At 40.5% G+C, this 72,089-nt stretch overlaps 1 protein-coding gene across 2 annotated transcripts; it reads right to left on the reverse strand.

Moving 5' to 3' along the window:
* Positions 1–9,872: 9,872 nt before the first annotated feature.
* On the reverse strand, positions 9,873–55,283 carry LOC309620395 (zinc finger C4H2 domain-containing protein). 2 transcript variants are annotated; one of them, XM_082376735.1, is made up of 5 exons: positions 45,864–55,283; positions 17,636–17,807; positions 15,873–16,045; positions 14,831–14,993; positions 9,873–12,233 (listed from the first exon to the last, which is right to left on the reverse strand). In XM_082376735.1, the coding sequence occupies exons 1-5, from the start codon at positions 45,914–45,916 to the stop codon at positions 12,057–12,059; spliced, it is 738 nt and encodes a 245-aa protein (XP_082232861.1). In that variant the 5' UTR covers positions 45,917–55,283; the 3' UTR covers positions 9,873–12,056. The 2 variants fall into 2 exon arrangements, with proteins under 2 accessions (XP_082232861.1, XP_082232860.1); XM_082376734.1 differs by having other exon boundaries at positions 9,873–12,189; positions 45,864–45,972.
* Between the last annotated feature and the right edge of the window lie 16,806 nt (positions 55,284–72,089).

A 72,089-nucleotide genomic window follows, 5' to 3' on the forward strand; every position in this document is an offset into this window, starting at 1 on the left:
TCAAACCTCATGTACCCACCTCCCAGTTTTAACATTTGTCTGCACATGGCCACTCTATATCTCTCTTTACTCTCTCACCTCCTTATTGGAGTAGTCTGTAGCAAATCCCAAACATCATTTCATTTCACCCTAAAATACTTCAGTATGTATTTCTAAAAGATAAGGACCCCTTTTTTCCTCCCAATATTACTGCTGTATCATTATCACAGCTTAAAGAGTTAACAATTCCTAATGTCATCAAATAGTCAATCAGTGCTCAAATTTCCCTGACTTTTCTTGTACTTTACAGTTAGTTTGTTTGAATTGGGATCCAATCCAAGATCTAGAAATTGCATTTCGTTGATTCATATCTTAATTCTCTTTTAACCTACAAATTATCAGTGATAGGCAGATTAATGCTCCCCCCCCCCAACATGTCCACATCGTAATCCCTGAAAGTAATGAATGCATTAGGTTACATGGCAAAGGGAAATTAAGGTTGCAGGTAGAATTAAGTTCGCTAATTGTCTGATCTTAAAATAAGGCGATTATCCTGTATTATCTGGGTGGATCCAGTGTAATCACAAGGGCCCTGAAAAGTGGAAGAGGAAGACAGGAGAGAAGAATCAGAGGGAGATGTGAGTACAGAAGAATGTCAGAGAGATTCAACATTGCTTGCTTTGATGATGGAGGAAGGCGGCCATGAGCCAAGAAATGTGGGCAGTCTCTAGAAGCTGGAAAGCACAAGGAAATGGATTATCCCCTAGAGCCTCCAGAAAGGAAAAGAGCTCTGTCAACACTTTGGTTTTGCCCCAATGATACCCGTGTTGGACCTTTGACTTACAGAACTGTAAGATAATAAATTTGTGTTGTTTTAACCCACCAAGTTTGTGGTAATCTTTTAAAACAGCAAATTGAAAACTAATTCATTCTCTTACTCTCTTTCCTCTCTCTCCATTTATTTCTTGGTGAAACCACATTTGTCCTACAGAATCTCCTACATTCTGAATTTAGTTGATTGCATTCCTGTGGTGTCATTTAACATGTTCCTCTGTCCCTTGTATATCCTGTAATCTGGTAATTACATCTAGAGACTTGATCAGATTCATGTCAACTCATCAACATAGCTACTTCATAGGCATTGAGTGGTCTTCCTTTCCCAGGTGATTCTGAGGCATCCAGTCCATGGACCAGCATTTGGAAACTACTGATCTTGTCTGACTCCTAGGAATATTGAAGCCCAGAGAGAAGATGGGACACACACAAGATCACACAGGAAGTTAGTGGCAGAGATGAGACTATAATTCTGATTTGAAATTCATAATACCACCAGATCCTGGGGCTAGATGGATCCTCAGAAGGTCATTGAGGCAGAGCTCACGTAATCAGCGTTTTAGATGATTCAACATTTAGCTCATAGGGTAGCCTCAATCTTACAAAAAGATTTCAAGTCTTTCACCCTAAACTGCTGCCAGAATGGAAAAAAGAAGAGTCAGGTTAACTGGACCCTGGCTAATCTTGCGGTTTGCTCTTCTGGGGAAGCTCTTCCTCAGAGTGACATCCTAGGGTGGTCACCCCAATGCTGCTTCTTGCCACCTTCTGAGTCAGGGTTCAAGAACATAGATAGCCCTTGTGAGAGAATACACTCACAAACACACACGCGTGCGCACATACACACACACACGCACGCATGCGTGCAACTAACATGAGGAGAGTTTGTTTGTTATAATTCGTAAAATCACTGTATCATCCATTATGCCATTTGATCCTCCCCAAAGTCCTGGGAGGTGTTCTGAGCAATAACTATTACCCCCATTTTACACATGAGCAAACTGAGGCTCAGAAAGGTAAAGTGACTTACTCCAGGTCGCAAAGATTTCAGATCTGTCTGACCCCAGCCTCTACATCCTTGGATCCCCCACCCGTGTCTTCTTCCCAAACTAAGCCCCTCATGTGTCCACCTGCAGGCTCAAGTCCATCACAGGTCCTGAGCCAGTCCCCATCAGAGTAACAACTTGGTCAGCAGCTTCTTTGTACTAAGCAATAAGACTTGGAATTAAGATGTATTGCTACCCAGGTCACTAGGGAATAACAGCCACCATTTATTGAGCACCTACCATCTGCTAAGTATTCTTCTAAGCCCTTAGATGGATTCCCCACCACACTATTTTCCACACTTTATGGAAGAGGAAAATGAGGCTTAAGAGTGATTATTGACTTGCCCAAGATCACACAGCCTATAAGTGGAAGATACAAGATTCAAATTCGAACCAGTCTAACTGTAGACTGCCCTTCTCCCCTACCCATGCTGCCGTAACACATGCAATTCTGAGGACCCATGTGGCCTCTGGGTGGCAGCCCTCACTCCTCTTCACGGAAGGAACAGGAAATGATCGTGATCAGGGTCTAACTGCACTGTGCTAAAGGCTCAGATGAGGTTAGGGACCATGAATGCTAAGCAGGGCCAGGCTACCCAGGGCTGGGTGGTGTTCCCAGCAGCACTTGGCTGCCCGGGACAACATCAGCAATGATCTTTGATTTGAGGTTCTCTGGGTAAGATGGAGGAAGGATGGGGACAAGGAGAGCTGAAGGTATTGGCAAATGAAACGCTGAAGCAATGGACCAGGAGGTCCAGGCTAGAGGAGAAAGGCAGGATGGGTCCCAGGCCTGAGGTCTCTGTGGGGTCCAAGAATAGGTAGGCAGAAGGAACTGAGAGAAAGAGGAAGGAGACTGGGAAACATGGTAGGGGTGTGAGGGGCAGAAAGGGGACATGGTGTCATAACATTTCAGAGGTTATGAGGTTATCCCTTTTGGATGTGGACAGATCTTGGAATTGGGAGTTGAGAAGGAGCAGAGATGAAGGTCCAACAAGCTTTGATCTGTGACTGGAGGGAACAAATGCCTTCTCTTGAGATGAGCCTCAGGCAGTAAAGACCATCCTGTCCCTGGAAGGGGTTCAGCCTCAGTCTTCCTAGATGGTATATGGAGCTGGATTTTTCCCCAAACACAGTTGGCTTGTCCCATGGGACTGAGCTCCTTTATGCCCCCTCCCCTCCATCACAGCTCACTGCCATGCAGCAACAATGGCCAGAGGCTACCTTTGGTCACGTGGAAGACAAGATCACTTAGGGATGCCTCAGAGAAGAGGGTATCCAGTAGAAGGACATCTAGCTACTTTGATGAATCAGGGCAAAGGTGGCATCAGGAACCTAGAATAGACTGGAACTCAGGAGGAGACCTCGGTTCTAGCTCTTCCTCTGCAGTAGACTGATTTGTGACCTTGTGCCAGTCCCTTCCTTTCTCTGGGCTTAATGTACCCATTAACATGAGGACGAGTTGGACTAAATGACTCTAAGTACCTTTCCAGCTCTAAATTCCTAGGCTCAAATCTAACAAGGGATCAGCTGTGTAAGGAATGGGAACTAATGTCTGGCAAGTTATGAAGGGATTTTAATGGGATCACACGGGGATTATTGAATTTATTTTTGAAGCTTTAAGGTGTGCTGCCGTTTACTCCTCTGCTTGGCTAGGGACAACTGCTGAGTTTCTTCATACCGAAGTTGATCAAGCTGGCTGCATAACAGGGTAGAGGCTGCTAAGAACCCTAGGCTGGTTGAATACCTATCATATTATTGGGCTCTGAGGCAAAACTGAAACTGGGTTTTCTCCTTCCTTCCCTCCTCCAATCCTGAACTTAAGGAAGGGAATGAGTGTGTCTGAATTAACATTTAGAAGATGGACTAAATAGATACATCAGGAAACCTCATTAATCTTCCAGTAGTCACCCATCAGCTGGCACTGCAGCATAGCCTTAGGTCCTCCCATCTCACTCAACACCTTCTCCATGCTGTGGTTGATCATGACCCATCCTGCAGAATGCTTTGGGGGAAATTAAAAAGGGAGTTTAGAAGGCTTCTAGAGTTGTCTACAGGAAACAATATGGATGTCTACCAGCATCTATCCCCCTGCCACTAATTGCCACAAAAGAGAGAGTCAGAGAGGGGAAGGGAAGCATTGAGAGATACTGGGCAATTCCAGCCAGAGCTGTACCACTGTTTGGCTTGGGCAGTGCTTAGCATGATGGGAGGCAGGACAGGGGAAGGGGAATGGAGCAAGTGTCTGATTACCATTTTCCTTATAAGACAGGGCCAGGACTGGGCCAGCTAGTCTAAAAAGTCTACCGACTGAGGTCAAAGTTGTATTCAGAGAGGACACAACCAGAGCATAAGCCCCAAGACAGCATGCCAGTGGATGAGCTGAGGTTCCAGCATTGCTCAATCAACCCCAAACCCCAAGACCCCAGGAGGACCAAAGGTGTAATCAAGGTCAAGAGCCAAGAGTGTGCATTGCAAAAGGATGAAATTGGAGCAAATGCAGGTCAGGAACAAGCAAGGGGGTGCCTCAGAGGCTTGTCACAAACAGCCTTGTGGCATTTATGAGGCATGGGGTACCTAGTTTGTGCATTTCTCCAGTTGGCTTAAATGGCCAGAGCAAAGATGGAGCACCCCTGTCTCCAACACATACATGCTATTCCCTGGTAAGGGTTGGCCCTGGACTTCACTTTATTGGTGAAGGAATCTAATGGGTTCATGGGCGTTCCTGAGATGGAAGGTGGCTTTTCACAAGCTTTCGCCTGGCCCCGAACCCTTTACTGCACCAGAAACTGGGGCTGAATGTGGTGCTAGTGGAAGTTCAGACTTCCTCCATTCTGCTCTCCAGTTCTCCATCTCAACTAGCTGGGGCTGGACACAGGGCTAGAAGATGGGGAATGTGCTCTAGGCAGTAGCAGATAAGTGAATCTTCATAGACGTTGGCAGCTGGAAACAGAATGCCATGAGGTTTGTTTCCTTAGTAACTGTCTCCAGATTTTTGCAGGGGTAAGGGTGATAAAGATGGCCTCTGTATGGAGATTGTCTTCCCTGGTGCTCAGGGATGAGTGTTGGCTTCACATTATTCCTCTGTAAACTCCAGTGGGTCCTATAGAAATTTTTGAAGCTATGCTGCTCATGCAAGTGGCTGAGGGCTGGTGGTGGTGCGCTGAGGGGTGGGGTAGTAGCAGAAGTAAATGCCACCATTGGGGTAGAATGGAGAACAGCAACCAGTTATACCCATAGATTCAGCAGTGGTGAATCTAAGCTTAGTGTCAGTAAGAAGTGTAACAGCTGAGGTACTCTCTTGCTAGGCTCTGATTATTCCTGGGTTGCAGATGATAGGCTAGAAAGACAGGTGGAGAGGGCACTGAACAATACTTTCCAATGTATCATTGCCCAGTCCTGCTGTGGCTTTAGGAAGACACTCACGTCAGTTATGAAGTTCATGGTGATTGTGTCCAGGAGCACTTCCATTGAAAATCAGATTGCGGATCTCTTTGGGAGACTGGTTATGCACTTGAGTTTTGGTGTCTGATGTCTTAGGTTTGAGTCCCAGCTCTGCAACTTACTGCACGACCTTGGGCAAGAAACCTAACACACTTGGTGCCTCCGATTTTTGTAAAATGGGGATAATAATCGCACATATCTTTTAGGACTTCTGTGAGGGTTAAATGTGAGCATTATGTGAAGCACACAGTTCAATGCCTAGACCATAGTAAATGCTCACTCAATAAAGAGAAGCTATTATACTGTGTCTCTTTCAGGTCTGTCTTCACCCCAATGCATGTGTCACAGAGGGACATATATTAGAAGGCATCGGACCAAAAGCAGAGCCATCAAGGGTCCTGGCAATCCATGTTTTTTAAAGGGATATGGTGCCCTGCCAGAGTAGCATTAGGCAGAAGGAGTGCACTTCTCTGTGCACTTTTCTCTTGGGAACCCATAAACAGCCATTTGTATTCTTGGGGACCCCTAGGCTGACTCTTCACTTTTTCCTGGTGCTGCCATGTATGGACATCTGTTCCTTGCTCCTTTTGGATGAATATAACCACCTGCCTGCTGTGGAGGCATCCCCTCTGCTTTCTGGATGGAACCCAGAGGCCTCCTGGTGGGCAATGTGGTTACTTGGTCAGGATGTGGAAGAATGTCTGGAGTCAGGGTTGGCAGTAGGACTCAGAGATCAAGGGCAGTGTCTCAGGCCCTTGGAGTTGTCAGGGTTATGGAATTTCAAGCTCAGACGGCTAGGACTAAGGTGATGTATAGAGGAGAATGGCGGAGGCATAACTGCCTCTGCACTGGGTGTGCACAGCAATGTGGTGGGACGTTCCGTAACAGGTTCACCCCATCACCAGCAGGGGGCAGCATCTACCCAGATGGCAGGGTAAGTGGGTCAGGGCCAGATCTGAAACTGTCTGCCCAGAGCCCCTGAGCATGCTATGACATGGATTAGAAACAACAGGTGACAGCTGCCCTTAACACTACCAGAAAGAAAGAAGACTCACAGTACAGCTGGGCCTAGGACTGAGGGATTTCCCAGGATGTAGGACTTTCAGTTTTAAAGCCAGAGCAGTCCTGGGCAAACTGGGACAAGTTGGTCACCCTAAGTAGGAACGCAGAGCTGTCTCTCTCTCTCTCTCTCTCCATTATCATCTGTTCTACCCGGTGCTCTGCCAATTCCACATGGTGTGTGTGTGTGTTGGGGGGGGCGGGTGGTCAGTGAGAGCTATGCTGATTATACAAGAGGTCAAATTATAAAGTGGGAATGCTGGGGAACAAACCAAGGCTTTTAGGCAGAGAAGTAACATTACCAGGTAGATGTTTTATGGCTCTGATATTTTATTATGAAAGCAATTACATATACAGCAAATTTTACAGGTAGCACCCATATGCCCGCACCTAGATCCTACAATTAGCATTTTACTGGACTTCTTTTACCACATATCTATTCATCTATCCATCCACCAATCCACCTAAGTTTTGATGCATTTCAAAATAAATTGTAGACATCACTACACTCTTCCAAGCATTTTTGAGGTTTAGTGGAGTCAGACAGACCCAAATTTGAAGGCACTTGCCTTCTACCAGCTTAAATTTTCTCATCTCTAAGTTGATGACACTGCGTGTTGGTAGGAAGATTTGATTTGTTTACTTTATGAAACACTCAGGTAATGCTTTCTATGTGCAACTCATAAATATTATCTCATTTAATCCTAGTAACAATCCAATGAGGTAAATTCTGTTATTACCCCCATTGTACAGATGAGGTTTCAAGAAGTTAATGAGCTCCCTGAAGGTCACACGGTCAGCAAATGGCATTGCTGAGAGTTGAATCCAGACTCTCTGACTTTGGTATCCACGCTCTTAGCCACTACACTATGCTGCCTCCCACAGCGCCCACTAAATTATGGACATCCAGTGAATGGTGACCCTCGCCTTCTTTGTTTTTAAATTTTTCACTGCAACCCCGCACAGTAGGTATTATCTCCAGTTTACAGATGAGGAAACTGGAGGTTGGAAAAGTTTGATAACTTGCTCAAGAATGCACTGCTAATAAATAAAGGATTGGGGATTTGAACCCAGGAACGACTCGTTCCTGGGTCAGTGTCATTTCCCTGTACTGCACAGTACAGAAACCACTGAAGTGCACATGAGCCTAGACCACTTATGGGGGATTCTTGTTTAGGGATGGTCTTTCCTCAGCCATAGCAGAAAAGAATGTGGTGAAAAGAGGGGCTTCTGCCTAGTTCCCATGAGGGGCCCGTGTCTTTTTATAGCTATGAAACAGACTCAGTGGCAAGTGGCAGCAGAGCCTCGGGATCTCATCAAGCTCCAGGAAAGGAACCATGACTCTTAGCTATCAACTTTCCCTCTGAGGGAGGCCCTACATGGGGGCAATCCCTTCCCTATTGTACCCTGCCTCCTCTTTCCTTTTCTCCCCCTCCCTTCTCCTCCCCTTCCCTTCCCTTTCTCTTCTTCCTTCTCCTCCTCCTCCTCCTCCTCCTCCTCATCATCATCTTTGGCCTCTCAGGAAGCCAGTCATAATCATTATCATTTTCTTCCTCATAGCTATCATTTACTGAATGCTTCTCAAGTGCTGTTCTAGGCACTTTACATATATTATTAGCTCATTTAATCTTCACAACAATGCCATGAGGAGAGGACTACTACTATTCCTACCTCACATATGAGATATTGGAGCCTCAGAGGGGTTAAGTACCTAACCTAAGGGAACCTGGCCCTGAGTTAACAGCCTTCCCAGAGTTCACCTTGGGAGATGTTGATCATTGCAAAGATGCTGATAATCGCTATGGGAAAGCTGGGGGCATAATAGTAACAGGGAACTGGACTTTAAGAGCAGAATTGCTAAAATTGCCTGGCCTTCCCCTGTGGAGTGAGCACCTATCCTCAGTGTAAAAGCGACCCATCTGGCACAAAGCATGTATACAATTCATCCCCACTGTGTCAAACGTGTAAAGAGAGCCCCAAACCGGGTTATTCCCAGATTGGAAGACCTGGGTTCTAGTTGTGGCTTTGCTCTTAACCTGCTAAATGACCTTGGGCAAGTCAGTTCCCCTCTCTGGGTCTCATTTATAAAATGTAGTACTACATGCTCTACTAACAGTACAGGGCTATTAATGTGAGCATTAAATGAGAATGTTGAAGAAGGTGCTTTACAGCATCTTACCAATATAACAAATAACTTCCCTTACTCTCCTCCTCCTCCTCCTTCATCTCTCTCTCCTTCACCTGCCTCGTCTTCGTCTTTTACTCTATTTTGTTCCTTCTCTTCCTTTCTTTAGTCTCCTCTAACCAGGTCTCAGACTTATCTGAAGAACTGCTCTTAGGCAGAAGAAACACAGGCTTTAAAGGCAGAGAGACCTAGCTTTGCCTCCTGGCTTTGCCCCTTCCTAGTTATTTGTTGGGCAACTATTTTACCCTTTCTGAGCCTCAGTTTTATCATCTGTGAAAATGGGCACGCATAATGCCTTCCTTGTAAGGTTGTTGTTGGATGATATGGTAGGTTGTCTGCAAATACGACCAACAATTGCCCCCATCTCTGGCATACACGCAGCTCCTCCCATCAAGAGGCGGAGTCTCTTTTCCCCACTCCTTAAATCTGGGCTGGCTCTGTGACTTGCTTTGACCAATAGAGTACAGCAGCAGTTTTGCTGTATGACTTCTGGTCTTATGCCACAAAAGGCCTTGCAGCTTTTGTTTTCACCCTCTGGGAAGACTGCTGCCACATCAAAAAAATGTCTCACTACTCTACTTGGAGAGAGAGGCCCAATGGAGAAAGAAAGGCCCTGGAGAGTAAAATACTACAAAGGGAGGTGGGAGGCCCAGCCAGCCCACAGCTGTTTCAGCCACCACAGCTGAGGTATCAGATATGAGAGAGCACACACCTGGGGTCCTTCAGCCCCAGCCAAGCTGTCTGAGGCAACACCACATGGAATAGAAATAAGCCATTCACAGCAAGTCCTGCTCAAATTGCAGAATCACGAGCAAATAAATGGTGGCTGTTTTAAGCCACTAAGTTTTTGGGTGGTTTGTTTCACAACAGATAGCTGAACCAGAAAAATTAAATGAGATAGTAGCACCCCACCCAGTGGCTGGCAGGTATAGGTGCTCAACATTTGATTGTTCCCTTCCCATTCAGAGGTGTTCCCTGGGAAACAGCTGACCTGGCTAGTTGTGCTGCAACTGAATTGACAGATCTGATCTCCAGTGTGCCAAAGATGCAGAGCAATGACCACTTCTCCTATACTTTACAGGGACCTGCTGAGAGCTATACAGGTTAAAGTGTACTCCAAGTTACACAGCTGAGTGTCCTCCCTTTGCCCAGAGTGAGTCTAGGCCACCTTAAAAGCAGGCTTGTAGCTGAACAAAATCTGGGGTGGTAGAGTAATGTCAGCTAAGACAAATAGTGTTTCTTTTGACCACTCATCCAATCTACCTGGTGCCAGAGGCACAAGGAGTAGAAGTACTTACTATATGCCTGGCATTGAGTGCTTACTATATGCCTGGCATTGCTCACAACAGTGCCAGAAGTAGGTACTGTTATTTTCCCCATTTTTCCAGATGAGGACACTGAAGCACACAGAAGTTTCTGTCAACTGTTGGGTTTCTGGAAAGCACTGGGACAGTTTAATGTACAGGATATTAATTAGGGAGCCCTTGGGATCAACACTTGCAGAAGAAAAGGGAAGAGAAGGAGGCAGTATTGGACAGAGGGAGCTATTGAACTGCAACTCAGTCTTAATGGAAACCACAGTACACCCACCCATGGGGAGCTCTGAAGCTGGTATGACCCTTCGGAGTTGTTCCCAATTGTATCCTCATAGGGGAACAGACCTTTACATTCCTGCATCAGTCACTGAATTCCTAGTCCCTGATTTCTAGTTCAGAGTTATTTCACCTACTCCTGTGATCAAGCCATCCCAAAAGGGAGACAAGCTTAAAAAAGTGATCATGGAGAAAAAGTAGGAAAAAAAAAAAGGACTCTGGAACCAGACAAATCTGTGTTCAAATCCTGAAACTTCTCTTACTAGCTGTCTGTTTAACTCTGTACAAGTTATTTAACTTCTCTGAGCTTCAGTTTACATTTTTGGAAAATGGCAATAAGAATACTTAGCTTGAAAAGTTGTTTTGAAAATCAAATACAATCATCTATATAAAGCATCTTACATAGAGACTTGACACAGAGTAGGCACTGAATACATGGAAATTATTATAAAAATAGGGTAAATTATTATGCGGCAGTGTGCCTGGTTTTCTCACTTGTAGGGTGGAGTGAATAAGAGTAAAGAAGAGCTACCCAGAAGGGGAAAGGGCATTACATCTTTTCTGTTACCTGGTACTTGTAGGCACTGAGTCAGCATTTACTCCAATGAACAAATGTTTATTTAAAAGGATTTGTACAGACATAACGCTCTTACTTTCAAAGAGCAGAGGAACCTTTTATATATTATGAACACACAGACACTGTGGCAACTTAAAACTACAGCTAAGAAAGGAAGGAAAAATATCCCCCCCTCCCCAGCCAGGAGCTAACACTTTTTCAGTCAGTCAGCCCCCATCCCTGTCCCTTAAGTTTGAGAGCGACTTGACTAGAGATGTGGCTTTGGAGGAGGGAAGAGCTGTAGGGCTTGGGGAGCCTGGTGCCTTTTCTTTTGAGAGGGAAATCCACCTGCACAATCCACAGGAAAAGGGGTGGCCAAAAGCTGACCTGAGCTGAGGCTGCCTTAGAGAAGAGAGACTGGAGTAGAAGTCCCACCTACCTGCATGTGTAAAGTGACTGGCATTCACTTGAATCTCAACCCACTACTCTGACCTCTAAGATATACCATTTGAGTAAGTGCCAGAGTAATGGTTTTGAACAAAAGGCAACACAAATGTCAGCCTGGGGCCTCTACAGCCTAAGGCAGCCCCGATAGCAGAGCCCTCAGACCAATGACTTAGGCATCGAGTTAGGCAGGACTTGTGGAGTGGGTCTGGCTCCTTGATTTCACTGTGGGGAACATCTGCTACTGATTTTCAAAAGCTAGGTTTTATTATGGGAGAAAAGCCCACAGATTTTAGGATCCCCAGACACATAGCCTGGTACCTGAGAACTTTAGTATATCTGGGAAACTGCCAGGTGGTGGGGTGGTGAGCTCAATAATAACAGCCAGGCCTCCCAAATGAATATGAAAAGGAGAGCTTGTCCAAGCTACCTCCGGGCCTTGAGGAAGAGATGAGGTTGGGGGTGGGGGAGATAAATGCACCAAGCCTATTGAAAAGTCCAACAAGAAGACTGTTGTCCCTTCAGAGCCTAAGGCAAAAGTACAGGGAGGGGGCACACTGGAGCCTTCACCTGAAACAAGATATGGGCCTCCCCAGGCCCTCAGGCCTTAGGCCCCAGGCCTCAGGCACAAGAGACAGAGAATCACATCTGGGACTTCTGCCCTTCCCTTAGCTCCAAACAAGGGCAAGGGTTGAAATGTGGGTGAGAGAGAAGGGATCTTCAGACACAACTGTCATTAGCACCTGAACCACATCTCTTCCTAAACCAGAAACTCCAAGAGCAAAAAGAAATAAGAGCAAAGTGAGAGAGGGGTTGTGCTTCCATCACATTAAATAGGAGACTTTGTAGAGGTGGGGAAGGGTTGTTTCACATGGAGACATCAATCACTCTGGCCAAGGGGAGGGGTTATGAGCAGCAGAGCTCTAAGTGTTCTCCCTCTTTTCATTCATCCTGCTTCCGTTTTGGCTTTTTGGGGTTCCTGGACCGACTCTTGGCTTTGCACAGAGGGCATATAGGTGCATTCCGGTGAATTTGTTGATGACATGACAAGCAGGCCTGGTGGGGGGCACAAGACAAAGCAAGTTAGTGGTCAGATTCTTCTAGGCCATGGTTCATCTTTCCCAGGGGCCCCCACAAGCAATTGCGATTTCCCAACAGAAAGAAGCAAGACCCAAGTAGCGAGTCCCAAGTAGCGAGATCTGTGCTGGATGTAAGGGATGCAAAGGATATAAGGGAGTGAGAGTCAAAGAGGGGTATTGAGGAAAAATATCCAAAATTTGGCAATAAGGCAAAATGTGAATTGCATATTCATTAAGCATTATACTGGAGCATGGTCTAACAGGCTCACTCAAGGATTATTTAATTCTCTAGGACAGGTATCAATAAACTTTTTCAGTAAAGGCCAAGATCGTAAACATTTTGGACTTTCTTTTCAGGTCATATGATTTTAGTTGCAACTACTCAGCTCTAACTGCTTACATAAAAGAAGCTATAGACAATACATAAACAAGCAGGCATGTGTGTGGGCCAATAAAACTTTATTTACAAAAACGGGGAGCAGGTCACACTTGGCCTATGGGTTCTGGTTTGCTGACCCTTGCTCTAGGAGAATGTCTCTTTGTTTGACTATTTACTACTTATTTAAAAAATTGAAGTATAGTTGATTTAAAATGTTGTGGTAGCTTCTGGTATACAGCAAAACGGTATAGATGATAGATAGATAGGTAGATAGATAGATATTCTTTTCTGTTATGGTTTATTACAGGATATTGAATATAGTTCCTTGTGCTATACAGTAGGACCTTGTTGTTTATCTATTTTATACACAGTAGTCTGTATCTGCTAATCCCAAAAGCCTAATTTACCCCTGTCCCACCCCCTTTCCCCTTTGGTAACCATAAGTTTGTTTTCTATGTCTGTGAGTCTGTTTCTGTTTTGTAAATAAGTTCATTTGTATCATATTTTATATTTCACATATAAATGATATCATATGGTATTTGTCTTTCTCGGTCTGACTTACTTCACTTAGTATGATAATCTCTAGGTCCATCCATGTTGCTGCAAATGGCATTATTTCATTCTTTTTTATGGCTGAGTAGTATTCCATTGTATATATGTACCACATCATCTTTATCCGTTCATCTGTCGATGGACATTTAGGTTGCTTCCATGTCTTGGCTATTGTAAATAGTACTGCTATGAACATTGGGGTGCATGTATCTTTTTGAATTAGAGTTTTCCCTGGATATATGCCTAGGAGTGGGATTGCAGGATCATATGGTAACTCAAATTTTAGTCTTTTAAGGAACTTCCATACTGTTCTCCATAGTGGCTGCACCGATTTACGTTCCCGCCAACAGTGTAGGAGGGTTCCCTTTTCTCCACACCCTCTCCAGCATTTGTTATTTGTAGAATTTTTAATGATGGCCATTCTGACCGGTGTGAGGTGATACATCATTGTAGTTTTGATTTGCATTTCTCCAACAATTAGTGATGCTGAGCATCTGTTCATGTGCCTATTGGCCATCTGTATGTCTTCTTTGGAGAAGTGTCTATTGAGGTCCTCTGCCCATTCTTTGATGGGATTGTTGGTTTTTGTGTTATTGAGTTGTATGAGCTGTGTTTATATTTTGGGAATTAAGTCCTTGTTGGTCGCACCATTTGCAAATATTTCCTCCCATTCCGTAGGTTGGCTTTTCATTTTTGTTTATGGTTTCCTTTGCTGTGCAAAAGCTTATAAGTTTGAATAGGTCCCATTTGTTTACTTTTGCTTTTATTTCTATTGCCTTGGGAGACTGACCCAAGAAAACACTGGTACAATTTATGTCAGAGAATGTTTTGCCTGTGTTCTCTTCTAGGAGTTGTATGGTATCATGTCTTACATTTAAGTCTTTAAGCCGTTTTGAGCTTACTTTTGAGTATGGTGTGAGGGAGTGTTCTAACTTCATTGATTTACATGCAGCTGTCCAGCTTTCCCAATACCACTTGCTGAAGAGACTGTCTTGTCTCCATTGTATATTCCTGCCTCCTTTGTCAAAGATTAATTGAACGTAGGTGAGTGGGTTTATTTCTGGGCTCTCTATTCTGTTCCACTGACTATAAATATTTTTCCATTAAATAGTATACTATTTGACTATTTACTATTGATCAGGGCCCAGATGCTGTGACTTAATGTTGATAAGGCACAAATGGTTTTTGCCCAGTAGAGATGCAAATTATTTTTGTTCCAAAGAAAAGGTAATCACAAAGATTACAGTTTTATTTTCCTGTAGGACATTAACCAGTTCTGGATTTAACATTGCAAACTTATTTCGGCATTCCTTTCCTTCCCTGACCTGACTATATAATTATCTGTTCCTCTAATGCTTCTGGAACCAGCTTTGTAATGCTGCTGGCTCCCTCGTTAATGACACACGTTCACTATATATTTGTCCGAGTCACGTTTCTAACTTTCTGAAAATTATACTTTAGCAGAGCCTGCCAATCTCCCTGCATTCTAACCCCTCTGGGAATATGAGGCAACAAGACCAGTGGCTCTACTACAGCACACATACACACCACCCCTTCCTCTGTGCCCCAAGCGAAGGCTGTTTTAGGAAGACCCCAAATAAGTAAGGCCAAAGACCCAGACCCCGCCTTCCATGGGGCTGCTTGAGGATACCTTGCTTCCTCCACAGTCCATACCCAGCTCACTCACCTTCATAGGTGGGGGCTGCTGCCTGAAGGTGGCTGTCTGCCGAGTGTCCTGCTTCCTAGCCACTTGGAGTTGTTGGGCGGCAGCGGCTGCGGCGGCCAAGGATTCAGGGATCGGGGGCTCCTGAGGCTCCGTCTGCCACTCTGCTTTCTGCTTCTCAAAGTAACTTTGGAGATGAGAGACATTAGCTGGATCATTCTGAAAGCAAGGAGAACCTTGCCCCTCTTAAGGACTCCATGCTACAGAACGAAGGGGGTTGGGCTGTGGCTCACTGTAGGAAGTTCCTGCACCCTCTCCAGCACAAGGCTCTTCTCCCTGGGTGCCAGGCCCACTGTGTGTTGGGAAGGGTACTCCTCCTGCTCCTTGGCTCTGACAGGCCCAGAAAAATAAAAAAAATCCCAAGGCTAGCCAAGTCCTCAAAGGGCATTTGTCTACCCTCCATCCCATGATCCTTTGCAGTATTCCTATTAAGTGTCCTCAGGCCTCTGCTGGCATACCTCTAGGAATAAGAAGCTCACCACTTCCACAGGCAGCCTGCTCTACCTTAAGGAAGTATGTTCCCTTCTATTCCTTCTACTGAACTGAGCTCTGTGTCTCTGTAAAGTAAGCCTAGTTCCTAACTCTGGGTCTTGAGATAAAGTTCCAGGCTAGCCCCTGGAGGCCATGAAAGCTCACCCTTCTGTGTTTTCAAGGTTTCTGGACACCCCTTCTAGACCTTGACTTGGGAAGTGACCTCTTAAGAGTCACAGATGCATACACACACAACGAGTCATAGACATAGTCTTGTATTGTCAAAATTGCACAAAGAACTTTAAAAGCCATCTAGTAATTCTAGTCTAATCATCTAACAGCCCAACACAGAGACTTACCCAAGGTCATGCAATGAGTCAGCCACTGACAGGCCTGGGGCTAGGACTGGGTACCCTGACTTTCAGACCAGGCTTTATGTGTGTATATATATATGTGTGTGTGTGTGTGTGTGTGTGTGTGTGTGTGTGTGTGTGTGTGTGGTGTATGTTGCAGGGACAGGAGGCAGGCAGCTTACTCCAAGGAGAGCTTCTCCTCCTCTTCACATAAGTCAGGGAGCCTCTGCAGGCCCAGAGTCATGCGCAGGGCATCCACATGTTCCTTCAGCGGCTTATACTCATCATGTAGCCGCCGGGTAGACTCTAGCAGCTTGTTTAGGTCATTCTCAGACTGTTTGATGGTGTTTTCCATCTGGAACACAGAGTGAGGTAAGCACAGAGAAAAGACTCCAAGATTCTCAGCGAGGCTGTACAGCTGAGTGGATAATAGCACAGGCTCCAGAGCCAAACCAATCTATGATCAAGTCCTCAATCCACTATGTATTCTATGTGACTCTTGTCAAGCCTCAGTTTTTTCATCTGTATAATGGTGATAACAATCATACCTACCTCATATAATCTTGGTGAAGATTCAACGATTGAATTCATATAAGCGCTCAGTACAGGGGCTAACACAGAGTAGAGGCTCAATTAGTGGTAGTTATTATTCAAATATAGCATCTTAGAGCTGGAATGGCCCTTAGAGCTCATGTAGTGCACCCCACCACCATTTTACAGATCAGAGAATTGAGACTCAGAGAGAAGAAGTAACTTCCTCAGAGAAATGCTTCCTAGGAGCAAAGTCTACATAAAGACTCAGGGCTTCTGCCTCCCAGGCCAGTGGCTTTTCTCCTAGATCAGTGGTTCCCAAAATGCAGTTACCAGATCAGCAGCATCAGCATCAACTGGGAACTCATTAGAAATGTAGATTCTCAGGTACCACCCCAGATATAAGCAATCAGAAATTCTGGGGTGAAGTCCAACAACCAGTGTTTTAACAGGCCCTCTAGGTGACTCATGAGGCATGTTCAAGTTGGAGATCCACTGGCCCAGATTTTCAGCCCCTCTGTGACTAATACCTTGTTTATTTCTCTATCCTTAGTTAGCTGGCAGCAGAACTGCCAACTCCTCATGAGACCCTGATATCCTGTGATCTTGTGACACAGAAAATCCCAGGTAACTACTGTCCAAATTGCATTCATATTTCCTTTAAGACCCTAGGCCTGGCAATATCAGGAAGTATATATTGCCACAGAAATGAGTTTCCCAAGAATAGAAACTTAGCTCCTTCAAACGTGATTAAAAAAAAAAAAATCTCATTATCATAGGCTCTAAGGGTTGGAAAGGGCCTTACAGGTCAGCACCTCCAACCTCCCTCCTGGTGAAGGAATCACCAATACTGTAGCCCAGACAGGTGACCATTCAGACTCTGCTTTAATAACTCTAAAAAGTGGGGGACTTATCACCATAGCAGGCAGTTCATTCCCCACATTCCAAGGGTCTCCAAAAGAGAGACTGTAATGAGGGAGCCCCAGTTTGGTAGGCTGGCAGAGATGGTTTGTTTGGCTTAGTTGGAAGCTTTGGAGCCCTAAATTTAAGTTAGATCCCCAAGGCATCTGCCTGCTCTGCTTTTCCCCAAGGCTAGCTCTCAACTCCTAGACTCCCAGAATGAGAGCACATCAGTGCTGAATGAGACCTCAGAGGTGACTGAATCCCTCTCATGGTACAGAGAAGGAAAATGAGGCCCCGAGAGAAGAAGGAACTTGTCCAGTGATATACAGTCGATCAGTGACAGAGCCAGGGCTGGGTCTCAGAACTCCTGGATTCTTCCATTTCACCATAGCCTGATGCCTACTCCCCCAAGTTGGCCACAGCCACATCTCAAGGAGAGTCCACAGCACTCACTACTGCCTATTCCTCCTCAAAGGGCCCAGAAATAGGCTTCAGGCAGCCACCCACATACCACATTGATATCAGCGTGGATCAGTCGGAGTTCCTCCACATGGGCCATCTTCTCCTGTAGCAGGAGGTCCATCTCCTGCTTGTATTCCTTCAGGTGCCTCTCCTCTGATTCAAGGGCCTCAAACTCAGCCTTCAAACGGGTCTTGATCTTTTCCATCTGCAGGGTCTTGTTCCTGCCATTCCCCAAAATGAGGAAACAGACCAGCAGGAGAAGGCAGGAAAAGGGAAATGGAGTACAGAGTTAGAGAAATGGAGTACAGAGTTAGGCCCTGAGCCAGGGCTATCTTGTTAAGCCATCTTTCTAAGCTTCCCTCTCTTCAGGCAGAGGCAGCTTGAAGCCATCCCCACAAAGACAGGAGATTCTTTCTTCTAAGATAAAAGCTCAGTGGGTCTCGAATGGGGATGATTTTGTTCCTTGATGGAGCATTTGCAAACGTGGGGCAGGTTTTAGCTGTTAGATTGATTCAAGGGACAGCACTACTGGCATTTAGTGGATATGGGCCAGAAATGCTAAACAGCCTCTCAATGCACAGGAAAGTCCCACATCACAAACAACTCCCACCCAAGATGCCAACCATGACCTCTTGAGAAACTCTAGAGCAGCACTATCCAATAAATTTTCTACAATGATGGAAATTTTCTGTATCTATGCTTTCTAATACAGTAGCCACTAGGCACATGAAGCTACTGAGCATTCAAAATATGGCTAGTGCAACCGAGGAACTGAATTTTGAATTTTATTTAATTTTAATCAATTGATTAAAATTAAGTTTAAACAGCCACATGGGGATAATGGCTCTCATATTGGACCGCACAGCTCTATAGGGTCCCCTCATCAGTTCCAGAAGAGGTAGGAGACGGGAAGAACTGCAGCTCATTTCTTTTCCTAGAAAAAATAAAACCTATTTCTGGTTGTTAAATCCCAATTGCATACCCTCTGGCTCAGTAATCCCACACCTAGCAATTTATTCTAAAGAAATAAGGCAGGGAAGCAAAAAGTTAATACACAGGGATATGCTTTCTGGTCTATGGGCAAAATTGGAATATTTGGCAGCCACTAAAAGGAATCATTATGAAGACTTGTGACATGGAAAATGTTGAAGATACTCCATGAAAAGGTATATACACTAGGATTGCAATTTCAAAATACACATGCATGTGACTAAACAAAAGGAATTGGCAAGAGTACAGTTTCAAGGATCTTTGAGACCACTGAAGCCTGCCTAAGTGAAAGAGCCACAAAACTTTGGAAGGAAGCCCCTCTAGGGCACACTGTTGCCCTCCCACTCACTCTCTACTCTCTGGTTCTCAGGTTCTGTCTAGCCATCATCCGTTACTCAGATTAGGCATCTCCTTTATTCTGCCTCAGTAGCTGGCTTTCTCCTCTGCCCCAGCCCATCCCATGGTTACTCTTGCTCCACACCCTGGCCTCTGGCCTCTGACCTCAGCCTGCTTCTGTGTTCATTCTCTCTCCTTTCTTCAGCATTGCCTGTGGCTCCTGCCTCAAGAGGTGGCCCTCAATGGCACAGAACCACAGAAAGAATTATGTTAGGTGGGTAGGATGACAGGAGAAATTTTTCTTTCAATATTCAAAAATTTCTTTTCAAGTTATTATATTGCTTTTACCTTAGAAAAGGTTAAAAGGATGGGTGTTATTATCCCATCTGTAAAGAAGGAAATTGGGAGTTCAGGATGGTAAGTTGCAGTAAATGGGATGCTGGGATTTGAACCCAGGGCTCTCTAACACCACCCACTACTCCACACTGCCCGACTGGGGTTACCCAGGCTAAGGGGCATAAACATATTGAGGGTTCTCGGTATACCTGTTCAACTGCCTTGCAGAGGGATGATAGTGATTTGTACTGGTCAGTTAATCCACTACTTAGAGCCCCCTCCCATCTAGACTTCTATTCTCTTCCTCTAGATTGCATACAGAGCAGTCTAAACTTCACCTATCCCTACCCCAATTTACAGATGGGAAAACTGAGATTCAGAGTGATATAGTGTCTCACCCTGATTCATACAGCCAGTTTGTGGCAGTGCTAGGCCTAGAACCCATTTCTGCAGGCAGAGCCATAATTTGAAAGGAACATGGGCTTTAGATTCAGACGTGGGTATAATTCCTGGTTCTGCCCCTGACTAGCTATTTGTCCTTGGACAATAAGAATAACAACTATATTTATAGTTTAATTATATTCATTGAGCACCGATTATGCACCAATTATAGAAGGCTTAAAGATACATTCATTCAACAAATACTTATGGAACATCTATCATGTGCCAGCCACTGTACTAGGTGCTAGAGATAGAGCAGAGAACAGGACAGCCTGTGGACAGGGATCTTCATCTAATGAGGAAAATAGACCCTGAACACATGTAAAACTAAGTGATAAGTAATATGGATGAAATGCAGAATGCAATGGAAAGACACACCAAAGGGTTCTAACATAGTCTGAGGGACACTGTAGTCAAGGGGGCTGTCACAGGAAGCTCCCCTGAGAAACTGAGAATGTGACATCTAAGCTAAGACCTGGAGAATGGGTCGGAGGTAGATGGTGGGTAGCAGGTAGACATAGAGGAGAGCAGTCCAGGCAGAGAGAATACTATTTGCAATGGCCCTAGAACAGAAGAGAATATGGCACATTAGAGGAACTGAAAAAAGGTCAGTGTGGCTGGAACATCTACTGCAAGAGGTGTGTGTGTGCGTGTGCGTGTGCATGTGCGTGTGTGTGTGTGTGTGTGTGTGTGTGTGTGTGGTGTGGTGTGGTGGGGGCTGTCTGAGATGAAACTAGGGAAGTTGCCAGAACACAGCCTGGAGATTGAGATGAGGAGCGAGTACTTTTATCTTCAGGAGAAGAGGGAATCATTGCAGAACTTTAAGCAGCAGGAGAGTGACATAATCTGATTATCTCTTTTCACTTTTCTCAGCCCTGGTCTCCTCATCAGTAACACAGGAATAATAATAGCACTCACCTTACAGGTTCTTTGCTGAGGGCTAAATGAGCTAAGACATGTAAAGTCCCCAAGCAGAGTATGTGGCACGTGGTGAGCAGTCAACAAATGATAGTACCTGTCCCTCCCCACACTGCCCAGCTCTTCTGCTATGGTTATCTCCTTTACCACAGTGGTTTAAACTTTGTTATAAAGAGCCTACAATGGGTAGGATGTGTGTATAATGTGTGTGTGTGTGTGTGTGTGTGTGTGTGTGTGTGCACATGCATGTGTGCACATGTACTAGCATGAGTAGCAAGGTATATTACCACTTATTAAGACTATAATAATAATCATTAACATAAGTCACCTCATAATGTCAGTATGAATAATGGCATTTTATAGGGCTGGCCCAAGCCTTCCTAATTTGTAATCAATTCAGTTAAGATGCTAGCGACTACTACTAAATGAAATCAGGGGTGAGAGATCTCTCTCACTGACACTTCATAGAAATCAACATAGTACATCTTTCCCTGCTTGGATGAGTGCCTTTTATCTAATCCTCCCTCCTCCATCCATGTCCAATTCTGCTTATAGACAACCCCATGTCGTCAGGCAGAGGACACTGCAATCCCAGATTAAATCAAAATAAACCAAAGGTTTTCACCTGGTGGGGTCACAGTTAAAGTGCTGCCTGGAACTGGAAAATCAAAGGCACAAAGGCTTCCTCAAAAGCACCGTGGTATTTCCTCTCCTTCGGGAGGAGGACTGTCACCAGCAAAATGGCAGCTTTATCCTTTGGGTATGAGGGCCAGGGTAGCCACAGTCCAAGGTGTTTTGGAGCCTTTTTCTATTGTCCACTGTGGCAAGAAATGGCAAGGACTAGGGACCCTGACTGAGGGGCAGAAGGGCTAAGACTCCTCGTTATGAGAGGGAAGCAGAGTTATGAAGATGGAGTTCAGAAATAGCCTCTATTTACTGCTATTTCTAAAGTCAGTTTCTCGGGGGCTGGCGGGGAGCCCGGCCCATGCTTTAGTGGAGGGACAGCGGTGTCACTGCAGCCTTTGATGGTACCACTGTTACCTCTCAGCAGTGGTTTACCAAGGGCCGGGCAGTGAGAGCAGTCCACCCCAGGTGCGGAAAATAAAGAGGTGCATTGTGTGCAGAGAATTAAAAAAAATTAATAGAACCAACTAAAGTTGGTCTGCTCTTTATTATCACCATGCACTGACAATTCTAAACAATGTCCACTGAAGGACATCTGGGCTGATTCCAGTTTTTGGCGGTTATGAATAAAGCTGCTATGAATATCCAACTACGAGTTTTAGTGTGACCTTAAGTTTTCATTTCTCTAGGATAAATGACCAAGACTGCAATTGCTGGTTTGTATGGTAATTGCATGCTTAGTTTTTTGAGAAACTGCCAAACTGTTTTCCAGAGCGGCTGTACCATTTCACATGCCCGCCAACAATGTATGAGTGATCTAGTTCCTCTATGTGGCCAGCCATTTTGCTTGAACTGTTTTAAAAGGTATATGGAGATACCTCAAAGTGATCTTAATTTGCACTTCCCTAGTGGCTAGTGATACTGAACATCTTCTCATGTACTTATTTGCCATCTGTATGTCCTTTTCCAAAAAATGTCTGTGCATGTCTTTGGCCCATTGGACTGTTTGTTTTCTCAGGGTTGAGTTTTGAGAATTCTTTATGTGTCCTAGATATGAGTGCTTTGTCAGATATGAGGTTTGCAAATATTTTCTCCCATTTATTGGCTTGTCTTTTCATCCTCTTAACCAGGTCCTTAGCAGAACATTTAAAACTTTTTTTTGATGAAGTCCAATCTATATATATATTTTATGGATAATGCTCTGGTGTCATGTCTAAGCGTCTTCACTAAGCCCTAGGGTCTGCAAATTTTCTCCTATGTTATCTTCAGAAAGTTTTATAGTTACATTTATGTCTACAATCCACTCTGAGTTAACTTTGGTACAAAGTTCGAGGTTTAGGTTGAGATTCTTTTTTTTTTTTTGCTTATGGATATGCCATTGCTTCAGTACCGTTTGTTATAAAGACTGTCCTTCCTTTGTTGGATTACTTTTGCACCTCTGTCAAAAATCAGTTGGCCATACTTGTGTGGGTCAATTTCTGGATTCTCAATTTTGTTCCAATTACCTATGTGTCTGTCCCTTTGTCAGTATCACGCAATCTTAATCACTGTAGCTATATAATAAGTTTTGAAATCAGGAAGAGCGATTTCTCCCATTTATTTTTATATCTCAAAATTCTTTTGGCCATTCTAGTTCTTCTGCCTTGCCATATAAATTTTAGAATAATTTTGTCTATATCTACCAAAAATCTTTCTGGCATTTTGATGGGAATTTTATTAAATTTGTACATCAATTTGGGAGGATTGGCATCTTTACTATATTGACTCATCTTCCAAACCCTGGATACAGTGTCTCTCTCTATTTAGATCGCCTTTGATTTGTTTTATTAGCATTTTGTAGTTTTCAGCATAAAAGTCCTATACATCTTTTGTTAAATCTTTGTTACACTTAGGTATTTCGTGTTTCTGAGTGCTTGTAAGTGGTTTCATGTTTTGTAATTGTAGTTTCCACATGCATATTGCTATTTTTTTTTAATGCTGATCTTACATTCTGCAATCTTGCTGACCCACGTGTTAGATGTAGGAGTTTTCTGGTTTTTTGTTTTGTTTTTGACTTATCAGGATTTCCTACATAGACAAATCATGTTATCTGCAAACAAAAACAATTTTATTTCTTCCTTTCCATCTTGTACACCTTTTATTTACTTTCTTGCCTAATTGTCCTGCCTAAAACCTCTAGTGCTATATGGACTAGCAGTGCTGAGAGTGGACATCCTTGCCTTGTTTGTGATCTACGTAGGACAGCATTCATTCTTTGACAAGTAAGTGTATTGTTAGCTAGCTGAAGGGTATTTGTAGATGTACTTTATCAAGTTGAGAAAGTCCCCCCACCCCCATTCCTAGTTTTTTAAAGAGATTTTATCATAAATATGTGCTGACTTTTGTCAAGTGCTTTATCTGTATTAATTGACATAATCATGAGATTTCTCTTCTTTAGCCTTTTGATATGATAAATAACATTAATTGATTTTTGAATAACAAACTAACCTTGCATCTCTGGAATAAACCCCTCTTGGTCATGGTGTCAATTTTTTTTAATATATTGCTGAATTCTATTTGCTAATACTTTGATAACGATTTTTACATCTATAATCATGAAGGATATTAATTTATAATTTTCTTGCATTGTCTTTGCCTGAAATTGTTTCAGGGTATTAAGGGCTTCATAAAATAAATGGAGATGTGTTCTTTCCACTTCTGCTTTTTGGAGAGACTGTTAAGAAATGGGGTTAATTCTCTTTAACCATTTGGTAAAATTCTCCAGTGAAACCAAATGGGCATGGAGGTTCTGGTTTTGGGGGTTGCTACTTTACAAATTTAATTTTCTAAATAGTTTCAGGGTTATTCAAATTATCTATTTTATATCGGGTGAGTTGTGGTAGTGTTTTTTGAGAATTGACCCATTTCATGTAACTTGTAATGAGTAGAATTGTTCATAGTATTCCGTTGCTATTCTTTTGAAGTCTGTGGGGTTGGTAGTGACATTTTCTGTTTCATTCCTGATGTCTGTAATTTGTGTCTTCTCTCTTTTTTCTTTGTTAGTGTTGCTAGAGGTTTTTCAATTTTATATATTTTTTCAAATATTCAGCTTTCTGTTTCATTGATTTCTCTACTTTTCTTTCTGCTTTTAATCATCAGTATCTGCTCTTATCTGTATTATTTCCTGTTTTCTGCTTGCCTCGGTTTTATTTTGCTCTTCTTTTCTAGTTTCTTGAGGTAGGAGCTTAGATTATTAATTAGAGGCATTTCCTCTGTTCTAAAGTAGGCATTGGTGCTACAAATTTCCCTCTCACCACTGCTTTTGCGTCATCCCATTTTGATACGTTCAATTTTCATTTTGATATGTTTCATTTTCATTTTCACTCAGTTCAATGTATTTTTATTTCCCTTGAGACTTCATCTTTGAAACATGCGTTATTTTAGAATTTTTTTTATTATTATTATCCTTTTTCCTGGTATTTTTTTCTGACTTCTTGATTTCTAGTTTGACTTTATTAATGTCAGAGAACACACTGTATTTCCTGTCTTTTAAATTTGTTAAGAATTTTTTTTTTTTTTTGTATCCCAGAATATGGTCTATCTATATTGGTATATGTTCCATGGACACTTGAAAAGTATGTGTAGCCTGTTGTTGGGTGGAATGTTCTATAAATGTTAATTAGATCCTGTCATTGATGGTGTTGTGGAGCTCTATACCCTTGCTGGTTTTCTGTCTAGTTCTATCAAATGATAGATGTATGTTAAAGACCCCAGCTATAATTGTGGCTTTGTCTATTTCTTCCTTTGGTTCTGTCAGATTTGCCTCTCGTATTTTACAGTTCTGTTGTTGGTGTATACCCATTTAGGACTGCCAGGTCTTCTTGGCAGACTGACACTTTTGTCATTATCTAATGTACCTCTCTGTACCTAGTAATTTTCTTTGCTCTGAAGTCTACTTTATCTGATATTAATATATCCATTCCTGCTTTCCTTGGATTAATGTTTCCATGGTATATCTTCTTTCATTCTTTCAACATACCTATATCTTTATATTTGAAGTGAGATTCTTGTAGACAGCACATAGACAGGTCATATTTTTTAATCATCTTGGCTGATCAGTATTTGGATTGCAGTATTTAGGCCATTTATATCCAGTGTACTTATTGATAAGTTAGGACTTAAGTGTATCATTTAATTTTTGTTTACTATTTGATCTCTCTCTTATTTGATTCTCTGTTGTTTCCTTTTTGCTGCCTTCCTATCTTTAATTGAATGTTTTTTGGAATTACATTTTACCTATACTGTTTTTAAGTGTATCTTTTTCTATAGTTTTTTCAGTGGTTGCTCTAGGTATTATATTTCATAATTTATCATAGTCTTCTCTGTCATCTTTTTATTAGGGTGAGTGAAGGGTAGAAACATTACCTCCCTTTATGCCCCCTTTACCCTCCACCATTTATAATATAACTATCTGAAATATTTCTCCTACATAAGAGTTATGTTTGTAGAGAACCATATTACTGCTTCCACCATCAGAAATGATTTAGAAAACTAAACAGAAGAAGGAAAATGTACTGTATTTTAATTATATTTTTACTCTTTCTCTTGGTTTTTCTTCCTTCCTGATATTCCATGTTGTCTTCTTTTAGGAAAGATTCCTTTAGCTATTATTATTTTAGGGTAGATCTGCTGGTGACAGATTCTCTTAGTTTTCTTCATCTGAGAATGTCTTAATTTATTCCTCATTCTTGATGGATATTTTTGCTACATGTAGTATTTGCAGTTGATAGTTCTCTTCTTTCAGGACTTGAAAAATCTTGTGCCACTTCCTTCTGGCTTCTATATTTTCTGATGAGAAATTCACTGTCATTCAAACTATTTTCACCTATAGGTAAGGTGTAATTTCTCTTTGACTAGTTTAAGGCATTCTAGTTTTCAGACATTAACCATGATGTGTCTTGGTGTGGATTTCTATGAGTCTATCCTCTTTGAATCAGTTGGTGTATATCTCTTGACAAATCTGGGGAGTCTTCAGCCATTATTTCAAATATTTTTTAGTTTCACCCTCTTTTTTCTCTGTAGACAAGACCTCTCTGTTGTGTAATTCCTCCTCCTTCCTTCCTTATGCCTTCCTTCCCTTTTATCCCCATTTCCTACATCATTTACGCCCCACACAGGCAACCATTCAAAACTACTTAATGCCTATTTATTGTGTTGCATGTGTTCTTCTAAACGGTAAATTATTGATGTATATTAAGGAGAGAAAAGGAGAGGAAGAAGGAGAGGGAGAGGGAAAGAGAATGAGAGAGAGAGAGAGAGAGAGAGAGAGAGTGTGTTATGGACTGAATCATGTCCCTCCAAAATTCATATGTTGAAGCCCTAATCCCCAATGTGAGTGTGTTTAGAGGGGGGCCTTTAGAGAGGTAATTAAGGTTAAATGAGGTCATAAATGTGGGACCCTAATCCAGTTAGACTGGTGCCCTTTGAAGAAGAAGAAGACACACCAGTGGTTGCCTTCTCTCTGTCTCTACAGGTACAGAGGAAAGGCCATGTGAAGACATAGCAAGAAGGCAGCTGACTATAAGCCAGGAAGAGAGCCCTCACAAGAAAGTAAATTTTCTTGCACTTTGACCATGGACTTCTAGCCTCCAGAACTGTGAGAAAATAAATGTCTGTTGTTTAAGCCACCCAGTCTGTGGTATTTTGTTGTGGAAGACTGAGCAGATTAACACAGATTTTGGTACCATGAAGTGGGGTACTACTTTAATAAAAACCTAAAAATGTGGAAGTGGATTTGGAACTAGATGAGGAGTAGAGGCTGGGAGAGTTTTCAGGCGCATGCTAGAAAAAGCCTATATTGCATTGAAGTGACTGTTGGTAGAAACATGGACATTAACGATGCTTCCAGTGAGGTCTCAAAGAGAAAAGAGGAAGATGTCATTAGAACCTGGAGAAAAGGTGATCCTTATTATAAAGTGGCAAAGAATTTGGCTGAATTTTGTTCTAGTGTTCTGTGGAAGGTAGAGCCTGTGAGCAATGAAATTAGATATGTAGCTGAGGAGATTTTTAAGCAAAGTGTTGAATGTGAAGCTCAGCTGCTTATAGTAAAATGCAAGAGGAGAGAGAGAAATCAAAAGAATCATTAAGCAAGATGAACCAGAACTTGAAGATTGGAAAAATTCTCGTTCTATCCATATTGCAAAAAATATAAAGCATCTTCCGGAGAGAACACCAAGGATGTGGCTAGAAAACCACTCCTTGAGGAGATTACACATGATTTTAATTAGGTATCTCAGCAGAAGTCAGGAACAGAGATGGGATTATACAAGCACAGTCACTGCCAGCATGGACCAAGGGGAGCAGAGAGAGGATGAAATAAAGGAAAGTTTTTGGAATCTACAAGGCAGGACAATAGAGTTACTTAGCTGCAAACATGCTTCATCCTTCAAGTAAAGGAAAGAATGACACCAAAGGTGATTAAGGGATCATCAGGGCTGCCATTCCCACCATTGGGTCTAGACCTAACCGGCTCTGGGGGCAAGGCTGTTGCCTCCTCAGTTTCAGTGGGCCAGGCTGCCTCTGACTAGTGCCTCAGGAGAAGGGCAACAGCAAAGGGCTGTGAGGGAGGGGGTGATACTGCCCAAAGCATCCAGCCAAAGATTATTCTCCAGCCTGAAAAATCTAATGAAACTTGCCTTGCTACGTTTTGCACTTTCTTGGGCTCTATCATCCCTCTCTTCTTTCTGATTTCTCCCTTTTCAAAAGGGAATGTCTATCCTATGCTTGTCCTACTATTATACTTGGGAAGCAGATCATTTGTCTGGTTTCACAGCTGGAGAGGAATTTTGCCCTTTGGATGAATCATACCTCAAGTCTCATCCAAACCTAAATTAGGTGATATTTAGATGAGACTTTTGACTGGGCATAGGTTCTGGAGTGCATTAAGACATTTGGGGCTGTTGGGAAGGGATGAATGAATTTTGCATGTGAGAAAGACATGCATTTGGTGGGAGGCATAGGGAGGAATGTTACGGAATGCATTGAGTCCCCTAATATACATATGTTCAAGCCCTAACCCCCAAAGTACTTCCAAGTACTTTGAGGGAACTTTTAGGGAGGTATAAGGTTAATCTCCAAAATATTTGGAGAGAGAATTTTAGGGAGGTGTAAGGTTAAATGAGGTCATCACAGTAGAGCCTTAATCTGGTTGTATTGACGTCCTTATAAGTAGAGGAAGGGACGCATGAGCTCTTTCTGTCTCCACACAAGACCAGAGGAATGGCCAAATGAGGACACAGGGAGGAAGCAGCCATCTACAGGACAGGAAGAGAGCCCTTACCAGAAATCAAAATTTCTGGTATCTATATCATGAATCTCCAGCCTCCAGAACTGTGAGAAAATAAATGTCTGTTATTTAAGCCACCCAGAATGTGTTATTGCTTTGTGGCAGACTAAGCTGACTAACATGCGCGTGCCTGGGCGCGCGCGCCTGGGCGCACGCGTGCATGCATGCACACACACACACACACACACACACGCACGCACGCACACACACGGTATAGACTAATGATAACATATAGTTTTCATATGGCACTCTGATGTTAAGATCCAGGATTCCTTGCTTCTAAGTGTGGTCATCCACCACATTTTACCTGTCCACACTTCCAAGGATAAACTCTCACTTTGCTTCTATCTCCCCCCTCCACAAACAATACTTTGATGAATATTCTTGTGTCTGTCTGAGTAAATTTAGGTGGCTATATCCCAGGAGTGGGAAATCTGGCGCACAGGTAACATGTATTCTTATTTCAAGTAAGAAGTGCCAGTTTGCTGTTCAGGATGGCTACACCAGTTCACACTCCCACCAGTAGTGCATGAGGGCACCTGTTCTCTGTGCTTGTACTCAGAAAGGAGGAGCAATGGGGAAGCTTAGGGGATGCCCCAACTGGAGACCTGTAACAGAATGCACCCTGAGCTGGTCTCATTTCTCTCTTAAACAACCTCTGCCTGACTCACCTAGCAGCTCTATCTTACCAGCATCAAGATCTGATTAAGAGCTTTGCCTAGTTATTGTTGCTCTGCCCACCCCCATGACCCATCCCTGATCTCTGGGGGTTAAATAGAATTTTATCTGAAGGTCTCTGTATGTATTTGGGCATTTTCAGTGAAGCCAAACCCTTGGCACAGACAGCAGCCAAGTGATTCACATACAGCAAGTGGTACTCACAGACCAATGTGGGTAGGACCTGAGCACATGTGACTCTCCAGGCTGGGAGGGACCTTCGAAGGCATCTATCATCCCTTTGCCAACCACTGCTTAAGTGCTTTCTATAATATCACTTCCAAGTGTTCAATTAGGCCTTCCTTGAACAACTTAGTCACAGAGCTCTCACTATTTCTCTAGACAAACCATTCCTTCTATAGGCAGCTCCAACAATTTGAAAACCCTAGGGTCACACAGAACACAGATCAGATGCTCCTTGTCCCCCCCCCAAATTCATTCTCCTCCCCCTCCATAATAATAGAACCCCTGATTTTCATCTGGGCATGTGACACCTGGACTAAGGGCTGTATTTCCCTCTCTCCTTTGCAGTTGTTTGTGGCCACGTGACAATGTTCTGGCCAGCGGGATGAAAACACATGTGATGTGTGCAACGTCTAAGCTGTGACCCTAAAGGGAAGGAGTGTGCCATTCACTTCTCCTTTGCCCTCTTCCCACTGCCTAACATGTATACACAACATCAAGCCATCTTCAACCCTGTAGATGAAGGCTACACCCTGCACATGGTGAAGCAACAATATAAAAAGAGCCTGAGTCCCCAACACGGAATAACCACACAAACCACAGGCCGCTTGTTCCCAGACTGATAATGTGAGAGAGAAGTGAACTTCTGTCTTGTTTTAACCACTGTTAATTTGGAACCAAGTTGGATTAGTTTTACCAATAAACATCCCAGTTAACTGGCTACTGTATTTATTTGAATCTAAAATGCCATTGGACATAGGGTACACATTATCTTATGGACTACTAAGAGAAAAATGCTACCTATTATATTATGACAAAATGTTTTCTTTTAATTTAAATGTTCATTTAATAGTTGTTGAAAGAGCTCTGGTAGACTGATTTAAGACACTATTTTAATCAGACTTTTCTAGTCTGAGTCATTTCTCATACACAATAACCTTTTATTTCAAGGGAAAACCATGATGAAATATTTTTGAAGATACTTTAAGTGGCAATTAAAGTCAACACATACAGTGATAATCATGCACATAATTCAACTGAAGGGATGATAATATGAACAGCCATGGCCAAGTTCGCATGTGCTCATGCATGAACAATAACACAATTCCCTCTTGGCCAATGGCAGTTGTAAGGTAGAATTGTATTTAAGACACATCCTGACTTTAGATTTTTAAAATATAAAATATGTGTGTATTAAATGGTGAAATCTGGTCCTTTAAAACCAAATTTGGGGAATAACCTTCACTTCCACTCTAGTCAAAATAGAGTAACGGGGACCAGATTTACCCACCTGTGCAAAATAACTAAAAGCAAAACAAACAAAAACGCCAAGACAAAACATATGAAAAAAACGGTGCTCAAATCATTGGACTTCAGGCAAGTAAGGTCAGTGATCTCTGAGAGATGGAAAAGCTTAGATGAGCCTGAAGATTGCCCCATCCTACTGCCTAGAGAAATATTCTAGACTGCAAGACAGGGACGGGGAACGCAGACAGAGCCTGGCCATCTCCCTCAATTGAGGAAATGGAGCTATGAGTCTGGAGAAGCCAAGGAACCTGGAGTTCACAGGAAAGAGTTTTGGAGAGGGGAGACCTGTGTAGAGAGAGAATGCTTACAATTTTCAGAGGCTCCCCCTCAAGTACTCACTGAAATATTGATCAGCACATGTGTGTAAGGAAACTAACTACCTGAAGCCAAGGAAAGAACCACCTCAAAGGATTAGAGGAAACAGTGATCAGAGCCCACAAAGGGCTGAGAATAGTGACTGTTCCAAACAATCAAGGTAGAAAATATTCACAATTTGTATAGCATTAGAGTACAAAGACAAGTTCTGCATCACTAATGAGGAAAATGAGCTCTACACTAAATGCTGCTATGGTCCCACTTAGCTAAGCTGAAAAGCAAGGCCCAGAAGGATAAAACAGATTCCAAGTGTCTTAATGACATGCCATAAGAAAGCTCAAGAATATTTATAGGAATGCAAAAATCTGCAGTCAACAAGGTAAATTTGAAAATGTCTGGCATCCAACCATACCTTGACAGGTGTGCAATTTGAAGCAGGAAAAATGCAATCCACAATGTTGAGAATAAAAATCAAAACTGATCTAGAAATGACACAGTTGATAGAATTTGTAGCCAAGGATACAAATAGTTATTATAAATGCATTTCATATGTTCAGAAAGCTTGTGGAAATACTGGCCACGTTAAGTACAGTTGTGGGAGAGATGAAAAATACCCAAATAAAATATCTAGAGATGAAAACTACAATGTCTGAGGTGAAAACTACATTAGTCAATTTAGACAATAAAGGAGAAAAGATTAATGAACATGAAGACATACCAATAGAAATTTCCCAAATGAAATATACAGAGAAAAATGGTCAAAAAAATAAACAGCATCAGCAAACTGTGGGACAACTTCAAGTGGCTAAAAGTACACGTAATTGGAGATGAGGAAGGAGGGAGAAAAGAAAAATATTTGAAAAATTAATAACTGAAAATGTTTCAAATTTGATGAAAACTATACATGCACTGATCCAAAATGTTCAACAAATCTCAAGCATGGGATGCAGGAAGAAAACTACACCAAGTCATATCACAATGAAATTGCTCAAAACTAATGATAAAGAGAAAATCTTAACAGCAGCCCAAGGAAAAAAGGCATGCTGCCCAAGAGGAACGAAGTAGGATAGAATCAAGATGACAGTGGCATATTATTTTTAAAGTACTGGGAAAAAGAAAAAAAGAAAAAACCTCTGCCAATATAGAATTCTTTACACATTGAAAATAACTTTTAAAAACAAAGGTGAAATAAAGACTTTCCGAGACAGAAAAGTTGGGATGCTATATCACCAGCAAACCTGCTCTACGATAAATGTTAAAGTATGCTCTTCAAGCAGAAGGAAAATAATAGCAGAGGAATACAGAGCATTGAACATGGAAAAATATAATGACTTTTTCTTGTTATTTAAATTCATTAAAAAGATAACCAACAGTTTAAACCAAGAAGTGCATCAATGTAATAGCACAGAGGGCAGAAAGGGAGAAATAAAAATACAGTGCTGTAAGTTTCTTATACTATATCTGCAGTAGTATGAGATCACTTGAAGATAAACTGTGACAAGTAAAGATGTATATCATAGACTCTAAAGCAACTACTAAAATAATAAAAAAACAGAATAATAGGTAATAAGTCAGAAAAACAGATCAAATGGGACCATAAAATATACTTAATCAAAAGAAGGCATAAAGGGAGGGGAAAGGGAACAAAAAAACAGATGAGATAAATGGAAAACAACAAGGTGGTAGATCTCAACCTAACCATATCAACAAGCACATTAAATATAAATGGTCTAAACACCCTCAGTTAAAAAGCAGATTGCCAGATTGGAAAAAACAAGCAAACAAACAAACAAACCAAACTGTGGACTGCCTATAAGAATCCCACTTTAAATATAAGGGAACAAGTAAAAGTGAGAAGATACACCATGCTAACACTATTCAAAAGAAAGCTGTCTAAATGCAGTGTGGTATCTTGGAAATCCTATCAAAATCTCAGCAGGCATTTTTGTAGAAATTGATAAGTGAAACCTAAAATTCATATAGAAATGCAAAGGGCCTAGAGCAGCCAAAACAACTCTCAAGAAGAATAGCAAAGTTGGAGAACTTACATTGCCTGTTTTCAAGAATTATTTTAAAGCTGCAGTAATCAAAACAGTGAAGTATAGGCATAAAGATACACAAATAGACCTATGGAGCAGAACAGAGAGTCCCAAAATAAACCCACAAATATATGGAAAGCTGATTTTTTACAGTGATACAAAGGCAATGCTGTGGAGAAAGAATGCCTTTTTCACCAAAAGGTCCTGAAACAACTGGATATCTACATGCAAAAACAAACAAACAAGAAAAAGGCGTCAACCTATACTTTGCATCATACACAGAAATTAAGTGAAAATGGATTATAGGCCTACATGTAAAACCTAAAATTTCTGGAAGAAAATCTTTGTGACTTTGGCTTAGGCAAGGTCTTTCCTTATGTTATACAAAAATCACAATCCATATAAAAAAGAATACTGATGAGTAAGACTTCTTTATCAACATTAAAAACTTCTGCAATTTAAAAGACACTCTTAAGAGAATGAAAAGACAAGTTGCAAACTGGGAGAACATCTTTGCAAAGCATGTATCTGATGAAGGCCTTGTATCCTGAATACATAAGGAACACTCAAAATTCACAATAAGTAAATATATAACCCAACTGAAAAATGAGCAAAAGGTTTGAATAGACACTTCACCAAAGAAGATAGATGGGTGGCAAATAAATGCATGAAGAAGATGTTCAACAGGATTAGAAATTGAAACCTTCATACTCTGCTTCTGGGGATGGAAATTGGCACAACCAATTTGGAGAACAGTTTTGCATTATTTTAAAAAGTTATACACATGCTTGTCATATGACCCAGAAATTTCACTCTAGGAATCTAACCAGGAGAAATGAAAACATATTTCCACACAAAGACTTATATGTAAATGTTCAGAGCAGCATTCATAAGAGCCAAAAGGTGGAAACAACCCCAATGTTCATGTGGTGAGTGAATAAACAAAATGCAGTATATCCATACAATGGAATACTGTTTGCCAATAAATAGGAAAGAAATACTGATATATGGTACAATGTGTATAAGCCTAAAAACAATGTGCTAAGTTATGTGCAATGTCCTGAAAAGGCAAATCTATAGAGACAGAAAGTATATTACTGGTTGCCTAGGCCTGTGTGTGGCAACAGAGATGGACTGATACTGGGCATAAGGGCTCTTTTGGGGATGCTGGGGATGTTCTAAAATTGTATTGTGGTGATAGTTGCACAACTCTGTACATTTACTAAGAGTCATTGAATTGTACAGTAAGTCCCCTACATATGAAAAAGTTCCATTTCAAGAGCACGTTCGTAAGTTCAATCTGTTAGTAAGTCCAACAAAGTTAGCCTAGGTACCCAACTAACACAATTGGCTATATAGTAAAGTACTGTAATAGGTTTATAATACTGTTCACACAAATAATACATAGAAAACAAACACAAAAAATAAACATTTTTAATCTTACAGTACAGTACCTTGAAAAGTACAGTAGTACAGTACAATGTTTGGTGCTTCTTAGCAGTATCAGCTGCATCACTGCTGCTTTTATGCTTCTGGACATCCTGGGCTTGAAATAAAGATACTTACTACTGTGCTCTATACAGTACTGTACAGTAAAGTACACAAAAGTACAACCACTTGTAGAAGATGCACCCACATAACAATGCACGCCAGACACATGAACTAATGTACATGATTGGACATGTGAACACAGGTTTGTATCTTTGAAAGTTCGCAACGTGTAGGGAACTTACTGTATACCTAAAATGGATGGTTTCTATGGTATGTAAATCACAACTCAATAAAGCTGTTAAAAATATATCCTCCATTGTCTTCTTACTGTACCCAGAATTAAATCTAAACACACAAATTCTAAGCTCTTTGTACCCCTCTGCTCCTGTTTTCCCAGGAAAATGAGTGATTCGTCAAAAGGCTTGTGTAGAAAAAGCAGATTTTAAATGGATTTGGACAAATGAGGTACCCGGGAGGAATGGGAAGTGGGTTAATGTACCCTTGTGGTTGATTGCCTACACCATGCTGTTCAAGCTTAGGATCTAATGCCCAGCCTTCCATGCTCTATCCAGCAACTGGGTAGTTTGGGCTAAGATTAAAGGTAAATAAAAGGTCGTTCCTTTCACAGATCTACAGAGTGGGCATTATGCCAGCCACTGCTTAAATGCGCACACACATAATAGCTTCCTTCTCTTTTCATTTTCTATCAATCATGCAGACAAAAATAAATGTATTAAGCAAGTGCCACTTACCCAACAGTGTGCTGGATCCTGGGGATGACTGAAGAGAAGACCCCTTCCTTCAAGTAAAATTATTGATTGTGGTCCAATATAGAAAATAGGTCAAATCATAACTATTATGGCTCAAGTGGAAGTGGGTACCAGAGTCTTTATTCTCTCCTCAAGTCCAACCCTGCCTGACTCTACCAGAGTAGGCCTTGATACACCTCCCTGCAACTCCCAGGGCTCCTCAGAACATTACTTCAAAGCCACCAATAAAATCTATCCTCTTCATTTCAGAGATGAAGAAACAAATGTCCAGAATGGGAAAGGAACTAGCCCAAGAGCATGCAGCTATGGTCCTCTGGGTCCTCTACATGTACAGACTTTCACATGAAGCAATTTGAAATCTGGATAATTATATATATAAGAGCCTTCTAGAAACTGACACTATACCATATTTCTGTCTGTAAACACCATGTCATCTATCACACCGCTTTGGCTCAACAATTACATTTGGAGGGACAATTATGAATGCAAATAAGTGGTAAGTCCAGGGTACTGACTGTAATCTCAGTAGTCTCAGAGAAAGAAAGATATTATCATGGGTGGGGGGCTTTAATTCATTCAGTTAAGATTTACTAAGAGTGTATAAGTTCCAGGAACTGGGAAGGAATTGGGAGTTAAGAAAGGATTTATTTAATAAAAATAGCTATCATCTATCTATCTATCTATCTATCTATCTATCTATCTATCTATCTATTTTTGGTGTCTACTATGTTCCAGCAACTGTCCTAGGCACTTGATACGCTATCTAATTTAATCTTCATCATGACCACATAAATAGGTATGTTTAGCTTCATTTTTACAGATGAAGAATTTGAGGCTGTGAGAAGTAAAGTGACCTGCCCAACATCACAAAGCCAGGAAGTGCAGAATCCAGTGTGCTGAACCTGATGACCTTTCCACCATACGAAGGAACTTTCCTCATATATGATGTATTTCAAGCCATGGAAAACAAGCCAATGGGGTGAATCTTGCCCTGGATCAGTCAGTCACCAATTTTAAGGGTGAAATAGGGCACATCATGGAACCTCTTGGAAGCTTGGAAATTCTATCTACCTGAGAAGTAAGACTCAGTGTAGTCCTGCACAGAGTTGTTGTATGACTCCATAAGATGGAATCTGTGGAATATTTGGCCCTACAAGTGAGGAAAGCATCCAAGTCATTAAAGACCCGATTTTATATGGAAAATTTCCTAATGAAATCCTCCCAAGAGGCTAAGGCGCAGCTGGTATGGCCACGGAATCCCAGGAAATCCACAGAATACTTCCTTAGGATTTCCCACAATCACTGGGGCTACAGTCTTACTTAAATCTTGAATGAAGATTCCTGACCTCCCTAGGCCACAGCCTCTCCAGACAGAGTCCTGGGCCAAGACAAAAATATTCAGCTGGCTAACTTCTTTCCAATGGCTCTTTGCTGACTAATGTGGAGAAGGAAGGGTAGAGAGCAGGAGAAGTTCTAGGGCAATGGATCATCTATTCCTGGGACAAACTTGGCAGGCTCATCTGTCACCCAGCTTAAGGGGTGACTTAGCCCCAACACTCACTCAACAAGCAGAGTAGGAAAGCTGGGACCTGTAGGACCTGAGGATGGGCAGACCAAGTGAAGACACTGGCTAGCAGAGATGGATGGAAAACTGCCCAGATTTGTTGATGAGCTAAGGGAATGGTGGGAAGTGGACCGATCCAGAATATATTATATAGGCATAATCCGCCAGGTCTTACTAATGCAGTGGTTTTTCCAAGTGTGTTCCCTGGACCGGCAGCAACAGCATTGCCTGGGAACTTGTTAGAAATGCAAAGTCTCAGGCCTTCCGAATAAGAGACTCTGGAGATGGGACCCAGCAATCTAGGTTTCAACCGCCTGCCAGGTGGAGCCTAATGCACGCCCAAGTTTGACAACCACTGTGCTAGTGTTTTGGATACATGGAGTCATAGAGGGAAGAATGAAGAATGATTCCAGATTTGGGGATGGGGGTGGCATTTACTACTGATGGGGGAGACTAGGAAAGGAGACTGGGGGTGGGGATGTGGGTAAAGTTGAGAGTTCTGTTGGGGTCTGTTTAAGATGCCAGTGATATATCCAGTGGGGTTGGTTAAGTGGAAAGTTGGATATGTGAGTACAGAACTCAGGGGAGAGATCAGAGCTATTCACCTTGATTCTAAGATCCTTGAGAACAGATCTAATTCATCTTAGACTCTGAGAATTTCCCAGCCCTGTGTATGGCCCAGAACAGGTGCTTGGTAAATGTAACTGAATGAAAAAAAAGGAGCCGGCTTTTCCTGCTTACTCTAGTCTGATGAGAACACTGCCTAAGTACCAAGTGTTCTTCCATTTAATATTTATTTGTGCATCTGGAAAAGCAGCTACTGTTGGAAAAGAAGTTTTCTTTGAACAATTCACCTTGAAGACTTTCTTATAGCTTAGCATCAAATGTCAACTCTCTTGCATTCTCTCTCCTGTAGCCAGAATTGGCTTGACTTGCCCATCCCTAAGTCCCAGAGTTGCCAGCTGTTCTGTGACTTGTTGTTGAGTGAGCATTGGGGCCAAAACTGACTTAGTTTTCAAGCGAGGTGATAGTGGAGCCTGTTGAAGCTGCTACAACAATGACAGAGGGAAGGAAGGAAGGAAGAAAGGAAGGAAGGAAGGAAGGAAGGAAGGAAGGAAGGAAGGCAGGCAGGCAGACTCATGTCAGTTCAAAACTTTACCATAAGGCAGAATAACTTCAGTGCTATAATAAATCTCCCTGTGGGAGCCCAAAGGGGTAAGTGATTCATTTGGACTAGGGAATTTGAGGTTTTGAACAAGAGGTGGTATTTGCTCTGGGTCTTCCTTGAAGAATAAGTAGGATTTACAGGCTTGGAATAAGGGAAGGACATTAAGAATGAGGGATCTGCCAGCTACATGTAAAAGAATGAAATTAGAACACTCCCTAACACCACACACATAAATAAACTCAAAATGGATTAAAGACCTAAATATAAGACCCGACAGTATAAAACCCTTAGAGGAAAACATAGGAAGAACACTCTCTGACATAAATCACAGCAAGATCTTTTTTGCCCACCTCCTAGAGTAATGAAAATAAAAACAAACATTAAAAAATGGGACCTAATGAAACTTAAAAGCCTTTGCACAGCAAAGGAAACCATAAACATAACGAAAAGACAACCTTCAGAATGGGAGAAAATATTTGCAAATGAAGCAATGGACAAGGGATTAATCTCCCAAAAATACAAACAGCTCATGTAGCTCAGTACCAGAAAAACAAACAACCCAATCAAAAAATGGGTGGAAGACCTAAATAGGCATTTCTCCAAAGAATACATACAGATGGCCAAGAGGCACATGAAAAGATGCTCAACATCACTAATTATTAGAGAAATGCAAATCAAAACTACAGTGAGGTATCACCTCATGCCAGTCAGAATGGCCATCATCAAAAAATCTAGAAACAATAAATGCTGGAGAGGGTGTGGAGAAAAGGGAACCCTCTTGCACTGTTGGTGGGAATGTAAATTGATACAGCCACTATGGAGAACAGTATGGAGGTTCCTTAAAAAACTAAAAATAGAATTACCATATGACACAGCAATCCCACTACTGGGCTTATACCCTGAGAGAATCATAATTCAAAAAGACACATGCACCCCAATGTTCATTGCAACACTATTTACAATAGCCAGGTCATGGAAGCAACCTAAATGTCCATTGATAGATGAATGGATAAAGAAAATGTGGCACATATATACAATGGAATATTACTCAGACATAAAAAGGAATGAAATGGGGTCATTTGTAGAGATGTGGATGGACCTAGAGACTGTCATACAGAGTGAAGTATTGTTTTGGCCAAAAAGCTCGTTTGGGTTTTTCCATAACATCTTACAGAAAAACCTGAATGAACTTTTTGGCTAACCCAATAAGTCAGAAAGAGAAAAACAAATATCGTACATTAATGCATATATGTGGAATCTACAAAAATGGTACCGATGAACCTGTTTGCAAGGAAGCAATAGAGACACAGACGTAGAGAACAAATGTATGAACACCAAGGGGGGAAAGAGGACGTGGGATGAATTGGGAGATTGGGATTGACATATACACTAATATGTATAAAATAGATAACTAATGAGAACTATTGTATAGCACAGGGAACTCTACTCAATGCTCTGTGGTGACCTAAATGGGAAGGAAACCCAAAAAAGAGGAGATATATGTATATTTATAGCTGATTCACTTTGCTGTACAGCAGAAACTGACACAACATTGTAAAGCAACTATACCCCAATTAAAAAAAAAAGAATGAAGGACCCACATTAGCAAAGGCCTGGAAGAATGGAAATATATAAAACAGTGAGGAACTTCTGTGTGGATAAAGAATAAGGTGAATGAAAATGAGAGGTAGTAGATAAGATTGGAAAGGTAGGTCTGGGACAGACTTGTGGGGGAGAGGGGCATGAATGCCATGGCAACAATTATTGGCAAATGTCTATGGACATACAGTAGGAAATGACTTACAATGAGAAATGAATCTTATATTGTGACCCAATATACACAAACACAGATAGAAAACTGAAACAAAAGTTCCCACAGAGAATACCTACCATTTCTTATGCAATGTATGCTGATATTTTCTATCTTATTTTGTATAAATTTTTTTTTTACAAATCCTACTAGCAGCTAATTCATTTCATGACCTACTAATGGTTCACGATCTGTGTTTTGAAAAATACTGCTACAGGCAATGGGAAGTCAGTGAATGTGTTTGAGGAATAACATAGTAACTCCAGTGCTTTAGGAAGGTAGTTCTCATAGCAGTGTGGATGGAATTAAAAATAGGGGGCAGACTGAAAATAGGAAAGCAATTCTATAGGTAGAAAGCGATACAATATTATAATTATCCAGGTTGGTCATGATGAAGGCCTAAAACAGGACAGTGAGTGTGGAGGTTGAAAGTGGTGCATGAATATGAGCCAGATGTTGAAGGTGGGACTTGCTAACTGATCAAAGGTGAGTTATAAAAAAGCAAGGGTAATCAGCATCAATATCCAAGTTTCAATCTGAGGTAACTGTGCAGAGAATGATGGCATTAAACAAGTGGTTTAGTGGGAGGAGCTGGATTGGGGCAGGAAGAGACAAAGTCTTAAGAGTTGATTGACTTCAGCTGTGTCTGTGGAACAACCAGGCAGACAAGCCCAGTAGACTGTGGGATATATCAGGCTGAAGCTTGGAAGGAAGTTAGGGGGTAGAGACTGGAGAAATGAAGATAATATTTGAAGCTGTAGGAGTATAAGAGGTAACTCAGGAGAATGTGTAGAGAGAGAAAAAGAGAAGACTTAAGAAAAAGACTTAAGAGGATCTACTTAATGATACAATATTTACTTCCAAAATGAGTTTTTCCTTTCTTAAGTGAGTAAAGTTTATTGTGTATGGATATGTGTGCAATGGGGCATGGATGAGTGCAATGTGTGTGTATGAATGGCATGTGCATGTTAAGGAAATATTAGTATGCATTTGGGGAGCTGGTGAAGGGCTCTGGTTGCTCTAGCAGTGGCTACACTCACTTTCTTTGCCTCATGGCTTCTTCTCCTTTCCTTCCCTCTTTTCCATCTCTCCTCTTTTGTTCCATTCTTTCCTTCCCCTTTCCACATATCCACATGCTCCTTCATCACCACTTGAAAGCCCAAGAAATTGATGGGCAAAATAGACCAGTGTGGGACTTGGGGCCCAAGGTCTGCAGCATAGTGTTGGAGTGTGGTTGGGGTTAGGAGGAAAGACAGGGCTGTGAGCATGTGGTCAGAGTCAGAAGTGGGGAATGGTTTGTGGTGGGAGAATCCATTCCTGAGACATTTTCCACTTCAAATTCTGCCATCAGTGTGTATGTACATGAATATGTGTGACTATGAATGTGTATATTTCTGTGCCTGTGCCTGGGGGTGTGTCTGACTCTTAGCTTGACTTAATCAGGTTTTGGGGCGAAATTATCCTCATCACTGCTACTTCAGTGCAGAAGTAAAATTATTTTTTTAACAGAAATAGGCTGCTTTGTTTATACCTTTAGGGATTTAGGATTAGAGCAGTTGAAGAACTGTGAATAATGGTTAATTAGATTATCAGCATTTGTTGAAATGCATATGCCATGTGAATAGGAGGATACATTCTCTCTTCCTTTCCTAGCTGTGTGACCATAGATAGGTTACCTAACCTCCCTGAGCCTTAGTATCCTTTTCTGTAAAATGCGGATAATAATTCCTACCACAGATTTCCATTAGCAAGAGTTGAATATTAAATGAGCTAAGAGCTTTGAAATCAGTAGGTGTTCAACCAATGTTAGTTCCTTTCTCCAGTTCCTTCTACCCCTTCCTTCTCTCCACCTCTCATACATGTTTTACTGGTCCACATGTGAAAATCGAGTTGTATTTGTAATACTTTCCCTATTTTCAGTTCTTAAACCAAGTGATATAACCTTTGCATATTACTGTAAAATTATCAAAAGAAGGCTAATTTAAATCACTTTTGGTGCATACACATCTAGAATTATGTCTTCTTCGTGGATTGACCCTTTCTCATATAGTTCAGTCATGTTTTTAAATCGACTGTCATTTCATTGGTGTATTTAGACCATTTATATTCAACATAATTATTGATATGTTAAGGCTAAGTGTGTCATTTTATTTTTTGTTACCTGTTTTTTCTCTCTGATTAGTTTTTCTCTTTTCTTTGCCCTGCCTTCCTGTGGGTGACTTGAACATTTTTTTCAAATTTCATTTTGATGTATCTATAATTTTTTTAAACTAAAGCATAGTTGATATGCAATATTATATTAGGTTCAAATGTACAGCATAGCGATTCAATATTTTTATAGATTATACTCCATTTGAAGTTATTATAAAATATTGGCACTATTTCCCTGTGTTTTATAATCCTTGTATCTTATTTATTTTATATATAGTATTTTGTTTCTCTTAATCCCCTACCCCTTATCTTGCCCCTCACCCACTTTCCTCTCCCTGCTGGTAACCACTAGTTTGTTCTCTATATCTGTGAGTCTGTTTCTGTATTTTGCTATGTTCATTCATTTGTTTTATTTTTTAGATTCCACATATAAATGACAACATACAGAATTTATCTCCTCAAAAAACTAAAAATAGAACTACCATATGATCCAGTAATTCTACTCCTGTGTATATAATCCAAAGAAAATGAAAACACTAATTCAAAAAGTTACATGAACCCCAGTGTTCATAGCAGCATAATTTACAATAGCCAAGATATGGAAGAATCCTTAGTGTCCATCAACAGATAAATGGATAAGTAAGATGGAAATTTACCTCCCTTTTACATTCTTTTATACTCCCTGTTTATAATATAAATGTCTTAACTATTTCCTCTATATACATTCAGAACCACATGAGACAGTGTAATAAATTTTGATCCAATCATCAAACAGGATTCATACAACTCAAGAGGAAAAGAAATTCTGTTGTATGTACCCATGTTTTTGCCTACTGTGCTCTTTCTTCCAAGGTTCCTCCTTTTATTGTTTTTTTTTCTGTTTTAAGACTTACTTTTTTCATTCTTATAGGGTAGACCTCCTACTGATAAATTCCCTGTTTCCTTTCATCTGAGAATGTCTTGATTATCCCTTTATTCCTGAAGGATATTACCACTGCACATAGGATTCTGGGTTGATGATTCTTTTCCTTCAGCAGTTGAAAAATGTAGTGCTACTTCCTGCTAGGGCCTCGTCAGTTTCTGATGAGGAATCTGCTGACTTTCTATTTTTTTTTCCCTGAAGGTACAGGTAAGATGTTGTTCCTCTTTGGCTGTTTCCTACATCTTTTCTCTGCTTCTGTTTTCAGAAGGTTGACTCTGATGTGTCTTGGTATGAATTTCTTTGGGTCTTTTTTCATGGTGTTTGCCTAGCTACTTGGATCTGGAAGTTTATGCCCTTTGCTCAGTTTGGGAAGTTTTAAGCCACTACTTCTTCAGGTACTTCCGGTCCTGCCTTATTTCTCCTCTCTTTCTGAAATTCTGTTGACATGACTGTTAGATCTTTTGTTATAGTCTCACAAGTCTGGAGGCTCTGACTCTGCTCAATTCCTTCTTTTCTTTTCTTTCTTTTTTTTTCTTTTTACATTTAATTTCCCTCTGTTGTTTACACTGGGTTATTTCTATTGTTTTATGTTTAAGTTGTCTGATTCTTTCCTCTGTCTTCTCCATCTTGCTGTTGATCCCATCCATTGAGTTTTTAGATATTTTTTTCCAGTTTTCAAACTTCCATTTGGTTCTTCTTTGTGTTTTATATTTCTTTTTGAGACTTTCTATTTAAATGTTGAGATTTTCTATTGTATCATTTGTTGCAAGTGTGTTGTGGTTGCTCCCTGAAGCATTTTTATGATGGCTGCTTTAAAATCCTTGTCAGATAATTCCAACCTCTGTGCTCTCTCAACCCTGGCATCTGTTTACTTCCTCTTGCCACTGAAACTGATAATCTTGGTATGGTAAGTGATTTTTTTCAAATAAATTTGGACACTCTGGATCTCTCTTAACACTTTTGTCTTTGCAGGCCTCCTCTGATGTGCTACTTTTGCAGGGAAGGGGGGCAGTATAAGTCCAGGTTCTCCACTGGGTCTCTGATTGACATCCAGGTTGGGGAGAGGCTCTTTGTTATTGCTGGTTGAGGGTGAGAGTTCTGGCCTCTCTTAGGCCTCTTAGGATCCCATCCCAGCTAGTAGTGGTAGGAATGCCAGGTTTACCACTGGTGAGGGTCAAAGTCATGGCCCCCCATTTGGTCTGTACTAGAAAGGGTCACTTTTCCTTGTTCCCAACTGTTCCTTCCCTTGGGGTTGGGTAGGGATTCCTTTAAAGTCTGGTAAAAATAAGTCTAGGCTCTTCACTTGCAGGCATAAGTTTCTTATTAGCTGCACTGTTATTATGACAGCTGACTTTTTCCTGCACCAAGATGTCCCACTCCCTATATCCTGATTCTTTTGCAGAAAATAAATTGCAATATACACCCTGTCTACCCTTTCCTGGGACCCGAAGGGATAGAATGGGAAGACCAGAGCCTCTGCACACAAATTGACTGGGTTCTTGTCAAAATCTGGCATTTTCAAACTGTTTGGCTCTGGAAAAATTACTTAAATTTTCTGAGCCTCCATTTTCCCAGTTGTAAAGGAAGTGTAGGAAGTTCTCAGGATTGCCGAATGCGCAATAGTAGGTCAAGCGGCTTGGCACACCAGGGGCTCAATAAATAATAGTTCCTTCCTTTTTCTCTCCAGCAGAAGTAGAAATATAACCCCTGCAAAGGACAAAAAAGCCAAGGTGCTTCCCCACCACCACCATCATGTGTGAGTCTCACCAAAGGCATTCACTCCAAGAGTTAAATCTCTTGGTCAAAGTCTTATTTCTTAAAGGGACTTGATATCCTCCCCCATTTTTCTTCAGGTTCCTGGAAAATACTAAAGGGAACGGCCCAACCCAGGGCACCCTCAGAAGGAGGGTGAAAGCCGAGGCAGAGGCGGGTCGGTGGGGGGCAGGGTGTCCTGGCAGAGAAGAGCGAGTGAAGGAAGGCCTGGTATTGGCCCAGACAGTCCATTCAACTGGCGTTATTGTGCTCTGAGCAAGGACAGTATCATCGCCTAGCCAATGCCACTCCTGGAGAAAAGGGGTAGGGGATGCAGGCAACACGCACTTTGCGTCCCGCCCATTAGCCCATCACCTCTGGGGCCTGAGATCAACTGTTGCAGGCGGCAACTGCCTCCCCAGTCTCCATCACTCCCAGCCCCCTTCCCAAGCACCGGGTAGGAGAGGAAGAAAGTGGTGAGTGACAGCAAAAAAATACATAAGAGCGAGTGTTCTCTGTCCTCCCTGTCCTGGCCTGCAGGGATTCCTCCGCATCCCCAGTCTGCAGCCCCGGGCAGCCGCCACCAGCCCCGATGTGTTAGACTCTGCTCTCAAAAGGCTCGCCCGAGCTCGAGGTCCTGAAGTTGAACAGAAGACTGAAAAAAAAAAATCTAGACACCTAAAGAGCAAGGAGCCAAATACACCTTGGAGCCTACAAACACTTTGAAAAATAATGGGTCCAAGAATGCCATTCCCCCAACTCCCACACAAGAAGCATAAAGCTGTCTTGGGACCAACACCCACCCACCCCCGCCCCCCCCAACACAAACACACTTACACCGTGTGTCTGCATCTGGCTTTCTCAGACACATCTGGCAAAAGATCCCTCTCGGTCGGTCTGTTTCTCTGTCTGCCTCTCTCTCTCTCTGCTAGTCTCAGTTCCGATTCTCCCCTGCCTCATTCCCATCCTTGAATTCCGTGGTGAATGGGATCCTTTTCAGTCCCCCTCCGCAAGTAGCCCAACAATAGACACTTTCCGTAGCTAGCAGCCCTCTCCCGCAGTGAGGGATTTGGGTAGCTTCGGAGGGGACTGGGAGGGCGCTGCAAAGTTCCACTTACCTGATCTCTTTAATGCTTTCCAATTTGCACATGATTTCTTGTTCATCTGCCATGCTTTTCACTCTCACTTTCACGTCCTGAGAAAGGTACAAACACACAAGCCCAGGGATACAATAGACACAATGTAACCACCTCCTCCCGGCATGGGGCTCTGAGCCTGTGCGGTAGGGACATGGAGAAGGCCTGGGAGCTGTAGTCCGCAGCTCCAGGACCAGCCAGGCAGCCCGGAGGCCTGCAGGACTACAACTCCCAGAAGGCCAAGCGAGACATTCCTGTTTCTCTTCCTGCAGCTGCACTTTAAGTCAATTTGTCACAGATAATTGTGTCAAAGGTTGTGAGGAGTACAAGGGAATAGTGATATTCGTTTGGCCCGTGAGAGTGAGAGGCTGAGTGTTCTGGCAGCTGTCTGGGAACTCGTGGCTTTGGCATTCAGATGGGGTGGAGAAGAGGTGGAAGGGAGGAGGGAGCAGCTGCTAAGGCTGAAGGATGGGGAGGGGTTGACCACGTTCCTTCCAGCCCTCCATCCATTCTAGTTACCGAGTTCAAACTTTGCCAGTCAACGAAGGAGGTACTGGGGGAGGCACTGGGTGAAACAAAGATAAATAAAAGCAAGTCCTTGCCTTTAAGGAGCAGGAGAGAATGAAAAGTAACCCATTAATTACAGTGCATTGTGCTGTCATAATACAGAAATGGATAAAGTGTAATCTGAGCAGAGAAGATGTAAATAGGTCTCAAAATATAACTGAGAATTTTCCAGTCCACTGGGGAGGACTGACTTTCCAGGACAGGGCACAACACATATAGAAAGGAAAGGACAAGTGGGCCAAGGTGTCTGGAACATAAGGTTCATATATGGAGTGGGGAGGTGGGAAAGAGAAATGGGAGATGTACCTAGAAAAGCTAGGCTGGAACCAGATTGTGAAAGACCTTTAACTTAATCCAAAATAGAGTTTGGATTTAATAGTATAGGCACACATTCATCCAATACACATTTATTAAGTGTGCTAAATAATGCCAAGTTATTTTATGTTTCAAAGCATGGGAGTGATAAGGTTGGAAGGATGTCTTAGGGAGGTGACTCTAGAGGCAAAGTGGAGAATGACTGGGAGGAGATGAGAGCATGTAAGAAGAGGTAATTGCTCAGAGAGAATGGAGAGGTCCAGAGAGCTGGGTTTTGGACACGTGGAGGACTTTGACTCACTCCCAACTAAAAGTAAGCTGGAGCTCTCTCTGATTGATCTTGCCCTTTCTTTTTCTAGGCCTCAGTTTCCTAATCTGAAAAATGGACCTACTTAGCCCCACCTCAAAGGCCCATTGTAAGTACTCAGTGAGATCGTTCCCAGATATTGCTAAATATAGGGCTTGATATTTTGGGGAGTGGGACAATAGTAGAACATGAGTCTCATGACATTCTGGATATCCACACTGATTTTAAGAGTTTTCTAGGGAAGGAACTGAAACCCTTCTCTTCTTTGGATCCCAGACATAATAACTTTCACAACCAGGAATTTCTCCATGGTGTCCAGCCTAACAGTTTCCTTGTGGTCTTGAAGATCCTTGTCTTGTAGTGTCACTAGCAGGCATTTGAATACTATTGAGTTGGTTGGTCAGAAAGACTGTGGGTCTGAGCTACCCTACCTTAGAGTCCAGAGCCAAGAATTTGCTGCAGCCCTGTTCTATAAGAGGAGGGGGAAGGGAACAATCCATGTAAGTGCCTGGCATGTATCAGCTACTGTGCTGAGAGCTGTATGTACAGTCCCTCATTTCATTCTCTCAATCTCTGTGAAGGGGATAAGTAGATTTATCTGTTTCTACAGGGAAGAAAACTGACTCTGGAAAACTGGCTTGGCCAAGGCCACAAAGTAAGTTACAAAGCTAGAGCCTGGGCTCAGATTGGACCAAGGGACTTGCGAATATCTATGAAAAAATATGAAGAACAAAAGTAAAATGGCATCTTAAATGTATATATTTATGTCAAAATATCACTTTATAAGTTAACTCTTGTTTGAAGAGAAATGGAAGGTGTGCATGGGGATGTGGAGGGAAAAATTTAGGAATGGCTCTGAGGTTTTAAAACTAATTTCTCTTCTTCTGCCATCCACTTCCTCTTAGAATCTTTACCTCATGCTGTGTTCACACGTCTGGTAAGGGTCTAGAGATAGCTTTGTATCTGTTTCAATTAAATGTGTTAATAGATTCATAATATGATTTTCAAAGTAATTTGGCAAATGTCTTTCAAGCCTCACCAAAACCCTATTTCACAGATGATGAACCAGGCCAAGAGAGGCAATGGACTTATCCAAGGTAACCCAGCCTGTCTGATGCAGAAATAGAACCCTTGACTCAGGGACTTGTGCTCTTCCCATAGCCCCACACTACCTGTATCAAGCTGCTGCAACCCCAATGGAATCCAAACTCCTCTGTTACTTGAGCCAGATATTACACCCAATAAAGGGAGCCTGCAGAGGGCCAAGTGTGTTCCATGCTCCCAATCCAAGGACATTAAAGGGAGATGACAGTTAATCTAGGTGAAGGAGCCCTGGAAGCATCTGGAACTTGGAATAAGTTTTGTGCTATTTGTAACGGTTAAAGTATCCAATTAAGAAAAGGGTCCATAAGCCTTGTAGCTTTCATGGATTTGTCTTGGCTTCTTGACATCTTTAACAACAGGTGTCTCACCTGCACCTTGCTGAGTTGTAAGAAATCAGCCTAGCAGTGAGAGGAAGGTAAATGTTACAGGTAAAGAGAGGGGAATAGAAAGAAACCATACCTTCTGCTCTTGCTCCTGAAGCAGTACTTCAAACAGTATCTTCAAGCCAAGCTGGTAGCCATATAGTAAGAGGTGTTCAATGAATCTCGATTGATCAGAAAGCTGTAACAGATGAGAGAATATTTTGGAGTTGTGCTAGCACTGAGTTATAATGTGTTATTTTATTAGAAAAAGTTCATTGATTTGAGGTGGGTGGTGGGAATAAAATACCTCAGTCCTATCAGGATCAATATTCTCCTTATTACTAAGAAACAGGTAAGGAGGCAGGATATGTTGGGATGAATACCATTAAAATGTAAGGAGTTAGCAAAGGGAAAGTGAGCCAGTTTCTTCTTAACTTGATACTTCCAGGGAACAGATCAAGATTTTAAGAGTGGAGGCCAGAATGTTTGAATTCATACATCTTTCCCTCTGTTTCAATAATGAACTGAACTAAGACAGGAGGCAGAGATACAACAACAGCTTTCAATCTGAATTGCGTTTCAAAAAGTGATGACAAAAAAAAAAAAATTGCAGAGGGAGGAACACGCCCAAGCTCATTTTATAAGGCCACCATCACCCTGACACCAAAACCAGACAAAGATGTCACACAAAAAAAGAAAATTACAGGCCAATATCAGTGATAAACATAGACACAAAAATCTTCAACAGCATACTAGTAAACAGAATCCAACAACACATTAAAAGCATAATACACCATGATCAAGTGGGATTTATCTCATGGATGCAAGGATTCTTCAATATACGTAAATCAATCAATGTGACACACCATATTAAGAAACTGAAGGATAAAAGCCATATGAAAATCTCAATAGATGCAGAAAAAGCTTTCAAAAAAATTCAACACCCATTTATGATAAAAACTCTCCAGAGAATGGACATAGAGGAAACCTACCTCAACATAATAAAGGCCATATTTGACAAACCCACAGAAAACGTCATTCTCAATGGTGAAAAACTGAAACCATTTCCTCTAAGATCAGGAACAAGACAAGGATGTCCACTCTTGCCACTATTACTCAAGATACTTTTGGAAGTCCTAGCCATGGCAATCAGAGAAGAAAAAGAAATAAAAGGAATCTAAATTGGAATAGAAGACGTAAAACTGTCACTGTTTGCAGATGATATGATACTATATATAGAAAATCCTAAGGTGCCACCAGGAAACTACTAGAGCTAATCAATGAATTTAGTAAAGTTGCAGGACACAAAATTAATACACAGAAATCTCTTGAGTTCCTATACAATAACAATGAAAGATCTGAAAGAAAAATTAAGGAAACAATCTCATTTACCATCACAACAAAAAGAATAAAATACCTAGGAATAAACCTACCTAAGGAGACAAAAGACCTGTATGCAGAAAATTATAAGACACTGATGAAAGAAATTAAAGATGATACCAGCAGTTGGAGAGATATACCATGTTCTTGGATTGGAAGAATCAATGTTGTGAAAATGACTATACTACCCAAAGCAATCTACAGACTAAATGCAATCCCTATCAAATTACCAATGGCATTTTTCACAGAATTAGAACAAGAAAATTTACAATTTACATGGAAACACAAAAGACCCTGAATAACCAAAGCAATCTTGAGAAAGAAAAACAGAGCAGGAGGAATCAGGCTCCCTGAATTCAGACTATACTACAAAGCTACAGTCATCAAGACAGTATGGTACTGGCACAAAAACAGAAATATAGATCAATGGAACAACAGGATCGAAAGCGCAGAGGTAAACCCACGTACCTATAGTCACCTAACCTATGACAAAGGAGGCAAGAATATACAATGGAGAAAAGACAGCCTCTTCAATAAGAGGTGCTGGGAAAACTGGACAGCTACATGTAAAAGAATGAAATTAGAACACTCCCTAACACCATACACAAAAATAAACTCAAAATGGATTTGAGACCTAAATGTAAGGCTGGATACTATACAACTCTTACAGGAAAACATAGGCAGAACACTCTATGACATAAATCACAGCAAGATCCTTTTTGACCCACTTCCTAGAGCAATGAAAATAAAAATAAACAAATGGGTCCTAATTAAACTTAAAAGCTTTTGCACAGCAAAGGAAACCATAAACAAAAGGAAAAGACAACCGTCAGAATAGGAGAAAATATTTGCAAATGAAACAATGGACAAGGAATTAATCTCCAAAATATACAAATAGCTCATTCAGCTCAATATCAAAAAAACAAACAACCCAATCCAAAAATGGTCAGAAGACCTAAATAGACATTTTTCCAAGGAAGACATACAGATAGCCAACAAATACATGAAAAGATGCTCAACATCACTAATTATTGGAGAAATGCAAATCAAAACTACAATGAGGTATCACCTCACACCGGTCAGAATGGCCATCAACAAACAATCTACAAACAATAAATGCTGGAGAGGGTGTGGAGAAAAGGGAACCCTCTTGCACTGTTGGTGGGAATGTAAATTGATACAGCCACTATGGAGAACAGTATGGAAGTTCCTCAAAAAGCTAAAAATGGATCTACCATATGACCCAGCAATCCCACTCCTGGGCATATACCCAGAGGAAACCATAATTCAAAAAGACACATGCACCCCAATATTCATTGCAGTACTATTTACAATAGCCAGGACATGGAAACAACTGAAATGTCCATCAACAGAGAAATGGATACAGAAGATGTGGTACATATATACAATGGAATCTTACTCAGCTATAAAAAAGGAATGAAATAGTCCCATTTGCAGAGACCTGGAGGGACCTAGAGGCTGTCACACAAAGTGAAGTAAGTCAGAAAGAGAAAAGCAAATATTGTATAATATCGCTTATATGTGGAATCTAGAAAAATGGTACAGATGAACTCATTTGCAAAGCAGAAATAGAAACACAGTTGTAGAGAACAAACTTATGGTTACCAAGGGATAAGGGGGGAGGTGGGATGAATTGGGAGATCGGGATTGACATATATACATTATTATATATAAAATAGGTAACTAATGAGAACCTAATGTACAGCACTGGAACACTACTCAATGTTCTGTCGTGACCTAAATGGGAAGGAAATCTAAAAAAGAGGGAATATATATATATATATATATATATATATATATATATATATAACTGATTCACTTTGCAGAACAGCAGAAAGCAAGACAACATTGTAAAGCAGCTATACTCCAATAAAAATTAATTTAAAAAGTGCTGCAAAATACTAAATTTCTCAAGTCATGTTTCTTAATCAGCATTTCTAAGAGAAAAATGAGCCAAAGTTTTTGAGTCATTCAACCAAGAAATATTTATTGTGTACCTTTTGTGTCAGGCACTATGCTAGGCAGCAGAGATCCCATAGTAGATATGACAGACATAGGCCCTTCTCTCACCAAGTTTGTAGTTAAGGAGATCAGTTATTACAAAGATCACACACACATAAATATACAACTATACCCAGCAATTAAGGATTGCAAGAAGTCTGGGTTCTGTGAGCACACAAAATAGGAGAACCAACTTAGTCCTAGCAAGTAGGGAACAGTCAGGGCAAGCTTCCTGAAGGAAGAGTCATGAGGGGAAACTAGACAGGAAAGGAGGGAAGGAGCAGGAGGCATCAGGATTCATTCATTCAGTCAGCCATTAAATACTTCTTAGGCACCTGCTACATGCCAGACACTCTTCTAGGCACTAGAGATATAGTGCTTTGCATGTATTAATTCAGTTTAATCCTTGCAACGACCCTATGAAGTGTTACTATTACTGTCCCCATGTTACAGAAGAGGAAGCTGAGACATAGAAAATTTAAGTAACTTTCCCAGGGTCACTCAGCTAATAAGTGGCAGAACTGGGATTTGAATTTAGACAGTCCGACTCCAGAAGCCATGTTCTTAACCACTATGTTCTATTGCTCCCCTCATGAAGTTTAGTTTCTAGTGGGAGATGCCAGACAATAATCATGGAAAAGAAAAAAACAAATAAATATGATAATTTTAGGTAGAGATAAGGCCAATAAATAAACTAAAAGAAGATAATGGAGACAAGGGCACCCTCTTACACTGTTGGTGGGAATGTAAACTGGTACAGCCACTATGGAGAACAGCATGGAGGTTCCTTAAAAAACTGAAAATAGAGTTACCATATGATCCTGCAGTCCCACTCGTGGCCATATATCTAGAGAGAACCGTAATTTGAAAAGATACATGCACCCCAATGTTCATTGTAGCACTATTTACAATAGCCAAGACATGGAAGCAACCCAAATAACCATCAACAGAGGAATGGATAAAGAAGATGTAGTACGTATATACAGTGGAATATTACTCCAGCAGCAACATGGATGGACCTAGAGATTCTCATACTGAGTGAAGTAAATCAGACACAGAAAGACAAATATATGGTATCACTTATATGTGGAATCTAAAAGTAGGCACAAATGAACTTATCTACAAAGCCAAAATTGAGTTGCAGATGTATAAAATAAACTTATGGTTACCAGGGGGTAAGGGAAGGGGGAGGGATAAATTGGAAGATTGGAATTGACACATACATACTGCTATATATAAAAGAGATAACTAGTAAGGACCTACTGTATAACACAGGGAACTCTATTCAATACTGTGTAATGGCCTATATGGGAAAAGAATCTAAAAAAGAGTGGATATATGTATTTGTATAACAGATTCACTTTGCTGTACACCTGATACTAACACAACATTGTAAATGAATTACACCCCATAATAATTTTAAAAAATAAATAAAAATTTAAAAAGGAAGATAATGGATTACAGTGGTGGCAGATGAAGAAATTTTTAAGTTAGGATGTCAGAGAAGGATTTTCTTCAGGGATGACATTGGATTAGAGACCTGAGAAGGAGTCAGCAATGCAATGATCTGGAGAAAGAGTATTCCAGACAGAGGGAATAGCCAGTGCAATGGTCCTAAAGCAAGAAGATACTTAGCCTGTGAAAGAAAGTAGGCAGAGCTCTGGCTGATTGAGGGGAACAGTAGACTGAGGAAGGCAGAGACAAACAGTATCTTGTAAATCATGGTGAGGAGTTTGGATTTTATTCTATTTACAATAGGCAGCCATTGAGTGTTTTAAGTAAGGAAGTAACATCATCTAGTTTTTAAAGATCACTCTGACTGCTCTGAAAATAGATTGTATTGGGACAATAATGGCAGCAGGAAAACCAGCCAGGAGATTATTGCAGTTATCCAGGAAATAGATGATGGTGACTTGGATTGGAGTGTAACAGTGGATATAAAGAAAAATAGACTGATGGGAAACATATTATTGGATGCATAACTGATATGATTAGCTCACGGATGGGATGAGGAAGTACAGAAAGAAAGATAGGGGCATCTAAAATGACTTCTGGATTTTTAGCCTGGGTAATAGGGTAGTGCCATTCACTGAGACAGGAAAGACTGGAAGATAACCATAGGATGTTAGAATTGGAGGGACCCCACACGTGGCACATGGAAAAACTGAAGAGCAGAAATTGTAATTGACCTGCCTCGGGCCAACCAGTGAGTTAGGGGCAGAGATAGGTAATCCCATTTTCACTCTTCCAGAAACTTGCACGTCCTTCATCCCTTCAATTAATCTGGCCTATTAATTCATATAATGGGAGCGGGGAGTAATTGAAGCCTTAACCAAGATTCCCCTAGTAGATGGGAATCGTGGGTAATTAGCATATAATTTGCATGTGCCTACATGGATTGTGCTAGGTATTTTCAGGCAATGTTTCAGCTGAGATTTTTGCTATTTTTGATGGCTTTGTGTCACTGAACTTTCTCACTCCTCTATCCTTTCTCAACTGCCCAAAGTCACTGACCTAGATCCTCCACATGTAAAGTGCAAGGTATAAAGAAGAGCTGGTAGAGTAGGGGAACCCCACTCCAAGTCTGTAAACCCTACTGTGAAAAACCCTATTAGAAAAGTAGCCTAGTATACATCTACTGAATTTTCTTAATAAACATTACCAGCTTCCTCTAGAACGCAAGGGAGGAGAAGAAACACTGGCTGCAAAGTCCAGGACCTTGGATTCACATCCCAGCTCTGACACTGCCTTAGTCTTACCATCTTTACAACAATAGGATAGAAGTCTCTAATGTCCCCTGGAACTTAAAATAAAATACCTAACAGAGGATACATGCTTAAAGCCTCATTTTCTAAGCCCAACAAGATGTAAGCCTAAGGCCCTCTCTGGTTTATTTCACTATGTCATCCATCCTCCCAACCCCCAGTAGATGTGAGTCATTTAGCCCATCTACACTTGTCCTTTCCTATTTATCCTCTTCTAAATGATGTAGTCATTCTCTCATTTCCTTGAACTTTTTCCTTATATGTTTGTCCCCACAGCACTTGCATTCTGATCAGGAGAGGTGAGAAATCATGTGAACAACTACTTTTGTTGTATTTGTTTCTTAAATAAATTTATGCAGGTTTTCTAAATCTGTGTTGATCAGCTTCCATGAAGAGGTAGACTAAGAAAGCAGGAGAGCTATGTTGAGGGACTGGCTGCACCACTAAACAGCTAAGCCTTCTCTGGGTCTGTTCCTCATTTATAAAATAACATCACACTAGATGATGAGCTCTAAGGACTTCTGTAGTGCTGACATTCTTGAGATTCTATTTTTTACCAGATATGCTTTTAAAAATTCATCAACTTACTGGAAACATTTGCCACCAATCCTTTCCTCATTCATTTCTCATTTACTCAGAATCACTCAAATGGGAGGAAGAGGAGGCAGGAGACCTGGATCCTCTGTCCAGCTTTGCCATTAACTCCCTGTGTGGCCTTGTGCAGGTCTGTTCCTTTCTCTGGGCTTTTGTTCCCACATTTCTAACACAAAGGGATTGGACTAGTTGGTCTGGTACTGTAGCTCAGTCATTTTGGGATTCTATGATGCTGTAAATAGTATCCTTTAGGACTGCTGGGCAGCAAAAGGAGCTGGTTAATTATCTTTGTAATTTTTCTGACTCCTTGGATAATTCCCTTCCACCAAAAAATAAGCTGGTAATGGTCAGAGGGATTTGCCAAGACATGTGTTCACCTGTGTGTGAGTATGTTTACTGTTCACCAAATGCTTTCATCTGTGTTTCATTTTTGTTGCAATCTGTCCTAGTTCTCATTGGCATCTATGGTAGCAGAGCAGCAGGCTAGCTACTGGGCTCTGTCTGTATTGTTGCCAGAGGAGATGGTCACAGCCATGTTCCCAGAGTGATGTCATGATGAAATGGGGTTTCCTCCCTTGACTATCAAGCCACAGCACTGCCCTTATCGCCTTCTTCTCTGAGTGCACTTTTCCTTCTTTAGTTCCTTTTCTTTCTCCTGACTTCAAAATAGAAGTAATCACCAAGGTACTGACATCAAAACTTTTTTTCTTCTGCTTTCTCCCTCAGGGAACTGACAGTACCCCTTCCATCATCCTTCAACTCTTACCTCTTTGAGGATGACCAAACTGTATGTCTTGCTTCCAATAACCTTCAGATCCTCATTTTAACTGCTTTCTTTATATTGCCAGGGCTGGGTATGCATCTGGGCTTCCAGAAGGGCTGAATCCTGCCAGGGTCCCCTCATACCTTTCCCAGTCTGGAACACCCTGAAACCACCTATAGGTCCCTACTCCCCCTCATAGAGATGTTTAAGTATTAGATGAAAAGAGATAGCGTGTGAAAAAGCACCTAGCACAATGGCTGAAATATAGTAGGAATTCATGTTAATACCTTTCACCTTCCTCTCCACTCCCCCTAGTTCTCAGTCATTTTGTGCCCCCAAATTTGGAAAGAATTCAGTGAACAGAAACAGGATCAGAGCATGAAAAATGATAAGTTGTTTTGATTTATGCTCAAGAAGACAATGACAGAGGTTTTATTTAGATATCTCAAAGTGGACATTGCAACTTATGATGTGAAGTTTGGAGTTTGTCTCCCCTGAGTCCATGGCAAAAACAGCTTTAATTATAGTAGAGGTTTAGAGGGATGATAAGTTGTAAAGCCACAGTGACATATGGAAAATATGGAGAGATTCAACTATATAAAGATCAAAACTGTACAATGAAAAGTGACACTCATAAAATAAAAATGAAAACAGACTGGGAAAATAAAAATAACTCCTAGGTCTTGGTGTTACTTCACCTAGAGGTTGGTTGCATTATAAACAGTGGGCCAAATCTTAAGTCAAATAAATGAATCACAATAAATGAAACATCAGGCATCAGCAAGTAAATAGTTAGGGAGGTGAGTGGGAAGGCAAATGTTCCTTCCCTGAGCCTTCAAAATCCCCTTGCATAGACTCCATATAATTGCCTAGCTTGGCTGCCCCAGATATTCCTTCATTTCTTAGCACTGGTGGAAGTATGCAGAATAGCGAGGCACCCAGACTCCGCAGTCAAGCTGCCTGGGTTCATGTCTGGGCTCTGATATTTTTAGCGGTTTGACAGATGGACAAATCATTTCCCTTCTCTGAGTTTTAGTCTTCTCATCTGGAAAATGGAGATGGTGATAATTATAACTACCTCTTAGGGTTGCAATGAGAATTAGATTGAGTTAATATTTGGAACTGGCTTAAAATTAGATCCAGTTCCTGGCATAATAAACACTATAGAAATACTTGCTATTATTATTAAGATGGATATTCTTCAATAAACTTTCTTGTCACCTCCTTGTTTTCCACTATTAGCAGCCTAGCACTCCCCACCAGGCAGGTTCCAGTATCCTCTAAAACTTAAGAATTAAAAAAAAAAATTGCACTTATCTGCTTAGGAATGGAAATACCAATTAAGTGTGTTGTTGATATGGTCACCAGTCTGTCATAAAATTGAGGATACAAAAAATTTAAACCTCGGTATTATTTAGAAATGGGAAAATAATATTCCCATTCCTATAAAATTGTCATAATTTTACTATACACATTGATTACTGGATCTACTATTCATATTAATTAATTTCATATAAATCCTACATATAGCACATTTGCACATAAAAATATATCTCAACTATATCATAAATCAGATACAAATTAAGATATTAGCTCTATTGAACACTATTTAAACATTTAATTTAAAAAATTTTGCTTTCTTAAAATTTAGATATCTCAATTGGGGAATGATTTGGATGATTTGGGTTTCTTGGGGAAAAAAGGAATTCAAGGAACAAAGGAATTCAAGAAATGATTTCTTCTTGATCCAATATTTCACTTCGACATATGTTTATTTTTATTATTATTATTTTTTTTTTTTACATATGCACTATTTTTATTCAAATGTTACAGTTGAGGAAACAGACTCACAGAGGGTAAGTTACACCCAAGGTCACACATCTAAGAAATGGCTAAGCCAGGGTTTAAAACCCTGACTGATTCCAAAGCATATGTTCTTTCCACAAATAAGAGCAGTGTAGTTTCTTCTAGTTCCTACCCCATAAAATTGGGAGTGAGTATTGACAACAGGCTTGCTCCACCAGAAACATATTCCCAGCAGAACCACCTTCGACTGGAAATAAATGTTGTCAGCATTGTCAAGCCTGAGAAAATAATCTTGGCACATCCAGCAGCCTTCTTACAGACGTCCTCTTCTTGAGGGAAACTGATCTGTGCCAAAATATTACACAACTGGGTACACATATCTGTTATTTTGTTTGTTTATTATAGTTTTCAAAAATCTTTGAAAAGAACATGTACATGAACATTTAACATCTGGATTAAAAACTATATAATCATAAAACTTGGTCTTACTGCATATTGAAGGCAAAAGGATAAGATTACACAGTAGGCAAGTATTTGTGAGGGATATACAATGATAAGACATTTATGGTATAAAACACACAATGTCTAATGAAACACAGATTTTAGTTATAACATCACTACATATTTAAGTGTGTATAGATCAAATAACAACTGTTAGAACCAAGTATAGTAGTATGATTTTTCCTGTAATCAATTAATTTTATTTTGAAAGACATATAAAAAGGAATAATAAGTTTACGATGTAAAAGTTTTCTTAAATGCTTGTGGGAATTGAACACATTAGATGTCTAAATAAAAGGAAACAACAACTAGACAACTGGGCATGAGGAGGCGCAATTTCCTTGTTTACTACCAACCAGCTGTGTGACTTAACAGAGTCACCTAAAGAAATTACCATTCGTGGAGCATAGATGATGTACAGAATGCTTTACAACTGCCTTGAATTTTTACAGTAGCTTTATGAAATAAGAATTATCCCAATGTTACAGATAAGACACTGAGATACATTAACTATTCAAGGTCACACCATAAGTAAATGGTAGAGCCATGTTTTAAACTGGAGTCTAACTTGTAAGCTGATACACTCTTTTCATGACTTGATGCCTACATTTCTCAGGATCGTTTTTATTTTATTTTATTTTTTTTTTTGAGCAGCCAATCCTTTTTATTTTTCTTACTGTCTGGTAAACGCTCATCTGATCCCAAACCAATTTGTTGAGCATCTATTGCAAAAGTGAACTCAGACCATATTCCTTAAGTACTCATCAGACATTCATGGGCACCCATATATGTTTTTCTCCAGATAAATATAGGCAACCTTAGTCATCCCTGAGCATTTTTCTTCTCTCTTTTTAAAAATTTTTCTTATTTTTTTTTAATTTTTATTTTTTTCACACACACACACTGTATTTTATTTTTACAAGAGATAAATAAACTGACAACAAGCATTGTAAATGGATGACCACAACAAAAGCAACAATGATTGCAATTACCAAACACAAAACACACTCATACTATGTCATAATATTGACATTCAGTCCAGTAATCCTCCACTGTAACAGCTCCTTTACTTTGCAGTGAAAATTGATTTGTATATTTTTTGCCTCTGAGTCCTTCCTTGTGGGATTTTTTTTATTCAAACAGAAAGTCACAAAAATTATAATCATCCGCATCAGTTCACTCAGTCCCATGTAATTAATTTTGTTTTCATCTTGATCTCTTGTTAGCACTTTTATGAATTCATCAGTTTTCCATTAGAGTTCTGAAAATGCTTATTCATTCAGTTCAGCAGTATAGTCAGTTATCAGAAATCTGTACTTCTCAGAGTCTTTTCCATGAATTCCTTGAAGATGAAACCCTTTTACAGGAACATTTTTGCAAAAGCATCAGAGTACACCCAGAACTGTCTGTAAATGACAAAAGACTTAAAAATGACCACGGTTAAAGATTTGATGAAAGTTAATAATAATGCAATTGACAAGGAAATTTAGTTATTGCTGAGATATACATTTTAAAGTAAAAACTAGAATTATGACTTATAACATTATACCAGAACATATAAGAGTTTTAGAAATTTCATGTAATGTCTGAAACATTTATATTAACATATTTCCATAAAAATAACCCAAAGAAAGTTTAGTATTAGTTGTTTTTGTTTGTTTGCTTGTTTGTTTTTTATACTGCAGGTTCTTATTACTCATCAATTTTATATACATCAGTGTATACATGTCAATCCCAATTGCCCAATTCAGCACACCACCATCCCCACCCCACCGCAGTTTTCCCCCCTTGGTGTCCATATGTTTGTTCTCTACATCTGTGTCTCAACTTCTGCCCTGCAAACCGGTTCATCTGTACCATTTTCCTAGGTTCCACATACATGCGTTAATATACGATATTTGTTTTTCTCTTTCTGACTTACCTCACTCTGTATGAAAGTCTCTAGATCAATCCACGTCACAACAAATGACTCAATTTCGTTCTTTTTATGGCTGAGTAATATTCCATTGCATATATGTACCACAACTTCTTTATCCATTCGTCGGTCGATGGGCATTTAGTTTGCTTCCATGACCTGGCTATTGTAAATAGTGCTGCGATGAACATTGGGGTGCATGACTCTTTTTGAATTATGGTTTTCTCTGGGTATATGCCCAGCAGTGAGATTGCTGGATCATATTGTAATTCTATTTTTAGATTTTAAGGAACCTCCATACTGTTCTCCATAGTGGCTGTATCAATTTACATTCCCACCAACAGTGCAAGAGGGTTCCCTTTTCTCCACACCCTCTCCAGCATTTGTTGTTTGTAGATTTTCTGATGATGCTCATTCTAACTGGTGTGAGGTGATACCTCATTGTAGTTTTGATTTGCATTTCTCTAATAATTAGTGATGTTGAGCAGCTTTTCATGTGCTTCTTGGCCATCTGTACGTCTGCTTTGGAGAAATGCTCATTTAGGCCTTCTGCCCAGTTTTGGATTGGGTTGTTTGCTTCTTTAATATTGAGCTGCATGAGCTGTTTATATATTTTGGAGATTAATCCTTTGTCCGCTGATTCATTTGCAAATATTTTCTCCCATTCTGAGGGTTGTCTTTTCATCTTGTTTATGGTTTCCTTTGCTGTGCAAAAGCTTTGAAGTTTCATTAGGTTCCATTTGTTTATTTTTGTTTTTATTTCCATTACTCTAGGAGGTGGATCAAAAAAGATCTTGCTGTGATTTATGTCAGAGTGTTCTTCCTATGTTTTCTTCTAAGAGTTTTATAGTGTCCAGTCTTACATTTAGGTCTCAAATCTATTTTGAGTTTATTTTTGTGTATGGTGTTAGGGAGTGTTCTAATTTCATTCTTTTCCATGTAGCTGTCCAGTTTTCCCAGCACCACTTATTGAAGAGACTGTCTTTTCTCCATTGTATATCTTTGCCTCCTTTGTCATAGATTAGTTGACCATAGGTGCGTGGGTTTATCTCTGGGCTTTCTATCTTGTTCCATTGATCTATGTTTCTGTTTTTGTGCAAGTACCGTATTGTCTTGATTACTGTAGCTTTGTAGTATAGTCTGAAGTCAGGGAGTCTGATTCCTCCAGCTCTGTTTTTTTTCCCTCAAGACTGCTTTGGCTATTCGAGGTCTTTTGTGTCTCCATACATATTTTAAGATGTTTTTTTCTAGTTCCATAAAAAATGCCATTGGTAATTTAATAGGGATTGCATTGAATCTGAAGATTGCTTTCAGTAGTATAGTCATTTTCACAATATTGATTCTTCCAATTCAAGAACATGGTATGTCTCTCCATCTTTTGGTATCATCTTTAATTTCTTTCATCAGTGTCTTATAGTTTTCTGCATACAGTTCTTTTGTCTCCCTAGGTAGGTTTATTCCTAGTTATTTTATTCTTTTTGTTGCAATGGTAAATGGGAGTGTTTCCTTAATTTCTCTTTCAGATTTTTCATCATTAGTGTATAGGAATGCAAGAGATTTCTGTGCATTAACTTTGTATCCTGCAACTTTACCAAATTCATTGATTAGCTCTAGTAGTTTGCTGGTGGCATCTTTAGGATTCTCTATGTATAGTATCATGTCATCTGCAAACAGTTACACTTTTACTTCTTCTTTTCCAATTTGTATTCCTTTTATTTCTTTTTCTTCTCTGATTGCCGTGGCTAGGATTTCCAAAACTATGTTGAATAACAGTGGTGAGAGGGGACATCCTTGTCTCGTTCCTGATCTTAAAGGAAATGCTTTCAGTTTTTCACCATTGAGAATGATGTTTGCTGTGGGTTTGTCGTATATGCCCTTTATTATGTTGAGGTAGGTTCCGTCTATACCCACTTTCTGGAGAGTTTTTATCATAAATGGGTGTTGAATTGTGTCAAATGCTTTTTCTGCATCTATTGAGATGATCATATGGTTTTTATTCTTCAATTTGTTAATATGGTGTATCGCATTGATTGATTTGTGTATATTGAAGAATCCTTGCATCCCTGGGATAAATCCCACTTGATTGTGGTGTTATCATCCTTTTAATGTGTTGTTGGATTCTGTCTGCTAGTATTTTGTTGAGGATGTTTCCATCTATATTCCTCAGTGATATTGGTCTGTAATTTTCTCTTTTTGTAGTATCTTTGTCCGGTTTTGGTATCAGGTTGATGGTGGCCTCATAGAATGAGTTTGGGAGTGTTCCTTCCACTGCAATTTTTTGAAAGATTTTGAGAAGGATAGGTGTTAGCTCTTCTCTAAATGTTTGATGGAATTCACCTGTGAAGCCTTCTGGTCCTGGACTTTTGTTTGTTGGAAGATTTTAAATCACAGTTTCAATTTCATTACTTGTGATTGGTCTGTTCATATATTCTGTTTTTTCCTGGTTCAGTCTTGGAAGGTTATACCTTTCTAAGAATTTGTCCATTTCTTCCAGGTTGTCCATTTTATTGGCATAGAGTTGCTTGTAGTAGTCTCTTAGAATGCTTTGTATTTCTGCGGTGTCTGTTGTAACTTCTCCTTTTTCATATCTAATTTTATTGATTTAAGTCCTCTCTCTCTTTTTCTTGATGAGTTTGGCTAATGGTTTATCAGTTTTGTTTATCTTCTTAAAGAATCAGCTTTTAGTTTTATTGATCTTTGCTATTGTTTTCTTTGTTTCTATTTCATTTATTTCTGCTCTGACCTTTATGATTTCTTTCCTTCTGCTAACTTTGCGTTTTGTTTTTCTTTTTTCTCTTGTTCCTTTAGGTGTAATGTTAGATTGTTTACTTGAAATTTTTCTTGTTTCTTTAGGTAGGCTTGTATAGCTATAAACTTCCCTCTTAGAATTGCTTTTGCTGCATCCCATAGGTTTTGGATCGTCGTGTTTTCATTGTCATTTGGCTCTAGGTATTTTTTGTTTTCCTCTTTGATTTCTTCAGTGATCTCTTGGTTATTTAGTCACGTATTGTTTAGCCTCCATGTGTTTGTGGTTTTTACATTTTTTTCCCTGTAATTCATTTCTACTCTCACAGCATTGTGGTCAAAAAAGATGCTTGATATGATTTCAATTTTCTTAAATTTACTGAGCTTTATTTGTGACCCAAGATGTGATCTATCCTGGAGAATGTTCCGTGCGCACTTCAGAAGAAAGTTTAATCTGCTGTCTTTGGATGGAATGTCCTATAAATATCAATTAAATTGATCTGGTCTATTGTGTCATTTAAAGCTTCTGTGTCCTTATTTATTTTCATTTTGTATGATCTGTCCATTGGTGTAAGTGAGGTGTTAAAGTCCCCCATTATTATTGTGTTACTGTCGATTTCCTCTTTTATAGCTGTTAGCAGTTGCCTTATGTATTGAGGTGCTCCTATGTTGGGTGCATATATATTTATAATTGTTATATCTTCTTCTTGGATTGATCCCTGGATCATTATGTAGTGTCCTTCCTTCTCTCTTGTAACATTCTTTATGTTAAATTCTATTTTATCTGTAATGAGTATAGCTACTACAGCTTTCTTTTGATTTCCATTTGCATGGAATATCTTTTTCCATACCCTCACTCTCAGTCTGTATGTGTCCTTAGGTCTGAAGTGGGTCTCTTGTAGACAGCATATATATGGGTCTTGTTTTTGTATCCATTCAGCAAGCCTGTGTCTTTTGGTTGGAGCATTTAATCCATTCACGTTTAAGGTAATTATCGATATGTATGTTCCTATGACCATTTTCTTAATTGTTTTGGGTTTGTTTTTGTAGGTCCTTTTCTTCTCTTGTGTTTCCCACTTAGAGAAGTTCCTTTAGCATTTGTTGTAGAGCTGGTTTGGTGGTGCTGAATTCTCTTAGCTTTTGCATGTCTGTAAAGCTTTTGATTTCTCCATCAAATCTGAATGAGATCCTTGCTGGGTCGAGTAATCTTGGTTGTAGGTTCTTCCCTTTCATCACTTTAAGTATATCATGCCACTCTCTTCTGGCTTGTAGAGTTTCTCCTGAGAAATCAGCTGTTAACCTTATGGGAGTTCCCTTGTATATTATTTGTCATTTTTCCCTTGCTGCTTTCAATAATTTTTCTTTGTCTTTAATTTTTGCCAATTTGATTACTATGTGTCTCAGCGTGTTTCTCCTTGGGTTTATCCTGTATGGGACTCGCTGCGCTTCCTGGACTTGGGTGGCTATTTCCTTTCCCATGTTAGGGAACTTTTCGACTATAATCTCTTCAAATATTTTCTCAGGTCCTTTCTCTCTTCTCCATCTGGGACCCCTATAATGCGAATGTTGTTGCATTTAATGTTGTCCCAGAGGTCTCTTAGGCTGTCCTCATTTCTTTTCATTCTTTTTTCTTTAGTCTGTTCTGCAGCAGTGAATTCGACCATTCTGTCTTCCAGGTCATGTATCCGTTCTTCTGCCTCAGTTTTTCTGCTATTGATTCTTTCTAGTGTAGTTTTCATTTCAGTTATTGTATTGTTCATCTCTGTTTGTTTTTTCTTTAATTCTTCTAGGTCTTTGTTAAACGTTTCTTGCATCTTCTCGATCTTTGCCTCCATTCTTTTTCCGAGGTCCTGGATCATTTTCACTATCATTATTCTGAATTCTTTTTCTGGAAGGTTGCCTATCTCCATTTCATTTAGTTGTTTTTCTTGGGTTTTATCTTGTTCCTTCATCTGGTACATATCCCTCTGCCTTTTCATCTTTTCTATCTTTCTGTGAATGTGGTTTTTGTTCCACAGGCTTCAGGATTGTAGTTCTTCTTGCTTCTGCTGTCTGCCCTCTGGTGGATGAGGCTATGTAAGAGGCTTGATGGGAGGGACTGGTGGTGGGTAGAGCTGACTGTTGCTCTGGTGGGCAGAGCTCAGTAAAACTTTAATCCACTTGACTGTTGATGGGTGGGGCTGGGTTCCCTCCCTTTTGGTTGTTTGGCCTGAGGCAACCCAACACTGGAGCCTACTTGGGCTCTTTGGTGGGGCTAATGACCGACTCTGGGAGGGCTCACACCAAGGAGTAATTCCCAGAACTTGTGCTGCCAGTGTCCTTGTCCCCACAGCAAAACAGAGCCACCCCCCGCCTCTGCAGGAGACCCTCCAACACTAGCAGGTAGGTCTGGTTCAGTTTCCCCCGGGGTCACTGCTCCTTCCCCTGGGTCCTGATGCGCACACTACTTTCTGTGTGCCCTCCAAGAGTGGGGTCTCTGTTTCCCCCAGTCCTGTCGAAGTCCTGCAATCAATTCCCACTAGGCTTCAAAGTGTGATTCTCTAGCAATTCCTCCTCCCTTTGCCAGACATCCAGGTTGGGAAGCCTGATGTGGGGCTCAGAACCTCCACTCCAGTGAGTGGACTTCTGTGGTATAAGTGTTCACCAGTCTGTGAGTCACCCACCCAGCAGTTTTGGAATTTGATTTTACTGTGATTGTGCCCCTCCTACTGTCTCATTGTGGCTTCTCCTTTGTCTTTGGATGTGGGGTATCTCTTTTGGTGAGTTCCAGTGTCTTCTTGTCGATGATTGTCCAGCAGCTAGTTGTGATTCTGGTGTTCTCGCAAGAGGGAGTGAGAGCACATCCTTCTACTCCACCATCTTGTTTTTGACATATGTTTATTGAATAACCTCTCTCTTTTGAGTGCTAATCTAAAGGTTGGAAGTCCAAAGAAATAAGCACAGTTCCTGCTTTCAGAGATTTCATAGCCTAATTGGAGATGGGCTGGTAAGTAAATAATAGCAGTGCATTTTGAGTACAATAATATCAATAGCAATACATTGTGAGTATAATAATAATAAATAACAGCAATAAATGAAAGGTGAATAGCATGCTCTGGGATTGCATAGAAAAGACTAAGGAGCTCCACATGGGAAGATCAAGAATGGTTTCCCAGCAAGGTATTATCAGAGCTGGGTCTGTTGCAGGTACCATTGGAAAGCTTGAATGAGTTTTCCTGTGGCAAGCAAAAGCATGCAGCTTCCTATAGCCCATGCCCTTCCAAACCAACACATCTTGTGTAAAGACTGACCCAACATTTCTCCTCTTGACGCTCTTACTTTCTCAGCTTATTTAATGCTACAAAGGCTGATGAATATAAGTGCTGGAAAGGCCTCTTAGAAGTCAGCTAGATCAATGGTTTTCAAACTGGGTTTGACAGAGCCCTAAAATTTCAAAGTGAAGGGGAGTCACCCCCATTCCTGCTTAGCTGAAGCTCAACTGGTATCATTTTCATATTTGGGGTTTTCATGGAAGAGATTTTTCAACATAGTGTTCTGTTGCTTTAAAAATATGTGAAAACCAGTAAGTTAGTCCTACTTGTACTTATTTTAAAGATAGGGAAACTGAGGATTAGATCAAGAAGGACTTGGCCAAAGACCAAAGAAATGCAACAAGAAAGCAAGTGCTATTACGACAAACCTGCTTATCCTTTACTTGTCAAAGACAGCTTTAACAAAGTGTATTTTTAGTCTATGACTCATCCAGTCCCAAGCTAGAAGCCCTGCCTGCCATATTTCAAGACATGTCCTGGTATGGCCTTATTAGCAGTGGAAGGCTAGGTAAGATTGGAGGGGGTCAGAATCCAGGGCCAAGCATTCCCCCTATTCCCCTGCTACCATCTATTCGCATTGGAATTAGTGAGTGCCTGGGGAAGACTCAGGCCCCCGGTAGAAGCCTGGACTAGGTCCATTAACTGACAAGCCACAGACCAGAGAGTCAGTTGGAGTGTGACATGAATTAACAGGAGTATCCCAACAGGTAGGAGATGCAGAGCAAGAAGGTCCAAGGCAGTCTATGTTTAGAAGACCCCAGGAGGCAGCTGGCTCCAATATGGTATGTCCATATAGACAAGGGCTCCAGCCAACAGACTTCAGTTAATCTCTGAGATGGAAGAATGGAGGAAGGTAGATGGACTGTCCAGTGAGATAAAACCAGGTCTCTATTTTAGAGGGCTTGGTGACCTGGACAGCAAATGAAGACATAGGGAGCAAGGTGGGAGCCTAATGATCAGAACTGGGACAAAATGTCAATTCTCCCCAAATTGATATATAGATTTAATGCACTTGATATCAAAATCCAGAAAGATCTTTGGTAGATAGGACAAGGTAATTCTAAAATTGTTATGGAAATGCAAAGGAACTGGAATAGCTAAAAGCAATTTTGAAAGAGAAGAATAAAGTGAGAGGAATCACCATAACCTATTTCAACATTTATTAGATAACTACAATGATCAGAAATGTGTGGTATTGGTAGGGAGATGGACACATAGATCAATAGGATAGAATACAGAGCTCAGACATAGACCCACACAAATATGCCCAATAGATTTTTGGCAAAGGTACAAATGCAATTCAATGGAGGAAGGATGGTCTTTTCAATAAATGATGCTGGAGTTAAGTGGATATCCATTGGCAAAAAATGAATCTTGACTTAAACCTCACATCTTATGCAAAAAATTAACTCTAAATTGATAATGGACTCAAATTAAAACATAAAACTATATCAATTTTAGGGGGGGAAAAACAGAAAATCTTTGGGATCTAGGGCTAAGCAAATAAATCTTAGGTTCACACCAAAAGCATATCCATAAAAGGAGAAATTGATAAAGTAGACTTTAGTAAAATTTAAAACTTTTTCTCTGTGAAAGAAGATGAAAAGGCAAGCTATAGACTGTAAGCAAAGATTTTACAAACACATCTTCAACGAAAGACAAGTATCTAGAATATATGAAGAACCCTCAGACTTCAACAGCAAAAACAAACATTCCAATTAGAAAATGGGTAAAAGATATGAAGAAACATTTCACAGAAGAGCATATACAAATGGCAACCAAGTACATGAAAAGATTTTCAACATCATTAGCCATTTGGGAAGCACAAATTAAGACCACAATGAGATATTATGACACACCTATCATAAAGACTAAAAATTTTTTTAAATGGTGACAATATCAAATGCTGGCAATGATACAGAGAAACTGGATCACGCATATATTGCTAGTGAGCATGTAAAATGGTACAGTCATTCTGAAAAACAATTCGGAAGTTTCTTTTTAAAAAAGAAACATGCAACTACCATATGACCCAGTAACTGCACTTTTGGTCACTTACCCCAGAAAAGTGAAAAGTTTATATCAAACTTGTACGCTTGTACATTTATAGCAGTTTTATTTGTAATAGTCAAAAACTGGAAACAAACCAGATGTTCTTCAACACAATGTTTAAAAAAGCTGTGATACATCTATACCATGGAATACTACAAATCAATAAAAACATAATTATGTTGAGTGAAAAAAAGCCAGTCCCCAATGGTTACATACTATATGATTCTATTTGTGTAACATTCTTGAAATGACAAAATTATAGAAATAGAGAACAAATTAATGGTTGCCAAGGTTAAGGGAGGGGATGATGGTGAGAGAGAAGTGGGTTTAGCTATAAAAGGGCAACGTGAGCGATCCTTGCAGTGGTGGAAATATTCTGTATCTTGACTCTATCATTGTCAATATCCTCTTTTTTGATATTTTACTATAGTTTTGCAAGAGGTTACCATTGGGGAAAACAGGATAAAGGGTACACAGGATCTACCTGTATTATTTTTTGCAACTGCATGTGAATCTAAAAATAAAAAGATTAAGAAAAAACTTATTGTTTATCTTGATTACTGTGCTTTGTGCCCCAGGCAAATACCTCATGCATCTCACCATAATCCCCAGTCTTTCTCCTTCTATTTTGTATCTCAGGTCTCTAGCATAGACCGACCCCTCAGTGAATTCAGGCTAGACAGGTGGAGAGTGAATAACTTCCCCTCAGATAAGTTATACCTAGTCAGGCTATCTTCACAGGCAGAAACAACATGCATTGTTGCCTCCTCTCCACATTTGTTTTTTTCCCCCTTGGCATTAAAGACCAACTTCCAACATTGTTGAGGTGATCTAGATTCAGTTTGTGAACCCAAATATATCAGTAATCTTCCATCTTTTCCAGAGGCATTGTAGGGCATACACTTCAGTGGAAAGGAGCCAAGACCAGGTATTGAAAAACTTAGCATCTAACGCAGGCTCAGCAACTCACTAGCTTTGGGACCTTGGACAAATCACTTTACCTCTTGAAGCCTCACATTCCTCATCTGCCAAGTGGGAATAACAATACCTCTCTGCCAAAAGAGCTTTGTAACCTGGAAAATGCAGTGTATCTAAAAGACATATGAAGATCCATTTTTTACCCCCCTATCTCCATGAGGTAAAACAATATAAGAGTGAAGGTGTGGGGAGAAGGGGCAGGGATATGTAATGGTGATTGTATATGACCCCATTTGGGGGTGGTAGTGTTATATTGGCACAGTTCTTTCCACTGGACCTTGAAGACATCCCAGGGATCAATACTGGTTGAGGATAGGACTTCTTAGTGGTGGAGAGGCTCATATTTATTTCCATTTTTGAAGGCTCTTAGAATATTAAAAAGTGGAAAAATTGGCATTTCCTCAAAAAGTTACCATATCACCCACCAATTCTACTCCTAGGTATATACCCAAGAGAAATGAAAACATAAGTCCCCATAAAAACTTGTACATGAATGTTCATAGCAGCATTATTCATGAGAGTCCAAAAGGTGGAAACAAGCCCAAAAGTCCATCAATGGATGAATGGATAACCAACATGTAATCTATCTTACAAAGAAATATTTTTAATCCATAAAAAGTAATGAAATATCATATGCAAAAACGTGAATGAAACTTGAAAGCATTATGTGAAATGAAAGAAACCAGACAGAAAATGCCACAAGTTGTATGATCCCATTCATATTAAATATTCAAAATAGGCAAGTCTATAGACAGGAAGTAGATTAGTGGTTACCAGGGGCTGGGAAGGGTGAGGAATAAAGAGTGACTTTTTAATGGCAATGGGGTATCTTTTGGTGGTTATGAACATGTTCTAGAATTAGATAGTGGTAATGGTTGCACATTATGAATGTAATAAAAGCCACTGAACTATACACTTAAAAAGTAATTGTACATTTCTAAAAGGGTGAAACTTATGGTATGTGAGTTATATCTTGATTTTAAAAAGGAAAAAGTATCAAATCATGTTTTACCTCATTGACAATATGTAAACTCATCTGGAGATAATGCCAAAAGTCTCAATTTAAGACCTTACATGAATGTAACATTCAGGCCTTCTTGTTCCCCTTCTCCCCTGGGCCCCACATTTTGATAGGCTATGATTGAGGATCCCTCAATCTATGCCATCCACATGTCTGTTAAAATTGTAGCTGAATTCACGGGCATTCCCTGGCGGTCCAGTTGTTAGGACTTCATGCTCTCACTACCAGACTGGACCCCGGGTTCGATCCCTGGTCAGGGAACTAAAATCCCATAAACTGCATGGCACGGCCAAAATATAATTGTAGCTGAATTCACTAATGCTCCCATTCATGCCCATATCCGTTCATTTCTGAGCACACTGACAAGACATATAATAAATTCTGCCCACTGCCTTGTGGGAAATTTATTCACATTCTTAAATTTGGGGTTTGGTATCCCTTCACAATAGCTGACCTCCCTAAACCTCCTTTCTCCCAAGCATACACAGGACTCAGTGGTCTCAGGGACCAGACCTGGTCATGTAGGTGATGTCATTTCCTAACCCTTCAACTTGCCTGCTCTGCCCGACTTGTGCTCAAAATTGCAGGGCTAGATTCTGATATTTTCCCATTTTGGTGTTGATGGTTACAGTGGTTGATGGTTAATGGTTACTGCCAAATTCCACTCCCTCTTTTCCTCTCACAGACACAAATCACTACCATGGCTCATCATTCTCCACCCTGCTTTCATTGCCTGCCAATGCCTTTATTTGGGACAGATCTGACCCCCACACCTCCTGGCCACTGATTGTGTCTTGGAGCAGAATCTTTCAGAGTCCCAGGTGCTACCTCCCTGCTGATTCCTGAGTATTTTACAAGAGTCTGGTTGCCTGCCTGACCCACCCACTACAAGGCTTAATTTAGTGCTGCCACTTCAGGAATTGGGGCCTGGTCCTGAACCATTTAACTGTGCTCTCCTTAGCCAACCTCTGCAAACAGGACTATTGCAAACCCCTAGATAGGGTTACCGGATTTAGCAAACAAAGTACAGGACACCCAGTCAAACTCAAATTTCCTATAAACAACAAATACTTCTTTAGGATGTCCCAGGCAACGTTTCAGACAGACTAATTTTCGATTGCTTATCTGAGATTCACATTTAACTGGGCATGTTGTATTTTATTTGGCTGACCTGCCCCCATGGGAGTTGACATTCACACTGTGGTGTGTGCTTTACCTGTATTCTTTTATGCCATCCTCACAGAAGTTATTAGTTCAACTCCCATTTTACAGATGAGGAATATCAGCTACAAATGGGTGAAATTAATTTACCTAAAGCCATTTACTAAAAGGCAAAGCCATGATCCTACTAATATTTATTTTCATGTTTCTAAGATAATTATTTCCTATTATAAGGAGTCTATATCAGAATTTTAAAACTTTTGTTTCCATTTAAAAAATTAAATCAATTTTTTATGTTGCTAGTTATAGAAACACAACTTCATTTTTTTTGCATGATGATTTATCATTGAATAATACTTATTGAGTACTAACTATATCCTAGGCTCTAGGTTAACCCTTTACATATATTAATTAGTTTGATTCTCACAGCAACTGTATGAATTAAGCATTACTGTTATTCTCATTTTAAAGCTGAAGAAACAGAGTCAGAGAGAGGTAATGTAACTAGTCACCTAGTTAATAAGTGACATGGCTAGGAT

Source organism: Balaenoptera borealis (assembly GCF_965194805.1).
Source record: "Balaenoptera borealis genome assembly, chromosome: X".
Classification (NCBI taxonomy): Eukaryota; Metazoa; Chordata; class Mammalia; order Artiodactyla; family Balaenopteridae; genus Balaenoptera; species Balaenoptera borealis.

Coding starts and splice junctions, on each gene's coding strand:
- LOC309620395 (XM_082376735.1), bottom strand. CDS start 45,916: ATGGCAGATGAACAAGAAATCATGTGCAAATTGGAAAGCATTAAAGAG. Junction 17,808..45,863: donor GAAAGCATTAAAGAGATCAG/GTAAGTGGAACT, acceptor GGGGAATGGCAG/GAACAAGACCCTGCAGATGG. Junction 14,994..15,872: donor GAGGAGAAGCTCTCCTTGGA/GTAAGCTGCCTG, acceptor TCATCTCCAAAG/TTACTTTGAGAAGCAGAAAG.